A 72089-nucleotide genomic window follows, 5' to 3' on the forward strand; every position below is an offset into this window, starting at 1 on the left:
CTAATAATATAAAATAATAAATAACTTAGGTCTTGTTTGGGAACCAGACCATTTAGTCAAAAAATCAAAAAGTTATTAAAAAAATTAAAAACTCAACCACTCATATCAAAAAGTCAAAAATTTTATTTTCTCTCTACTTTTTATATATCTTTTTATGAAAAATCAAAAAAAACATTCTAAACATATTAAATTTTTTAACTCATAATTTAATTAAATAACTAAAAAATTACTAAATGAAACTGTTGCGACACCGCACCTTAATATTTATGACACCACGCTACGCCCACCTCTATTAATTGCCTCTTCTGCCCCATCTTTTCTGTCACGGTGGCCACCATCTTAATGAGGGCGTCCTCCACGAGGTTATGTGGGACAATCGAAGAAAAATCGTGAGGGACTTTCCATGTGAACCACGTGCTTTTTTTTCTTTTTTTTTTTTTTTTTTTTTTTTTTTTTTTTTTTTTTTGAAGATTTAGTCAAAATTTTCTTATAATAAAATTTTAATATAACATAAATAAATATAAAAAAAATTTGAAAAATTTAATATATATCACTATTATTAAAATATTAAATTTTATGTTCATTATAAAAATTTTTAATTAAAAAAAATTATTATCAATTGAAATTGATGTAAATAATAACATATTATTTTAATTTATAATAATATATTATTCTGACAATATTGTTCAAGAACAAAAATGATATTTTATTCTATTCTTACTTAAATATGCACTTCCTCTTTAGAAAGTTAATGAAAAAAACAAATTGACTTGTTCTTTATCAAATAGTGATTTACTGAAAGAATTTTGATTAAATTTTCTTTATTTTTCAAATAAAGTTGATTTTGATTCCACAATACGATTTAACGCGACAGAATGCCGGCATCTATAGTTTTTTCTATAACGCTCTTCAAAGTCTCACAAGAATTTTAAAAGTCGAGAGTTAAAAAAGTGATCTTTTTCCAATGGTAAAAGTATTTTGAAGGACTCGTCAGTAATTTTCATTTTTTTTTTATACTTTCAAACATAAAAAGTAAAAAGTAAAATACAACAATGTAATTCATGTCAACTTAATTATAAAAGTATTTTAAAATGATCTAAATAAATATATTTTTTAATTTTTATTTTTAAAAAAATATACAAAAAATAAAAAAACAATGTAATCAAAAAAAATTTAAAAAATAATAAATAAATAAAATACACTTTTATAGTGTAAGCCAAACACCTTCTTTTAGCCTTAATTTTAAATTTAATATATATATATATATATATATGGGACATTTATTCATAAATTTTTTTTCACCTAGTACCACTTAATCTAAATTATTTTTTTCGATCATGCTACGTAGCTCGAATGCCGCGGCTCGAAACGCGGCTCGACACCAAAACGACGTCGTTTTGGTGTCGATTTTGTTTTTTGTTTTTTTTTTTTTTTTTCCTGATTTTGCAAAACGAAGAAGTAGAAGAAGAAGAAGACGGGAGAAGAAGAGAAGGGAGGAGGAGGAGGAGGGGGCCATAAAAACCGGTTTGAGGAGGAGGAGAGGCTGGGCTGCGACGGAGGCGGGGCTGCGACGGAGGAGGAAGTAGCAGCGGCGGCCGGAGCTGTGACGACGGCGGGGCGGGGCTGCGACGACGCCGACCTTCTTCCTCTCCCTCTCTTCTCTTTCTCCTCTCCCTCTCTTTCTCTCCCTCTCCCTCTCTTCCTCTCGAGCCTGGTAGCTTCGAACTACCAGGCATTTTCCTATTTTTTTATATTCCAATAAGTCCTATGAGTGACATAATTTCTAAAATACCCTTAATAATAATAAGGTGAAACGCGCATTAACATTCACATTGACAATGTAAATATTTTATGATGTGAACGTATTAAAAAAAATATTTATAAGGATAAAATTATTCATAAAATAAGTTAAATATAAGAATTAAAATTTCGTAAATCAAATGTCCAAATTAATAAAATTTATTAGAATATAAAAATATTTACTTGAAAAAAATATTAATAAATTATATTGTTTTTCTTTGTCAAAACTCCCTCTTTTTTCTCTGGAGCCATTTTTAATTTGTAAAAATTGATTGTCAAATGCCTTTGTTAAAGTAGTTTTGCATTTTGTTTGCATCCTATTTTATTTGTAAATAATAGATTGAATTGATTGTCATAATGTTACTGCAACCTAGTCTTAAAAAAATCACTGAAACAATTTATTTTAGTTTGAAAAATATTAACACAATTAATCATTTAGTAGCTAGAGATTGCCACACACATACACATCAAAAAATAAAAAAGGAAAAATATGTTGTACCAACAAAAGGCCTTCTCTTCAATGTATTCTGTCAACAACCTCAAGAATTCAGAGTACTTGCCTTCCAGTTAAATTTTCCCTTCAATTTATGCGCAATAATTTCATCGCAAAGAATGTATTGGGTATAATGAAAAAACAATAACGATGTGCCGAGAAAAGAGAGATTGTCGCCGGTTGATCAACAAACAACAATTACAAAATGCTACTTTCCCTCAAACCATCTGTGATTCCTTCCTATAGACCAGAACCAGAAGCAGAACTGGAACTGGGAACAATAGCATATCATCAATGAAAACAAACACATCCCCACCATTACAAGGCTTTTTGTCCTAACAAAAGACACTACTGGAGCTCATACAAAACTGAATCTAGATCAATCACTGATCTCCCGGAGACTCTGCTTCTGTGCTGCCCTCATCACCAAGTTTGGTTTCGCTTGCGCTTTCTGCTACTACTTCAGATGGCTCTGTAGATTCGGGCTCTGAGGGCCCTGGACCAGCCGATACCTTCACCATTGATGGGCGCAAAAGTCTCTCACCGAGTTTGAACCCCTTGCGATATTCTTCAATTATGATGTCTTCTTCAAATTCTGTAGATTCCTCGCGCATAATGGCCTCATGCAGCTTTTACAACCAAAAAAATAAAATAATGTATACGTCAAAAGAAATTTTGGAGGAATGGATTAAAAGTCACAACAAAATATTAACTCGGGAGATTCAACATGAATGATGAAACCCCTAGTTAAAGGGTAAGCTTGCAACATATTAACACGATCTGTGCAAACTAAGAAGCACGGACACGGACACAGACACAACCATGGCCATGGTCATGTGAAATGACATGGATATGACACTAACATGCAAACACGGTAATTTTTTTTAAATATAGGACATGACACATGAAGGATATGTGCAAAATATATAATTTTATATAAGTAGTATACGTCATATACAAGGATAAATAATTATTATATGTCATATATGAATATTTAAGTCTAATGTAATAATTTGGGAAAACTACATGCAGGTGGAAGAAGGGAAAAAAATTACCAATACATGGGAGGATGCAAGTGACACTTGCACCCTCACAGCCTTTTATTTGCACTTCACCACAGACACACTTGCACCCCACATGTGTTTATAATTTTTTTCCTTTTCTCTCACCTATGTAGTTCCCCTAATAATTTTAGGTCTAAATGATGAAATAGATGTAAATTTACATTTTTTTTTTATCATTAAATTTTAAGTTATTTTATTCGAACTTGTAATGTGTTTCATATGTATCCAAGTGTTAGGAAGTGCCTGACGCGTGTCATGTCGTGTCGATTTTCTTAGAAGTGTCTGTGCTTTTTAGGATGCAAACAAGGTATTTCCCAACCACTTTCGCTGCCAATGATAAATTACTAATCCACGAAATGAAGAGCAAGTTATTTTTCTAGTTATAGAACTTAGGCTACTACTACAAAATTGCTATTTCACAAATGTATATATTGCTCTAATTAAATGAACTCACCGAGTTGGCTCAAAACAATCAAGACTTGGATTGAATTAAAAGCCTATCCAGGTCTTCATAAAACCTGAACAAGCTTTATAGAGTGTTTGATAAAGTTCATCAAGTTCTCGACTGAATTTCGAGCCAACTCGGGAACGAGCCTGCATTAAGCCAATGATCAAATAGAAGAATCACTATTCCATTTAAGTAAAATGGGTAATGATTTTAGCAAAACCATTTTCACCGGAAGCAAGCATACATCTAATGATTATTCTATTGGAGATCATCCATCTATTTGGTGTTGATCTTACAATGGTGTTGATCTTACAATAGTTTAGGGTGAAATTCACTTTTATCACCTACATTGTAACTATTTTTTTTTTTTTTTTTTTTTTTCTATTTCATCTATTTAATACCTAAAGTTTCTAATTTCAACTAATGTGGTCCAATGGGAGACAGTTTGTCCAAACCAGTATCCCTCACAACCTAATTTGATGGACAAAATGGTCATTTCAAAATTTGAACTTAAATCATACAACCATTCATTCATTTTTTTTATTCATTATTTTGAAATGAATGGTGTACAAGAAGGTGAATGTTATGTTCTAGGGTATAAATTGTCTAATATAGTGTAATAAGAAGGGCATTTATTTGTATGATTTAGGTAATGGGTTGTCCAAATTGTAAAATTATCTTTTTGCCCTTAGGTTAGGTTTCCACCATTACTAATTTGGACTGCCATTCTCCCATTGAACCATATGAACTGAAATCAAAAACTTAAGAGATAAATAGATGAAATTGATAGTTTAGGGATAAATAGAAGAAAAAAAATTATGAGATAAAACTGAAATTAACCTAACAATGTATAGTTAACAGTAGAAAAAATATCAGTTTAATGACATGTGAAAAGTCCTTGGCACACCACACGTAAAATAGGTCAGAAAGGCCAAGGGACTCACCAATGGATCAAAGGGGTTCCCTATTGCCTCCACAGGGACAACACCAAGCGACCCCAGAATCTCCACAAACTGCTTATATATGCTCTGATAGCTGTTGTTGATTTTCTCCTCTCCCTCAGTCTCAATCTTGAGCTGGGCTTTAGCTCTCTCAAAGTTATCTAAAACAGACAACAGATTCTCCACAACTTCCCCTTGTGCATTTGTTACCAGCGAAAGCCGTTCTTTGTCCGTCCTCTTCCTAAAATTGTCAAAGTCTGCGCTAATCCTAAGTATCCGAGCCTTCTCATTTGATAGTTCTTCAGACAAAGTAGCCACTTTTCTTTCAAGATCGATTTTCTCGTCTTCAATGGACTTGAGGAAAGCCTCTATCTCGGCAACTTTGGACTCATCGTTACTTGCTAAAGCTTCTTTATATGAGTTCAGTGAAACAATAATGGCTGAAATGGGTTCCTCGGCATCGCCACTGTCACCCTCACTTCCACCATCTTCCTCATCAACAGCCCCATCTATATTGTCCTGTTCAATAAACCTGTTAGAAAACAAATGAAGAGACTACATCCCATCATCAAGGTTTTGCCGAACTATAGGGTCAATTAGTTTAGAGTCACAAGTCATTGGACAAATATATTGAAAGCATTGTAATAACCTTTGAATAAAAACAGCAATAGTATTAAAAGCATATTAATGTAGACAAACTTGCCCCACATACGTGCATTTACAAGCATTAGTATAATCACACATGCACAAGTAAACACCACACCAAAGAGGAATGCAGAAATTCATTATTTGTATACATGCACTATGAATCTTGATGCTAATTCACTCTACCTCAAATCACAACTAACCACCAAGACATTCAAATTTAGACACGGTACCCATCCCTTCTTTTCCTCGTTAAGGAATTTCACTAATCAAAAGAAACATCTGAAACACGTATTGCATGATAATCCTGGAAATAACAGAAAATGGAAACTTAACAGAGTGCCACAAATAGAAAAAAAAATGTAAGGCCAATTTGGCCTAACAACAGGTAGTGGACACATTACGAACCAGTCAGTTAGTAAATGCATGCTTTCGATCCTAACATGTTACTCATCATCATCCATGGCTAGTGAGATGATGCGAATGAAAAATAAAAATAATAAATAATAATAATAAATTAAATTAAATCTAAAAAGATGAAAAACCTACCAATTCCTCAGGCTATTAGCACCTTCACACATTAAAACTGTGCCAAAAAAAAAAAAAAAAAAAAAAAAAAAAAAACTGAATTTATAAATAATTACTAGAGAATAAAATTTCCAGGTGATTTGAAAACTTAATGGGTATGCCACAAAAATCACATGTCATGTTTAAAATTTTCACTTGGTATGTAGGTTGTTGCTGTTCTTGGTACAAGTAGTCAACAAATTACTTATTGAGCTCTTGTCAGACAATGCTAGATTCTTAAATTCCACTATCAATTTGAAGAACTCACAAGTTGGATTTTAAAGAGTTCAGATTCTTAAATTCCACTATCAATTTTAAGAACTCGCAAGTTGCATTTTAAAGAGTTCTTTCAGTAAAATTATGGCAGACGATTTGGAACCTAATCTATAAAATTTGATAGTCTGATGAACTCCCATTTGACTGCAACTATTTCTCCTAACATCCACAGAAACATGGTGGCAGAACATTTACCACTAATTGTAGAATAATAACCACACAATCGCTTTAGTAATTATAGGCATCTCAATACTAAGGGATATCAGTAAAGTGGGTGTTAGGTACAAGGAAATTAAAACTTGCCATCCCCAACCAATGATGTACATTAAGAGACTAAGACAGTTTGGGCATGTCTCGTATCATTTTTGTTCTGTTCTGAAAAACAGAAACTGATGTGAAAATTTTGTTTGGCATGTTGTTTTTGAAAAAAATCATTTTTTAGAAACACTTTTAAATTATTTTCTGAATTTTCAAAAACAATTTCACATAAAAATAAAAACGATGTGAAAACAATGATCGTTTCTGAACAATAATGAAAATTTTGAAAACGATACCAAACATGGCCTTAATTTTTCAAATTTTTGGGTACATGACTTTCTTGGATTGGGAAAGAGATTTTTGGATTGCAAATAAATTCAGTATTTACATTTTCTTTGTTGATTCTGATTGATTGCCTTTTTTTACAAGTAGTTCAAAAGTGGAATTGGCACAATATCGCGAAGTGGCCACCCTTGCTCAAAATGATACCAAACATGACCTTAATTTTTAAAATTTTTGGGTAACCTCATCTCCTGTACAAGTATAGCCCGATTGTTAGTTTCCCTTTCGAGAAAATTTCCCATTGGTGTAAAAGAAGATCCTGTAATTCTACAAGACCAAAATAGCCCCTACCTCAATACACACACACACAAAAAAAAAAAAAATTAAAATAAATAAAGAACATAATTCTTTTGCAATGTCGTTGCAACTCTAAAAGGGGATCACCTAAACTTTTTTTATGTGTCCATTCATGTATCATATTTGTGTTGATATAGAACCATCGATAAGCTATAGATTTTCTAGCCTATATAGTTGATATAGATCCATTTGGTTTCTTTGATCCTTGCTTGAACCAGAAAGAAAAAGAATTTGTCTGGTTCCTTTAGGGATCCATAAGAATCCACCAATCCTAACTACCAAAAATATAACCTGAATTATCTTGTATTAAGATCAAACTGGCTAAAGCAATAGATTATAACTACTACAAAGAGCAGGCATATATATACATATATATCTAATATCTAGTTTCCTTTGATCTCCGTTTACCGAACCTTGACCCTCCAGAAAAGGTTTAAACTGCAAATTAAGACAAGGCCTGAACCCCTTTTAGTTGAGAACTCCGTCATGATAAATGGAAAAACAAAGTCATAAATATTGTAGAAACAACAGTGAAGAAGACAAACTATTGAGTTCAGAAATGCTCATTCTATCAGAGTAGCCTATGTTCATGAAAAAGTCTCATCAAGGAAGGAATTTCTTGTTATTTTCCCTACAAAATAACATTTACAGTTGACAGTGCCGCTTCTTTAGGGATATAATAAGACAATAGTATTTCTTACCATAATTCCAACCTCTTCCAATTCCAAAAGAATATAAGATAACCAAACCAAACCAAACGAAGCCTTAAGTCCCATCAAATGGGGTCGGCTACATGAATCCTTCTTCTCCACGCGGCCCTATCAAAGGCCATTTCATTAGTCAAATTAAGTAGATTCATATCTCTATTTATAACGCTAGTCAACGTTAATCTAGGCCTACCCCGTCCCCTAACACTTCCATCTACCGTTACAGCATCGCATCTCTTCACTACTGCCTCTGTTGGTCTCCGTTGAATATGACCAAACCATCTCAAACGATTCTCTCTCAACTTATCTTCTATCGGTGCTACTCCTACCCATTCCCGAATACACTCATTCCTAATCCTGTCCTGTCTAGTCTTACCACACATCCACCTTAGCATCCTCATCTCAGCCACACTCATCTTATCTACATGTTGTTTCTTAGTTGCCCAACACTCCGTCCCATACAACATAGCTGGTCTAATAGCCGTTCTATAAAACTTACCTTTTAGTCTAGTGGGTATTCGTTTATCGCACAATACCCCAGACGCACTTCTCCACTTACACCATCCCGCCTTAATCCTATGGGCCACATCTGCATCAATCTCTCCCGCTGTTGTGATAATCGACCCTAAATAACGAAAATGTTCACTCTTAGGCAGTTCTTGGTTCTCAATCTTCACTTCTCCTCTGCTTTCATTGTTACTGTTACTAAATTTACACTCCATGTACTCTATCTTAGTTCTGCTTATTCGAAACCCTTTAGATTCAAGAGCTTTTCTCCAGATCTCCAACTTTGTGTTAACTCCTTCTCTAGTCTCATCCACTAACACAATATCGTCTGCAAAAAGCATACACCATGGCACGTCATCCTGAATATTTATCGTCAACTCGTCCATAACTAAAGCAAAAAGATAAGGACTTAAGGTAGATCCTTGGTGTAACCCTACAGTGATAGGAAATTCATTTGTTTCTCCAGCTGGCGATCTAATAGTGGTCACCACCCCTTCATACATGTCCCTAATCACGTCAATGTAGCCTTTTGTCACCCCTTTCTCCTCTAACGCCCACCATATTATATCTCGGGACACTCTGTCATATGCTTTCTCAAGGTCGATAAACACCATATGAATGTCTCTTTTCTTTTCTTTATACTTTTCTATTACTCTCCTCAAAAGATAGATCGCTTCCATTGTTGACCTACCAGGCATAAACCCAAATTGATTCTCTGACACCTCTGTTATGTCTCGCAATCGATGTTCCATCACCCTCTCCCACACTTTCATTATATGACACATTAGCTTAATTCCTCTATAGTTGTTACAATTCTGGACATCACCTTTATTCTTATAGATTGGTACTAAAATACTCTTCCTCCACTCATCTGGCATGTTCCTAGTCAACAAAATTTTGCTAAACAACCTAGTCAACCAAGCAACTCCCTTTTTACCCAAACACTTCCAAGCTTCAATAGGGATATCATCAGGTCCTAAAGCCTTATTTGATTTCATCTTCTTAAGTGCAATCTCCACTTCAAAATTTCTAATCCTGCGATAGAACCTATAGTCTTGGTTTATCGTATTACTGATTATTTCTTCCCCTATTGTCGTACTTCCATGTTCCTCATTTAACAGTTTCTCAAAATAATTCTTCCATCTTTCCTTAATCTCATCGTCCTTCACCAATACCTTAGAATCCTCACTCTTGATGCACTTTACTTGATTAAAATCTCTTGTTTTCCTCTCCCGTATCTTAGCAAGTTGGTATACCCTCTTCTCTCCCTCCTTACTATCTAGTCTAGTGTATAGGTCATCATAAACTTTCAACTTAATCTCTCTCACTACTTTCTTGACCTCCTTATTAGCCAATCTATAGCTCTTAAGGTTTTCCTCAGTTCTATCCTTCTGCCACTTTTTAAAGCACTCTTTTTTTGCCTTAACTACCGCTTGGACCTCTTCCCTCCACCACCAAGTTTCCCTAGAGCTGGGTCCCGTTCCTTTCGACTCTCCAAGCACTTCCCTTGAGATTCTCCTCATACAATTGGCCATCGAATTCCACATAGTGTTAGCATCACCTTCTAAATCCCAAGTACCTTCCTTATCCATTCGATTCTTAAATATTTCTAGTTTATCCCCTTTTAAGTCCCACCATCTCGTCCTACGACGCCCACCATCCTTCCTAGCTTGGTATTGCCCTCTAAAACATAAATCTAGTATCAAAATCCTATGTTGAGAGACCAGACTCTCTCCAGGAATCACCTTACAATCATTGCATTTTAGGCAGTCTACTTTTCTCACTAAGAAATAATCTATTTGGCTCTTAACTAATCCACTCTTAAAGGTTATCAAATGCTCCTCCCTCTTCTTATACATAGTATTGGCCACCACCAGGTTAGAAGCCAACGCAAAATCTAAGATTCTCTCTCCAGCCTCATTTTTGTCACCAAAACCGTATCCACCATGCACCATTTCATAACCTACTTTATCTATGCCCACATGGCCATTAAAATCTCCACCTATAACCAGGTTCTCTCCTATGGGTATCTCCTGTAAGATCTCATCCATGTGCTCCCAAAAATCCATCTTAGTCTGATCATCTAACCCTACTTGAGGGGCATAAGCGCTAATAATGTTCACTATATTCCCTCCAATAACTAATTTAACTAGCATAATCCTATCTCCTTTCCTAATGACCGCCACCACACTTTCCACAAGACCCTTGGCAATTATGATTCCTACCCCATTCCTGCGTCTATCCTTACCACTATAATAAAGTTTAAAACCAGTATCCTCAATTTCCCTAGCTTTCTCTCCCGTCCACTTAGTTTCTTGTATGCAAGCTATACTAACTCTCCTCCTAATCATAACATCTACCAATTCCATCGTCTTACCAGTTAAGGTTCCTATGTTCCAAGTGGCTATCCTAAACCTATAGTCTTGGACTAGCTTCTTTACCCGCGCTCGTCCAGATAAACGCGGAAACCTTTGCCCATTTTTCACCGCACCCAGGCGTCGATGCGGCGCCCCTTGCTCACTTTTCGAAACACCCGGAGGCAGACGCAACGCGTCACTTGAGGGGAACGACCTAGCATTTAAACGATTCAAAGTAGGATTCATTTTCATAAGGGATCCGAGCGGCTTTTTTTACGTGTTGGCTGTCGGCTACCTAACACACAACCCTCCTCCAAAAGAATATAAGATCTCTTTAATTAATTTAAATGCAGTTAAGTGATAGTTTGTGTTGGCAAGTTCCATAGACAATGTGTTTATAAGGGTGTCTAGGTTGATAGTATAGGTTAGAATGTTCATGTCATGAAGATTGAAGACTTTCAGAGATGATGCACACATGCTCCAATCATTCATCAGGTGTTTGCATTCAGCATGTTGCATTAATATAGACTCTAGAATGTGTTTTTGATGTCACAAATTCACATAATTGACTTACACCAAGTCACGTAGCCTTTTTGGTTTAAGGTTTTCCAAAACAAGGCTTACTAGACAAATCCCTAGAGCGCCGCACGTTTGATGGCTGCTAGAGCAAGTTGCCCTATGCAGGCCTCAGCATAAGTCCAAAGATGTCCGATTAATACCTCGAAGGCCATTTGAGCAGCTGTTGTCAGATTCTGCAGAATGCAAATCCAGTGAGGGCCATTTGAAGCCCTATGGAAGGAAGCTCTAGTGCAACGTCAATTTTTGGAAAACAAGTCAAACTATTTGTCTAAAAACAACAAATAGGGCAGATTATTTCCTAACCAAATGCTTCTCAGACTTGATATCGGAACCCTAGCCTCGTTGGAACTCTTATCCTAATATAAAACCCTACCTCGTAATTAGTGTTCAGAAAATACGCCTAATTTGATCAACATGGCATTGTAAACTACTTAAACAACACAGACACAGCACTTCATTAATTCATTCTTTGTGTATTGGGCATTCTTATGTTGGTCCATTGCAATAGGAACCACACTACAAAGATCTAGACAAGAAAGGTCATCAAGGTCGGAGCCACTTGCGAGTTAAGACTTAATTGGTGAGTTAATGAGACAAGGTTTGGGGTTGTAAGTAACTGATCAAGTCTTCTAAGTAAACTCTTGTTCTAATGGACAATTCTCACTGGCAGGATCGCAAGTGGTTCTTCCCGTGGGGATTGTAGTTCCTAAGGTTTTTCACTTATATAATGTGTTCTGATATATCTTACTCTTATTATTAATTTAATATACATGATATATCTTGTTCTTATTATTAAAATAATATTGTGTGGGCATCATATGATTAATTGAAATAATGGAACTAGCTAATTGATTTGAGTAATTCAATACTGGCTTAATTTTTAAATTGGTGTCTTGACCTATTCAACCCTGTAGGCACAAACATTGTCCATGTATGCTTTTTCACATACTAAGCTAATTTGCTTTCCTTTGTCTTTAAAACACTACGAATCCAATTCTTGGCCATACTATTCTAAGTTTCCCGTGCTGTCCCAAATCATATTAACAGGTGAGCAATATGTTTCCACTAATCATTTTTTGAACTGGTAGATATGTTAGTTACTAGCACTAAGATTGAAATTCCATAAATTAGCATGCAGACCTACAAACAGGTTTGTCTAGTTCATGTTTATGATCTTTTCTGTGTAAGCACCTCCTTTGTAAAAGGGCAATTGTAACAAATGGCTCAGAAACCTCAGCTACCAGAGTCATGAATTGTTATCAGGTGATTAAAAATGTAAATGAAAAACACTAACAACCAATTACTTCAGTAAAACAGGCAATATGTGAAGCATCATAAGATTGGTGTCGATTGTTTAGAACAGACATGGAACCGCCCTTCTGATCATCAATAGAGTGGGGAAAAAAATAGAGTTGTCAATAACTCACTATTTTGTTCTCAACCCAACTGTAGATCACTGGCAACTTTGAATAACTAATGAATGATAAATAGCCCCCAGGTGCAGCCATGTCTACTCCTACGCAGAAAAATCACCAAATCACAATTGATTTCAGTGACATGGGAGGGATGGAAGACTTCCTATGCCTTCACTGCCTTTAAGTTACCAAGGAAAAACACCCCACCATACTAAATCATACTATTCATTTCTGAATATTTTTACGAAACATGTGAAACAAAATCCACTTCTAGATAAATCACACAAAACCTCTAGCAAATTCACTCAACATCTGTATAAGAAGTCTACTTTTGCTCCAATGATGTTTCACAAGCACAAAGGGTTTAACTCCAAGTCAAGTTTAAAGATCATATCTCCTTCCTTGCATTAAAGAATACCTGCATGCCTCAATCACACTACTATGGAACTTTTTCTTTCTTTTTTCACTTTTTCCCCCTATAATACTCCTACAAATAAATGTCAGACCAGAACAAAATCAGAACTGTACTTTTTCATAATAGAATCTAACCACCCTTTATTTGGTATCCTCAATGAGAGCACATGCTGAAGTAACTGAACCCAATAATGAGCTGTGTTATTAGCTCCTCTTCTAAACTTCCCAAAATAACATTATTGGCACACAGCATATTTATATTATAGTTGCACTATGGCATTCTAGCTGGAAATATGTTGTGAAGCAAGATATATAAATGGCTAATGTGCACACATGTAATGGTACACATTATCATAATTTTAGTCTTATTAAGAGCTTTGGTGGACCGTTGGGTCTTTTTAGCACTTCAGAAAAATGGTCACATGACTCACGACAGATCAGGTATATTAGTTCTTTCATTCTTTGAATCCTGCATTCAAGCAGCCTTATGTGCATTCTTAGCACGGATCTGCAAGTACATGTGTAGCTTTAGAGTTCAGACTCAAGAAAGTGCAAAATGCAGTACCATAATACACCTACAACCCAACAACTTTGCTTCTGCATAAGATGCAGTAATGCAGGCAGTTACAAATTTCTAAGGGAATTTCCATTGTACGTTTTTTTACAGAAAAAAATTCCCTTTGTGTCAAACCAAAGGTGTAGATCTAATTGAGTGCTATTATGTGAGAACCACACTTGCCGTAGGGGTCCAGTTCCACATCATGCCTCTTCTTGACATAAATCTACTATTAACAGCATGATACATTGCATTCCAATGATTTGATTCTACTAGATTGTTAAGTTTCACCAGGCACAATTGGATGATTCCCTCTGCCCCAAATTCGCTCAGTCAGATACTGAAATGCATTCAAACCCTATATAACCCATCATAATTTATATGATCGATGGCAAACATCATTGTTCCTCCAAGTCTTTAATATTTTTTCTTCCTGCTTAAAATTTACTACAGACCTCGTCTTCACTATTAACGGTACTCTGTTTTCAAACAACAGTTAACTTTCTTCCTACTCATGTCTTCATGCCTTCAATAAGTGCAAGATGATTTCTTGAAGATTGTGGTCTCTATATGCTTGACACTAATTTGCCTCCCTCTCAAGTTCACCTTTGAGATGATCTTACTCCTAATAATAGTGATGAGTTAGTCATGTCCTTCAATAGGTTTCTCAATTTCATTTTGAGCAGTCTGTTCACGGGGAGACTGGTATCAATAAACAGCATTTTCCATTTTTTCAGCCATTTGTCCTGATCTAGCCTTTGAAAAGTGCATCTCTCTTCTTTCTAAGAGATTAATTGTTGACTAGGTTTGATATCAAAGGTCAACTCAGTATTGAGGCAGTATACTCTAAGAACGCAATCCGATAACATGGAGAAGTAAACAAGAGCATGTAACACAATTCTATTAGCTTCTTAGGTTTATTCTTTGTACATTGTAACATAAATTATTTAAAATATGAAACTAGACAGAATCATGCATCCTAAGATACTCCTTTCCCAAATCTAAGGACTTTGACTCCTAAATTTATTAATCAATTAAAAACACATATATGAATACCAAATAACAACCTCGACCCAAATTGCAACCCATGGACAATCAATACTGTCCATGTCCTAGGGATTGTAAATTTTTGAAGTCTTAAAAAGCTGACCAAAAAGATAATAAACATAAAATACGGTTATACTAAAACATAGAATCACACGCAATGTTCCAAATGGGTTCCAGCTTAAAACAACTACGTTCCAATTTTTACCACTTCCTTTAATATACTTTTCTTAAGCTTTTATAGCTTACATTGCGAGGCCTCTTGTTTCACAAAGTCAACGTCACAATATTCACAAATACTTACCTTTAAATACAATTTCCTTCAGGCCAATTAAAATGAAGAGGAGAGAGAGAGAGAGAGAGGGAGAAGAAGAAGAAGAAGAAGAAGAAGAAGAAGAAGAAGAAGAAGAAGAAGAAAGCAATCTTAAAACTTTCTCGTAGACGACATTAGGACATAGAGCATTAGAAGGCACTCAATCATTTCATTAATGAAAACAAGAAAAATGCTATATCTATCCCCCATGTCTTGGGTAAATTCTTAATCTTCAAGAAAGCACCATTAATCACTCTAGTTTCTTGATAAATAACATGTAATTATTCTCCTCAAAACTGAATACGAAGTATTTGGTCCTATGTTAGTTGGACCTTCCATTTTTGCAATTTGAAAACGGATGTGGGAATGGGATGTGCTTGACACGCCTTTGGTTTAAACACTAGCAAAAACACATGGTTGATGAGGGAAGTAAGCCTATTCCCTAAGCCTCAAGTCACAATTATGGCATTTCACCAAGAATTAACTCAAACTTCTCCTCCGCCAAAAACCTAGCCCATTCTTAAAAACCCTAAAAAAAAATTGTGCTTCTTGGTCCACATTATCCACGAATCCCGTCGATCTATATTGATATTCATTAATAATCTCAGGGGTACCTCCTGTATGTATGAGTTCTAAGTTCTAACCTATCCTCTGAATTCTTCATGACAATCTGTAAAATAACATGTTCACACTATGCAAGTCCGCAAGCATTTCCTCAACTACCACTGCTGCTACTACTCATTAAGTCACTCCAACAACAAATAGCACACCTTACAGAAACAAAGTTCGCATCTCACAAATGCAATACTATTTAAGATGAATTTGTCAATTTGGACTTCATTTTCCAATAGATTACGTTAGGTTTGTCTTAAATCGGCTGGTTAACCTGAGCTTTGGCTGTAAGATTATATTCCCTCCTTCAAATTTGAAAATTGGTCGCAATACAGTTCATTCAAGCCATCAGGAACCCAAGATGGAACCTTTGAGGGGTCTATCTAGCATAAGTCCTAGCGAGATCATTATCAAAGGAGATTCAACAAAAATGATTTGTTTAAAGCTTTTTTCCAAACTATTTCATGTACTTGAGGTCAAGAAACAAAATTTTGAATTGATACTTTAAAGGGTTGTTTGGGGAGTAACTAAAAAAAAAAAAATTTAAAAACTACTACAAAAAGTCAACCTATTCTCTCTACTTTTTTGCACTTATTTTCGAAAAAAAACCAAAAAAAACACTATTTAAAAAAAAAAAAAAAAAAAAAAAAAAAAAAAAAAAACCATTCCCAAACTTCCAGTTAAATTGAATCTGTGGTTAAGAGGATTTTGAGGCTGATTAATTTGCCAAAAGGGAAGCTATAACCCTGCTATCATGCTATGGAATTTTGATTTTCATAGGAAGTCGCCAAGTAGATGACAATCGACGCTTCCTACTATTCAAAAAATGCACCCTCAAACTATATATCCAAATCAGCGAAAGCTCCCTTTTTTAAAATTCTTCAAAAACTCAAAGCCAACGCAGAGTACCAAGAACAGCAATATTCTTCACAGAAGAATGATTCAACCTCTAACCAGTATGAGTCTCTTCCTAATGCTATTTCCATTTATAATGTTATATTTTCCCACCACCTGTTATGTGTAGTTCTTTTCATCATACCTTTTCGTATTTATAATTCATTCATTCATATAATCAATCAATTTATTAATTCTTTTCATCATACCTTCAATTAATTAATTCATTCATTCATTGATCATTATTTATTGGTTTTTCTATGTTACTTTTAATTCTCTGTTTTTCTACTGAAAAAGTCAAAAGTTACTTTTAATTCTCTCTTTTTCTGCTCAAAAAGTCAAAAAGGTGAAAACATTCATTCATATATAAACAAAAACATTAGTAACCCCAGCTAGAATAGGAACCATGACCTAAACCAAAATCAGCAAATGAAAAAGAAATTAAATTTTTTATGATTCAAACTCCACACACACAAATCAAGCAGCTCACTTGGTCACAATTCACAACAATTTAGAACCAAACTAGAGATAACACAATACAACTCACATACATAAAAATATTTGTAACCCATATAAAGAAGTGAATTTTAAAGGGCACCTGAATCTGGGATTCCTGAACCTCTTCCTTTTCATCGGTTTCGGTGGTTTCACCATAGGAAGCAAAAGGAAAGAACTTGAGCCTGCGATGGGACAATTTGGAAGATGAATTTGAAGAATAGTGAATACGACAACGATTTGGGAAAGTGTGTGATTGTCTTAGAGAAGCCCATGTGAGGTGCTTTGGAGATTTGGAGGACTTGGTGGTGTCTAGGCGTGAGGAGAGAGGTGCTTGAAAGGTTGGTGTTTTGAGATAAGCCGTGGCCATTGCAAGAGAAAAGAGAGAGGAGTGAGTAGAAAAAACTAGAAACTATAGAGGGAGAGAAGAAGATAATGAAGAGAGGGAAGGTGTGAGCGTTTCTTGAAGGGATTTGAGGTGTTGTTAGGCAATGATGGTTCCATTTTAAGGGATGTTCTTCCTTGATCTGGACCGTTGGATGGAAATGGATGTGGTATCTCTTATGGGAGAAAAAAAATAAGAGGGCTAGCAGCTGTCAAAAATTTTTGGACCTTCTATTTTATAAATTTTTTTTATTACAATTATACTTTAAAGTAAAATTACATTAAAAGACATTATGAAATGGAATACTCACCTATCAATAATAACTAATATTCTATAATATTGGACACCCATCCACACCTCTACCCCCACCCCCACCCCCACCCCTACCTCCAACTTCAACTCCAACTATACGTATTCCATATTTGTAAACCCTAAACCTATTACTTTTCATAACCAATTAACATAAACCCTAAATCTATTATTTTTCATAATCATCTTAAATTCTGAATGTGTCATCTTCATTACCATCATCAACGCTATTGAACTTGAAAGTTTTGTTTCAAGTATAACGTATACTTCATCAGTTATTTCACTGTGTAGAGTAATGGAGGACAAGGACAACATTCTCGGTCGTTTATCTGTCTTGTATTAACATTCTCGGTCGTTTTCGGTCGTTTTCGGTCGTTCTTGTTTCGTTCGAGCTGTTCGGTACTGGTTTGCTGACTGTTACAATTATGTTCAGTAACACAGTACTGAACATAATCCTTTCGTTCAATACATAAGTTCCGAACATTAATGCAGATAGTCAGTTATGCAATTTTCTTTGTTAAACTAACTTAGAATGGAAAAGAGTGAATTGGAATGGATTTAAGTTATGTATTTTGAATGAATTTAATTCATGTTATTTTAAGTTGTGAATTAGAATGGATTCAAGTTACACAGTGATGAACAAATTTTATTCAGACATACAGTGCTGACAGGATCATTATTGTTCGACAAAACAGTTCTAAACAAAATACATTTTTTCGGCTACACAGTGGTGAACAAATTGGGTGGGTGTGCTTTTCATTGTGAAAATATGGAGATTAGTTTTCTATTCTGAAAATATTATGAAAATATTATGGAGATTAGTTTTCCATATATATACATTGTTTTCTATTCCTACAATTCGCATCAATCTTCACTTTCTCATCTGAATTTCCCAATCAATGGCAAATTCCAAAGAGACCCACGTCGTCAAAATCCTAATCGACGAAGAACACCAACCCCACAAGTAAATGCATTGTGTTTTCAGGAACCACTTTTTAGATGTGGTTAATGTTGGAGAGAGAAGAGAGAGAAAAAACTAGGGTTTTGAAGGGGTTTTGAGAGAGAGAAAAGAGAGAGAAAAATCTTCACTTTCTCATATGAACAAAAGGGGTTTTGAGAGAGTGAGAGAAAAGAGAGAGAAGAGACATCACTGATGAGGAGAGAGAGAGAAGAGAGAGAATTGGAATGGATTCAGGTGGGTGTGCATTTCATTGTGAATATGGATAGATTTGGTAATAAGTGGCATGTCCAAAAAAATATTATTAAAATTTAGGATTTAGAATTTGGGTCCAAAGAAATAGGGGATCCAAAAAATTTTGGTAGGTACTAATAGAGCACTCAAAAATAAACTTAAGGGTAAATTACACTTTATTCCCTGTGGTTTAATGGAAAAACATGAAGCCTTCTATAGTTTTATTTGTAACACTTAAGTGTAATTGCGGGCAGAATTGCTCGTTTAAACAGAGAATGCGTTGCATGACCATAAAGATTGCGTGTAGCAATTTTTTTGCTAAAAAATACATGACACATAACCAAAACACCCTTTATTACTATATATATACAGAAGAAGACCAAAATGAACCTTAAACCAAATTTGCCCAAAAACTCTGTTTCCTACCTAAATTTCCCAGATTTTTTGAAAATTCAAGATTTTCCAAATTTGTTAAATGACTTCTTTATTTTCTTTTGAAAGTTGAGAGAAAATTTCATTTTTATCTCTATACTTTACCTCGATTTTCAATTACAACCCCACTCTTTGAATAATTTCAATTTTACCCTCAAACTTTTTGAAATCGTATCAATTTTACCCCTACCGTCAAATTTGAAATGGAAAAAGTTAAAAAAATTATATTTTAGCCTTAAATTTCAAAAGAAAGATGCAAAAACGCATCCTCTCTTACCCAAACTCAGCCTCTCTTACTTTTCTCCAATTCTTCTCTCTTTCATCCACCCTTACAAGTACTACTACTACCACCGCAATCACTCAATTCTCCAACCCAACTTCTCTTAAACCCAAATTCACATACTCCAAAATTTTTACTTTTTCTTGCTGCAACAGAGGGGCTGAAGTAAGAAGAGTAAGAAACACAACTTAGTTTCAATATCACAAAACTCCTCTCAATATCTCAATTTGATTTTACATAGATTCTTTGGTAAACCAATGATGATTTACAAAATAAAAAATTCAGAGTTGTATACTATTCATCACCTTTCACCAAGAACCCTTGACTATTGGATTCATCAATTCGTTGCTATGACTTTCTACTTTCTTTTGGAGAGAAATTGAAGGCAAACGCTCAATCACTTCAACGCCAAACAAGAAGATGAGAGCTTTTCTATCTATTCCTAAGCCAACCCCCTGTGCTTTAAAGTAGAACAGTTAGTTCTCTTCTACATCACTAATTGCAGAAAGTGTCCATGGGAAGTGTCCTTTAATCTCTTCCTCAATTGGGTTTTATAGAGAGAGAAAGTGGGTTCTCAAGTATCCTTTAATCTCTTTCCCAACTGGGTTTTATATAGAGAGAAACTAGATTATCAACATGAGTGCTCCATTAAAAGTTGCGTTTGTGAAAGAAGATGAGATTAAATTTGACCAAGGCATGCCACAGCCATTCAAATTGGCTGAAATTTGATCCACCATTCGTGGAGTTTGTCGACATATTGAGAATGGGTAATAATTAATTTGGATTTGGAAGCATTGAATTGCTTGAAAACTTTAGCCAAATTATAGAATAGGTTGGCGGTGGTAGTCACTATGTCGATCATTGAAGCATTCATGAATATAAAGATGAATTCAGCACGGTTTTGAAGGAGAAACATAATGACATCGCCTTTTTTGATGTCGAGGAGTGATAATCCGACAGTGACTTTCTGGAAAACAAAGTGGGTTTCGAAGAAATAGTAGGATTTACTGGTAGAACCAATGATAAGACAGGGTCTATTTAGGAATTAAGAGAGGTTTTGGAAGCAGTAAGTGTAGAGAGGTAGGTGGTTGGAGATGGGTATGTCGGGCAGCTTTGATCAGTAAACATGGATTTCGAAATATGAAGACGATGGGTTCTGCAACGGAAGAGGATGAGGAGAGAACTTTGGTTTTTGGGTTTCAGCAGAAGCCACAAACAACATTATTGCACTGTTTCTGTAGTAACCCTCACTTTATCCTAGTCATACTTACGTACATTTTTGCATGATCCTTGTATTGATTAAGCTTGCATCTTTGCAAATTTTGATTAGTTTCGTTTAAGTGTTGCTTGCATGTTTTGTTTTTTGCTTGGTGTGAGTTTAGCCTAGGTCATCTTAAGCCTAGGTTACACCTTTGAACTTCTTACACCTAGGACCATCTTGGAACCACCTTGGTTGACCTCCACCTTCACCCTGACATGTTGGCCGAGATGTGTATTATCTAGGCCGAGATGTTATACCAAAGTGATCTTGTCCCTGGACTGGTACGACCTAGGCCGAGGTGTGGCACAGCTAGGCCAAGTGTTGTCCTTCCTAGCCGAGATCATTGAGACCCTACTTACCGAAGCTTTGTCCTAGCCGAGATCATCACCCGCCGAAGTGCCGTTGTCACCTTACTTGTTGCTTACACTTTGTCATGCTCTTGTCTTATCAATCTATCACCTTTTTGAGGAGATCCAACCAGTCGTTGCCACGTATCCCAATAGAGAGTTTAGTCAACCGGCAGAGTTAGAAACGTATCATTTTTGTGTCATATCTCTTGCATGGTAGAGAGAGAAGCTCTAGGAAGAGGAGAGGAAGTTAGAGTGAGAGAGTTAGATTCCAAGCTTGATCTTTAGAGTTTGAGCCGTTTAATCCATGTTTTAAGGTTAGAATCTTGATTTACTCTTGTTATTTTTTATGTTGATCCGATTGCATTGCATGATCCAGCATGATTCATGAGCCATACATTGATTTAAAGTTTGTTTTAGAAAGAGAAAGTGATGTTCATGTGTTCTTGAAGAAAAACCATGTTTTGATCCGAAAGTTTGTATCAAGATCCATGTTTTTGTGTTTGTTTTCATAAGATCTTCAAGTATGGGTACCTAGGTCCATGTTTTCAAACTCATCTCATGAAAACTCAGATTTCGAATGAAGAAGTTATGATTTTAGCATTTCATGTTCTTGTTCTTTATGTTCTTCAAGAGGGAAACCCAGATTTTTCCAGACTTCATTTCCTTGAATGTGGTCGTCGGGAACACACCTCGGCCAAGGGATGTGAGACCTCAGCCTAGACTTGGTTAGTACTCAGCATGTTTTTCCGAGATGAAAAGGCAGTGTTGTAACTCCCAGCCTATTTTGCTTTGTTTTGACTTGATTTTGAAAGAAATGCCGAGATCATTTCCTGTCATGTAAAGCTTGTTTTAAGGATGCATTTCATATCCATCTTTGAGTATCTCACCTTGTCGTGTTGAAACGCATTCAATGGGATTTATTATATACTTGTAGGCCTTGGATCCTTGCTTGTAACTCCCCCACCCGAAGAGCTAGGTGAGTAGTATTTTTAATAAAGTTATGTTATAAAGTTTTGATAAAGCTTTGCTTTGCTTTGTTTTGGAAAAAGTATTTGTTAAGCATGAATGAATACCCCTACTTTGTGTATCAAGTATTAGCCTTGTTTTGGATGACGTTCTTGACAAGTCCGTACGTGCTAAGGGACTCTAAACCTTTGTAGCACAAGTCCGTACGTGCTAAGAGACTCTAAACCTTTATAGCACAAGTCCGTACGTGCTAGGGGACTCTAAACCTTTGTAGCACAAGTCCGTACATGCTAGGGGACTCTAAACCTTTGTAGCACAAGTCCGTGCGTGCTAGGGGACTTTAAACCTTTGTAGCACAAGTCCTTACGTGCTAGAGGACTCTAAGCTTTTGTAGCACCTCTGTTTAATGCCATCCCTTGTATTATACTGATGCTAGTAAGCACCCCTTGAAGATTTGAAATACTTGATAGATGGACTTGGTTCATCCCTTGATTTTGTATAAGTTATGCTATGTATTGTTTAGAAAAGAGATCTTGAATATCATTCATGCAAAACCTTTATTACTGGTATCATTCACTGAGTATCCAAGCTCACCCTCTCTATATATATGTAGGTGACGAGCAGGAAGGCGGTGATGCCTAGATGATTGTTGCAAGATGCTTTTGGATTCATGTTTTGTAGCATCTTGAAGATTATGCTTCTTGGCTTGTAGTTATCCCTTTTGTATATGACGGCTTGAGAAGCCTTTTGATTAAGATGTATTTTGTACTTTATTTTATTGTATCCAAGTTGTAAGCTATATTAAGACGTATGTCATTTCATTTGATCTATGCACAGCTCTTGTGGACTATTTAGTTTTAAATTTATTGCTTCCACACATATAAGCCCCATATGTATACTCTGATTGTGTGTGAATCTTTGCAAGTTGGCCTTTGATAATCTCGGATTGCTGGCCATCACGGCACTATTCTACTAGTGGCGGGATGGGGTTGTGAAAGTTTCTTTCAAGCTCTTCTTGTCAATATATATATATATATATATATCATTTTTAGCTATATGGATCAATAGAGAAAAGAGAGAGAGTGAGAGAGAGAGAGAGAGATGAGAGGAAAAGAAATTGGTTAAGAGAATGTGAGTTTGTATCTTTCTTTTGAAATTTAGGGCTAAAATGTTTTTTTTTTTTTTTGACTTTTTCTGTTTCAGATTTGACGACAGGGGAAAAATTGATATGATATCAAAAAGTTTGGGAGTAAAATTAAAATTATTCAAAGTCTGGGAGTGTAATTGAAAATCGAGGTAAAGCATAGGGGTGAAAATAAAATTTTCTCGAAAGTGGACCCTCAAGGACCAATGCTCTAAGACTATGTTGTTGTAGAAAGAGATCTCTTGTGAAGACTTCAATGACATCTGGAAATATGGATAGAAGGTTTTATGGTTGTGCAAGATATAAGGTAAGCTAAAATTAAATTTTATTTTTTTAGAAATAAAGATTGAATTTTGTTTGAAAAGGAATTTGTGAGTTCATATTTTTGTTATAGGTTAATACCCACCTATGTGCTAATGTGGGAAGGAGGTATTGCCAAAGATGGTTGCAAAGATAAACTGGTTAGAGAATAAACTAGCAAGAAATTGTAAAAGAGAGAAAATATATTGCAAAGCTCTACTTGGGACATGGGTTTTTTCTTTATCATAGTAATCTTGTTTCCTGAAGTTGATTGGAGGCAAGAAAAATGGTTTGTTGTTGGGCCATGAAGTTTGAGAGAAGAAAAATACAGTATGACAGTAAAAAAAGGTTTCTTGGTACTGTTTTGAACAATGAATAAGGTGTAAAATGCTCTTTAAAGCAATTATTATAATGAAAGAATGTTTTGGGAATGAAATGCGTTTTATGTAATTTTCCTATGTGCTTTATGCATATTTTGGCTCACAATTGTTTAAGCACACAATACAGAACCATTAAAGCACGTAAACAATTTCAGCTCATTTCTCCAAGCACATAAACAATGTCACCAAATCATTCAAGCACACAATAAAAAACCCAAATAAACTTGTGGACAAGAAACAAGATAAACAATTGTATAAATCAACTCATAATTGTATAATTGAACTCACAATTGTTTAATACAAGGCATAATTTAACATAGACATTTTTTTGGGGGTGAATAAACATAAATCTAATTTAATACAAATCACAATTATTCAATACAAACCATAAAGCAAACATGGTGCTTCTTGCCAAATAATAAGTAAATATGAAAATCCTAAGTGATTCGTGATTAGATCAAGATTTAATTCCTCCAATTCCCAATTATTCAAAACACACAATCTAAATTATCAAGCAATTACGAAAGTGGTTTAGATGGTTGTTTTCGAAAAATAATAAATCGACACAAACGATTTTTACGTGAAAAAATCACAATTGAAGCACCTTCAATTGTGATAAAAAAAACCACAGGCGAAACGCCACTAATGAAGAAAGACAGATTACAAAGATAACAAACAAATTATCATACGCATCAAATTTGTCTTCAAACCTTCTGTAAATCTTTTACCACAGCCTTCGTCTCGGAATTGATTAGTATGAAGTTGAATCCACAACTTCTATTGTCGAATCAACGACCACCCACAGTATCAAACTCCTTTGATGCTCCACGCTTGAATCTCCGGATTCCACCGAAGAAGAGCACTCTTGAATATGAAGAAACAAACTCCTTGATGTGTGTATCTCAGATCATAGGTTTAAAACTCACTCAAATATATCAAGGAAAACTAGCAAACAATCCCAAAACAAAACCCTAAAGCTTCCAAAAACAGATCTAGGAAAACTTAACCCTAAAATAAGACTTAAACAAATATTTATAGAAAACAGGGGCCGCGAACTCCGCTCGAGCGCAGGATAGTCCGCTCGAGCGGATCCACTAAAACACGCGTGTGAATAAACAAGTTTCCGCTCGAGCGCTTTAACCCACACTCGAGCGCGAAATCATATTTCTCAGTATTTTTGCAAACATGCCCAACTACTAAGATAGTACACATTCCACTCGAGCGCCAATGGTCCCGCTCAAGCGGGAAATCCAAAAAACAAGAAAAAATTACAACTCTATAAAACAGAGTTTGTTCATGGATTTGGCAATAATGGGACCTAACAATCTCCCCATTTGTCAATTCCCGGACAAAACTCTTTTGAACAATTTTCCTGAAAACACACGCACTAGACAATCTTACCAACACAACCTATTGGACATAAGCAAACAAATCTGAAGCTGTACAAAAGGTTGAGTTAACAATAATTTAGAACAATCCAACAATCATCCACCTGTAAATCAGCAAGCAACACACTAAAAAACAAAAACAGTGGAACTTCATAAGAAAATAACAAATGTCTATGAAATAAAGTAAAGCCCACAAAAATGAAAAAAATATATAATGTGAGCAAGCTGAGTAGACGTCTGAATGGCGGACTGCTCCAACTGTCCAAGTCGGCCATCGAAGGCATCAAAACAAGCATCTAGAAGATCCAACCGCTGTGTCACAGTCTCCTCAAAATGACGAAGCTAGCCATGAAAAGTCCGGAGTGGAATATCAGCCTCCTCTACACCAGCTGTCGCATCATCAATTTCTGCCTCCTCGGCGAGACCATCTATTGTACCTGTAGAAGGACCAACCCTAGTAGACTCCCCTTTGACATGTGCATGTGTAATAACCTCGATCTCTGATTAATGCTAAACCATGATTAATTATGCCTAACAGTAATTTAGAAGGAATCTGGAATTAAATTGCATATGTATTGCATTATCTTAGTGTTTTTATCTGTTTGCCATAAAATGATCTGTTCTTGTTTTATATTTTAAACTGCAAATTGAAGGCCTTATCGGCGGCCGAATCCGAAACCGATTAGTGTTTTGTGTTAATTAGAATTAATGTGATTTTGTGGTAAATTTAGTTAAAATTTGATTTGGTATGATTAAATTGGATTAAATAAGCTAAATTACATTAGTTGGACTTATCTACCATTATGCCACTTAGTGGCTTGATTTGAGACCAACCTTATTACACTTAGAAACATATCTCCTCAGCCATTTTCTTAGCTAAAAACCGACTAGAGAGAGAGGGAGAGGTAGGAGATTGATTTCATCTAGAGATTTTGCTTGGAATTGAAAGAATTGAAGAGTAGTTGCATATTTGAGCTTCTAGGCTTGGAATTCAAGACTTAAGGTAGGCGTTTTCCCTTTCAATTGTGAATTTAAGATTAATTCTTGCATGGTTCATGGAATGTTAGAGTTTAAAGTCTAGAATTGGTTTTAAGAGTTGGATTTGAGAGTGAATTCATGCATGCATGCACATATTCTTGGATTTTGGAGTTGTTCTTCATGAATTTCCACATGCATGTCTGCATTTTTGTTATAGCCCATGAATTCATCATTTTCTTGAGCTTAATCTTGTTTTGGATCATGTTTTGGAGCATTATAAGTCATGAGAATTCATGCATGTTACATTTAAGTTATGTTCTTGACATTTTATTTGAAATTGTGTTTAATTGACTCTCTTTTGGGCTTTGATTTTACAAATTGATCTTTGCAACATCTTATACTATGAGTTTACAAGTGTTTTCTAGAAAATGGGCCCAAGAGGTCGAGTTTGGAGGTGTTGAATGCTTAGTTTGAGCTTGGGAGGCAAATCTGGAAATTCTAGAATTTGGCTTCCTCGCTCGAGCGAAGGATTCCACACTCGAGCGACCATCGTTTGTTCAGAGCTCCGCTCGAGCAAAGGAATGGTGGCTCGAGCGTAAATTGCAAGCTCTCAGGTTTTTGGTGCATGCAGACACACGCTCGAACGACGAGACCTACGCTCGAGCGAAGGGCTGTGTCTCACGCTCGAGATGAGCATCGAGCGGGTATCGAGCGTAAAATTTCAACAACCAGTACTTTTTCATTTTTACAGACAACTCGAGCAAAGGAGTCTACGCTCGAGCGACCCCTCTATTTTGACAAGCTCGCTCGAGTGAGACCCCTGTTTTCAGCAAGTTTTGAAAAATATTTTCCAAGGCATCTTTGCATTCTCATTCTATCCTAGGCATTCCTAGGCCATATTTAAGACTCTTTAGTGAGGATTTAAGGTTAGAAACACACTAAGAACCAACGAAATAAGTTTTGTGCAATTAGAATGTGTGTTTCAAGTGTGTGTCCGTTATGCATTATGTAGGTCACGTGCCGCGTGTTGTGTGATCAATCTGCTCAGTCTGTCTGTTTCAAGGCCAACTGTGAGTAATAATTTAGTAAAGTTATGTTCAAACTGTATCTACTTTCTATGTGATAAAACAAGATCTGTTTTCCAAAATGATATGTTCTATACAATGAATGATTGTTCAATTTCTTATATGTATTCGTGACATCCTTAGTATCATGTGATATCTGTTAGCTGTTACCCGGTATCGGAGGTTCCTTTACAGAACTTATTTCTGTCTACACTCTGTTACCCGTACCAGAGGCCCTGTCACGAGGGCTCAGCTTCTGTTCTGTTATGTTACCCGGATCTAGAGGTTCTTTTATGGAACTGGTTATTTGTAACCTCACGTGTATACATTCTATTCTGTTCTGTTCTGTTAATGCTAATGGATGTATCACGTAAACTTAATCATGACCTATGATTTCTGTCTGTATATGATCTGAATAAACTATGATTTTGATATGAAACTGAATTACGATTTCTGAATCTGTACGAACTCATTCATTGAAACCCTTTACTCTATTATTATTCACTGGGCTTTCACTCACAGTTTATATTATGTATGTAGGTGAGCCGGCACATGACCAGGGCCAGAGTTGACAGCCTTCTGTCTGTTTTGTCAACCAACTATAGCGCCTCCTCCCTAGGAAGTTTCGGTCGAAGTCTAATGCTATGGTTATTTTTGTATTCATGCTAGTCTCTGTATGGGTTTTGTAAAGACATGTCTTGGGATGTAATACTTTGTAAATATTGTGTACCTGGACTGGCATGTTTATATATATAAATATGTTTTGAAATGTTCTGTCCCATGTACGTTATCACAGCTCATTGGACCTTGTCTATTTTGTATTGTTGCTTCTGCAGCCCCTTATTATTTGCTATTCTGTTCAGAGGCCTTTGGTAATCCACGGATTACTGGCCGATTACGGTGCTAAACCCATAGGGGCAGGTTTGGGTCGTGACAGAGTGGTATCAAAGCACGTGTTCTACCGCACACACAGGTCCGTATGAGCTTAGGATGTCCTAGTAAGAGTTAGGGGCATTCCATCTGCATGTGTGAGTGTGTGGTAATGCAACTGAATATGAAAACTGAATGTACATGTGAATCAAATGAATTGAAGGAAACAAATAAGATTATGCCTGTGTTTATTATCATTCGATGTCTGTATAGTAAGATGGAGAATGCAAGGGGAAGCGGTGAAAGTGAATCTTCAGAGGCTCGCATGGGCCGAATGGAACAGATGTTAGCAGCGTTGACTGAAGCCTGGACACAACAACAGAGACAACAACCTTTGCCCCCTCCGCCTCCACCAGCATAAGCCGAGGTAGATAATACTGACATCATCAATCTGACATAGAAATTTATGAAAATGAAACCGCCAACGTTCTATGGTGGAATTGATCCTTTGAAAGCTGAGACGTGGTTGCTTGAGATGGAAAAGTTGTATGAAGTATTTCCTTGTTCTGAAACTCAGAAAGTCCTCCTAGCCACCTACACTCTGAAAGATGAAGCCCGCAGGTGGTGGTTACCGATTCGAAGTGGCAATGGGAATATGACATGGGCACAATTCAATGCAATCTTTTATGATAAATATTTTTCCCAATGCTTTAGGGATCGGAAGGTGTTCGAGTTTCAGGAACTCAAACAGGAAAGAATGTCTGTAGCAGAGTATGAAGCTAAATTCACCGAACTGGCATGGTTCGCTCCACACATGGTGGATACTGATTACAAAAAAGCACGAAAATTTGAAGGTGGATGGGATTTGGAGGTGTTCAATCGGGTGAGCGTGTTGAAATTGGCTACTTATGTGGAAGTCTTGGACAGATCCTTAATGGCGGAAGCTACCATAGCTGCCATGAAACAAGGTAAAGCCCTAGCAAATACAATAACTGAGTGGAGAGGAAAAAGATCCGGGTTTGGTTTTAAAAAGAGCCGGTCCTTTGTTAGTAAGAAGCAAAACACAAGGACTTCGAACAGTTAGACTCAGAGTAGTGGGTTTATTCCGGTTGGTTCTGATTGTGGTAAAAGGCACAGGGGTGTGTGCTACTGAGCGTCCGGTGCTTGTTTCTGGTGTGGCCAGCCAGGTCATGTAGTGAAAGATTGCCCGCTCAGGTCTGAGACTACTAGCCGTCCTGCAGCAAGTTCGGCGGGATCCGCTTCTGTGGCTAAAACCAATGCCAAAGCCAATACTGGGAAAGAACCTCTAAGACAAGGCTGAGTGTTTGCCTTAGTGCCCGGTGACGTACCGAACACCTATACTGTGGTGTCAGGTACACTCTCTATATGTTCTCAAAATGCATGTGTACTGATAGATTCTGGTTCTACACATTCCTTTGTATCGCATGCTTTTTCTCGAAAATTGACTAGACCCTTAGAACTTATGACCTATGTATTATCTGTGTCTACGCCGTCTGGGGATTCTATGATGTGTGCTCATATTTATCCATCATGTGATATTATGATTGGTGATATGATGTTGTATGTGGACTTATTACCCTTGGACATTAATCATTTTGATTATATTTTGGGGATGGACTGGTTGACTAAATACTGTGCTACCATTGACTGTGCAAATAAAAATGTTGTGTTTAGACCGCCGGATATGCCTGAATTTACTTTCATTGGAAATGGGGTAGTTCCTCTCCCATATTTGATTTCGGCTGTGAAAGCTATAAAACTCCTTAGGTAGGGATGTAGGGGTTATCTGTGTTGTATATTGACTGCACCATCTGACAGTACTACTGTAGAAACAATCCCTGTTGCTTGCGAATTTCCCGATGTGTTCCCAACTGACTTACTTGCAGACTTAGTTGATAGAGAAATTGAATTCACTGTTGAGGTGTTTCCGGGGACACAACCTATTTCCAAGACTCCCTGTAGAATGTCTACCTCTGAATTGAAAGAATTGAAAACCCAACTTCAGGAACTATTAGATAAGAAATTTATCCGTCCGAGTACTTCACCTTGGGGTGCTCCAGTTTTGTTTGTCAAAAAGAATGATGGACCTTTGAGAATGTGTATAGACTACCGAGAACTGAACAAAGTGACTATAAAGAATAAATACCCTCTGCCCCGAATAGATGACTTGTTTGATTAACTTCAGGGTGCCCAAGTGTTTTTCAAAATTGACCTCAGGTCCGGATATCATCAATTAAAGGTTAGAGTTGAAGACATAGAGAAAACTGCATTCTGAACTAGATATGAACATTATGAATTTTTAGTAATGCCATTTGGGATGACCAATGCACCTGCAGCTTTCATGGATCTTATGAATAGAGTGTTTAAATCATATCTGGATAACTTCATTGTTGTATTTATTAATGACATTTTGATTTATTCTAAAGACAGGGAAGAACATGAGAACCATCTGAGAACCACCTTGCATATTTTGAGAGAAAAGAAATTGTATGCTAAATTATCCAAGTGTGAATTCTGGCTTGACAGTGTGGCATTTTTGGGACATGTAATCAACAAGGATGGAGTTTCTGTTGACCCTTAGAAAATTGAAGCTATTGTGGATTGGCCTAAACCGACAAATGTGACAGAAGTCCGAAGCTTTCTGGGACTTGCAGGTTACTACTGGAGGTTTGTTTTCCAAGCTTGTCATGCCATTGACTCAGTTAGCTTAGAAAAATGTGTCATTTGACTGGAATGAACAAAGAGAGGCAGCTTTCCAAGAGTTGTTAGTGACTGCACCAATCTTAACCTTGCCTAATGGTACTGATGGGTTTCAAGTGTACAGTGATACTTCCTATAAAGGCTTGGGGTGTGTACTAATGCAAAACGAAAGGGTGATTACCTATGTTTCTAGACAACTTCGGCCCCATGAAAAAAATTACCCAACACATGATCTTGAATTAGCGGCTGTGGTATTTGCTTTGAAAATATGGCGTCACTATTTGTATGGGGTAACTTGTGAGGTGCATACCGATCATAAAAGCCTGAAATATTTCTTCACCCAAAAGGAATTGAATATGAGGCAGAGGCGATGGTTAGAGTTAATTAAGGATTTTGATTTGCAGATCTTGTATCATCCAGGAAAGGCTAATACCGTAGCAGATGCCTTGAGCCGAAAATCCAGTGCGAATTTGTCATGTTTGTTATCTAACCAAAAAGAATTGTTGACTGACCTAGAATAAGTTGGGCTATTAACTGCTACTGCCGCTTAATCTACAATTCTTGACGAGATCAAACAGAACCAGTGCGAGGATGAATACTTGAAAAAGATCACGGAGGAATTCGATTCAAAGCCGTGGCCAGGATTTGTGTTTGAGAATGATGTGCTGAAATTTCATAACCGTCTTTGTGTGCCCGATTGTTATGATTTGAGGAAACGTGTTATGACCGAAGCTCACAGTAGTAAATTTGCTATACATCCGGGGAACACGAAGATGTATCATAATTTGAAACAGAATTTTTGGTGGCTTGGAATGAAAAAGAGTATTGCCGATTTCATGGCTAGATGTCTACAGTGCCAACAGGTTAAAGCTGAACACTAACGACCCGCTGGTTTGTTACAACCACTCCCAATACCGGAATGGAAATAGGAGCACATTACCATGGACTTTATTGTGGGATTGCCTCGTTCTTCTCGAGGTATGGACTCTATCTGGGTTATAGTTGACCGTTTAACTAAGTCTGCTCATTTCCTGCCTATCAAAACTATTTATAACGCTGATAAATTGGCCAATATCTATATGACTGAAATTGTGAGATTGCATGGAGTGCCAATATCTATTGTGTCTGACAAGGACTCAAAGTTTGTATCAAGATTTTGGCAGAGTTTGCAATAGGCTTTGGAGACTGAATTGAGACTGAGTAGTGCATATCACCCACAGACAGATGGCCAAACTTAATGAACGAACCAAACTCTGGAGGATATGCTCAGAATGTGTGTGTTAGACTTCCAAGGGAATTGGGACACCTACTTGCCATTAGCTGAATTTATGTATAACAACAGTTACCATTCAAGCATTGGAATGGCTCCTTACGAAGCTTTGTATGGAAGAAAATGTCGTTCTCCGATATGTTGGGCTGAATTAGGTGATAGACTTTTGTTGGGACCGGAACTTGTGTAAGAAACAACCGAGAAAGTGAAACTGATACAGCAGCGCCTGAAAACTGCACAGAGTCGGCAGAAAAGCTATGCTGATGTCCGAAGAAGAGATAGAGAATCTGAAGTTGGGGACCATGTGTTCATAAAGGTGACCCCGATGAAGGGTCAAACTCAGTTTGGTGTTAAGGGCAAATTGGCGCCAAGGTTTGTTGGACCTTATGAGGTCCTTGAAAAGATCAATCCAGTGTCGTATCGGGTAGCCTTGCCTCCGATAATGGAACATATGCACAACGTCTTTCATGTATCGATGCTTCGGGAATATTTGAGAGATCCACTCCACGCCATTGAACCAACATATGTGCTTTTGAAAGATGACTACACCTATGAGGAAAGACCTATCTAGATTGTGAATCGCCGGATCAAAAAGTTGAGAAATAAAGAAATACCGTTGGTAAAAGTTGATTAGAAAAACCACGGAGGAACCTATGCAACCTGGGAAACCGAGGAAGACATGATGAAGAGATATCCGGATTTGTTCCCATTTGACCCAATGTTGATTTCGAATGAAGGTAATTCGAGTTTGGAGGACCAAACTCTTTTAAGGGGGGAATATTGTAGTAACCCCGACCTCCGATTAATGCTAAACCATGATTAATTATGCCTAACAGTAATTTAGAAGGAATCCAGAATTAAATTGCATATGTATTGCATTATCTTAGTGTTTTTATCTGTTTGCCATAAAATGATCTGTTCTTGTTTTATGTTTTAAACTGCAAATTGAAGGCCTTATCGGTGGCCGAATCCGAAATTGATTAGTGTTTTGTGTTAATTAGAATTAATGTGATTTTATAGTAAATTTAGTTGAAATTTGATTTGGTATGATTAAATTGGATTAAATAAGCTAAATTACATTAGTTGGACTTATCTACCATTATGCCACTTAGTGGCTTGATTTGAGACCAACCTTATTACACTTAGAAACATATCTCCTCAGCCATTTTCTTAGCTAAAAACCGACTAGAGAGAGAGGGAGAGGTAGGGGATTGATTTCATCTAGAGATTTTGCTTGGAATTGGGAGAATTGAAGAGTAGTTGCATATTTGAGCTTCTAGGCCTGGAATTCAAGACTTAAGGTAGGCGTTTTCCCTTTCAATTGTGAATTTAAGATTAATTCTTGCATGGTTCATGGAAGGTTAGAGTTTAAAGTCTAGAATTGGTTTTAAGAGTTGGATTTGAGAGTGAATTCATGCATGCATGCACATATTCTTGGATTTTGGAGTTGTTCTTCATGAATTTCCACATGCATGTTCACATTTTTGTTATAGCCCATGAATTCATCCTTTTCTTGAGCTTAATCTTGTTTTGGATCATATTTTGGAGCATTAGAAGTCATGAGAATTCATGCATGTTACATTTAAGTTATGTTCTTGACATTTTATTTGAAATTGTGTTTAATTGACTCACCTTTGGGCTTTGATTTTACAAATTGATCTTTGCAACATCTTATACTATGAGTTTACAAGTGTTTTCTAGAAAATGGGCCCAAGAGGTCGAGTTTGAAGGTGTTGAATGCTTGGTTTGAGCTTGGGAGGCAAATCTGGAAATTCTAGAATTTGGCTTCCTCGCTCGAGCGAAGGATTCCACACTCAAGCGACCATCGTTTGTTTAGAGCTCCGCTCAAGCGAAGGAATGGTGGCTCGAGTGTAAATTGCAAGCTATCAGGTTTTTGGTGCACGTAGACGCACGCTCGAGCGACGAGACCTACGCTCGAGCGAAGGGCTTTGTCTCACGCTTGAGCGAGCATCGAGCGGGTATCGAGCGTAAAATTTCAACAACCAATGCTTTTGCATTTTTACAGACCGCTCAAGCAAAGGAGTCTACGCTCGAGCGACCCCTCTGTTTTGACAAGCTCGCTCGAGCGAAGAAAGCCTCGCTCGAGCGAAGAAAGCCACGCTCGAGCGAGACCCCTGTTTTCAGCAAGTTTTGAAAAATATTTTCCAAGGCATCTTTGCATCCTCATTCCATCTTAGGCAATCCTAGGCCATGTTTAAGACTCTTTAGTGAGAATTTAAGGTTACAAACACACTAAGAACCAACGACGTAAGTTTTGTGCAATTAGAATGTGTGTTTCAAGTGTGTGTCTGTTATGTGTTATGTAGGTCACGTGCCGCGTGTCGTGTGATCAATCTGCTCTGTCTGTCTGTTTCAAGGCCAACTGTGAGTAATAATTTAGTAAAGTTATGTTCAAACTGTATCTACTTTCTGTGTGATAAAACAAGATCTGTTTTCCGAAATGATATGTTCTGTACAATGAATGATTGCTCAATTTCTTATATGTATTCGTGACATCCTTAGCATCATGTGATATCTGTTAGCTGTTACCTAGTATCGGAGGTTCCTTTACGGAACTTATTTCTGTCTGCACTCTGTTACCCATACCGGAGGCCCTGTCACGGGGGCTCAGCTTCTGTTCTGTTCTGTTACTCGGATCCGGAGGTTCCTTTATGGAACTGGTTATTCGTAACCTCACCTGTATACGTTCTGTTCTATTCTGTTCTGTTAATGCTAATGGATGTATCACGTAAACTTAATCATGACCTATGATTTTTGTCTGTATATGATCTGAATGAACTATGATTTTGATATGAAACTGAATTACGATTTCTGAATCTGTACGAACTCATTCATTGAAACCCTTTACTCTATTATTATTCACTAGGCTTTCGCTCACAGTTTATATTATGTATGTAGGTGAGCCGGCACATGACCAGGGCCTGGGTTGACGGCCTTCTGTCTGTTTTGTCAACCAACTATTGCGCCTCCCGAGGAGGTTCCGGTCGAAGTCTAATGCTATGGCTATTTTTGTATTCATGCTAGTCTTTGTATGTGTTTTGTAAAGACAGGTCTTGGGATGTAATACTTTGTAAATATTGTGTACTTGAACTGGCATGTTTATATATATAACTAAGTTTTGAAATGTTCTGTCCCATGTACGTTATCACAGCTCATTGGACCTTGTCTATTTTATATTGTTGCTTCCGCAGCCTCTTATTATTTGCTATTCTGTTTAGAGGCCTTTGGTAATCCACGGATTACTGGCCGATTACGGTGCTAAACCCATAGGGGCGGGTTTGGGTCATGACAGCATGACTCTGTGAAACGTTTTTCTTAGTGAAGGGTTTAATAGGAGAGGCATACTCGTTGTCCTCTAATACAAAAACTTCAAGCCAGGACAAGAGACGATTGATTAAACAACCATAAGGTAGGCCTAATTGCTTGTTGCCAACACCAGCAATCATCTTACGAAGAATGAGAGGGGGGCTAGATTGATGGACATATGACGAGCAATACAGAAAAGAACGAACCCTTGTTCTTGATTAATTTCAGAAGAGTGAGTGGTGACAATGATATTAGCACAAACAATAAGATTAAGCAGTCGAAACTCAAGAAAGAGTTCAAACTGTTTAATCAAAGCTCCCTTGATCCAGTTACGAGGAGCACCACACAAGATTTCATCCATGACATTAAAATCACAAGTAGGACAAACTGGAAAAGGATAATGCTCCGGAAACACACGGTTAATATCAAAGAGCTCTCTAATAAGCTCGAGGGAAACAGTTATGGACTTAAAACGGACCCAAGTTGTAAAGGAAGGACCAATACCATCTGTATTCTCAATATTGCAGTAAAACTCACGGACCCAGCCTAGGTTTTGGTGTCTGGAGAAGGACAAAACCAAGTCTCCGCCTAATGGATCGAAAAAAGAATGGATGGGAATAGACTCGAATGTATTTGGTTAGACATGACGTTCAAGATGAACAGTCCTAGACGCGAAGGACTCTCTGAAGAAATCTATTAGGGTTATACGAAGAACGAGACAAAATAGACTTGCGACGTTTGGGACCAGACATGATGAGTCCAAACACAACTAAAGCCCAAACAATACAACCCCAAAACCCAAAGCAACAGAGCACAGTAAAACATTAATAATCCAACAGTGTTAGAAAAATATCAAAATCACAGAACCATAGCTTAATATAAATGACAGGTAGAACAGTGCTAGGTTCAAATCCAACAGATGCAAATGTAGGACAATCAACATCAGTACATACCACTGTGACCACATGAATTAGCATATAGCACACAGTACAGTATAAAGAAAATAAAGCACTAATTTTTACCCTGTCTCTAAAAACCTAGCAAAAATGTACCAAAACTCATCAAACCAACATGCAATTGAGAGATAAGAGATCAAAATAAAGGAAATAAAGCCAACAACTTAGAACCCTAGAAGCATCGACACAGCAGAGCAGACAACACAAAAAACTCAGTAAATCAAAGAGGCACTCAAGACAACAACCAAATTGTGCAATGAAATAGGAAAGAAAAACAAGCAAAAATCAACCCAAAAACAACCTCTATAAGAGCTGAAATGAAGAACACAACACAGAGAGAGAAGAGAAAAGACTTACCAAGATTGAATCGGGGCTGAAGAACGAGGGAGAATGTCAAAATCACAGCCCAATGAGGTTGCCAGCCAAGCCCTAAGGGAGAGAGAATGAAATTTGGGGGGGAAATGAATTGAATAGGCGAGGGAGGGAGTATTTAAACCAAACCAGTCCGTTCGAGCGTAAAAGGACGCTCGAGTGGGAGCCAAAGTACGCGTGGATATGCTCGAGCTCGAAAAAGGACGCTCGAGCGCTAAAAGCACCCTCACAGAACTGCAAAACCCTGCACTAAATGCTGAAAGACAGAAATTCACGCTCGAGCGTGATATATTCCGTTTGAGCAGGGACAAAACACAATTAAGCTCCAAATTATTATTTATTTTTTTTTAAATTAAAATAAAAACAAAAACACCTCAATCAGAGAAGGGTGAACTGTAAAACAAAAGAGAGCAGAATTAGAAGCCTGTAATACTGGGATGAAATGATTCACACACCATGAAGCCTGAAAACTTGTTTATTTAAAACCTTATGAACCACAAAATCATGAGCAAGTAGATAATATTCAATCAATGATCATAAGCAACATGAGAATTCATAACTCAAAAACAAACATGAGAGCTCACATATATAATGTGTGTGTGTGATCCTTGAGAGGCCACAGAGCTAGAGTTAATCCTCGTAGCGATCGGATGGCTGGACCTCGGCAAGAGTAACTAAATATCATAGAGAAAAGTCAAACCACTAGGAATCACAGGGTATTTGTTGAGTAAACACGGAGGCTCCTCCTCAATCAATGAGTCTTTTTTTTATATTATTATTTTTTTCCAACTTTTCTTTCTTGTGGGCACTCACTAGTGGCATGCACGCTCAAGAGTATAGAGACCAAACCAGAGAAGAATGGAATAAAAAAGAGATGGCTTGGTTAGTGCCTCTGAGTTAGCATTTTCCTAATGCCTGGACTTCAATGAACTGAGAGAGAAACCGTAGAAGTGAAAAATGATGGTAGATGGTTAAGAGACTCAACATCACCCATGATATACTAGTATAGGTCAAATCCTCTGAAAAAGTACAAGAAACACTGTTAGTGGTCCATAGAGAACTTTGATCACTTGTGCGAAAACCCCTGCAACAGTTTATCTCAAGGATGTGTACAGAATGAGATCATGAAGTCAATGAGCACGGGCATTCAGAATGAGCTATGAACAAAGAAGAATGAGATCTTGTAAGTAGTATGATCAGTGTTCATATACATTTAGATGCAAAGATGACAGGAATCAATGACAATGAGATTATAACACCCAAGAATATATAAAAACAATCACTCACTCCCCTCAAGAAACAGGTAACACCCTAGTGACTGAGCACAACACCCAAGGTCTTTGTAAGGAACTCAAATCGAAGAAGATCAAGGGGTTTTGTAAAAATATCAACTTTTTGATGCTCAGTGGGTACATGTTTAAGAACAGCAATGCTTTCTTCCACTAACTCTCGAATAAAATGATGACGAATGTCAATGTGTTTGGTGCGAGAGTGTTGGACATGATTTTTTCAAATGTTTATGGCACTTGTGTTATCACAAAAAAGAGTGAGAGTGTTCTGATCTATCCCATAATCATGAAGCATTTGCTTCATCCACAACATTTGTGCACAACAACTCCCTGCAGCAATGTACTCAGCCTCAGCAGTCGAAAGGGAGATGGCATTTTGCTTTTTGCTATGCTAGGAAACCAAATTATTCCCAAGGTAAAAACATCCCCTAGATGTACTCTTCCTATCATCAGCACCCTGCCCAGTCGACATCAGAAAAACCAGTAATTTCAGCTGTAATATCAGTAGAAAACAAAACCCCATACCCTAATGTTCCATTAACATATTTAATGATACGTTTGACCACAAGAAGATGAAACTCTTTAGGACTAGCTTGGTAACGGGCACAAACACCTACACTGAAAGCAATATCAGGACGACTGGCTGTGAGGTAAAAAAGACTCGCTATCATACTCCTATAAAGGGTAGGATCAACATCAACACTAGAGGAATCTTTGGAAATGTGAAGACTGGTGCATATGGGAGTGCGTGCATGTTTGGCAGACTCAAGACCAAACTTTGACACAAGATTTTTGGCATACTTAGTCTAAGAAACAAACATACCCGAAGGAGACTGTTTAATTTGAAGACCCAAGAAATAAGACAACTCTCACATCATACTCACCTCAAACTCATGTGTCATGCAATCTGAAAAATATTTCACAAGATGATCAACAGTGGATCCAAACACAATATCATCAACATAAATTTGAGCAACAAGAATATGAGACTTAGTACGTTTCACAAATAAAGTCTTATCCACACTACCCCTTTGAAAGTCATTATCAAGAAGAAAGGTAGTGAGTCTATCATACCAAGCCCAAGGGGCTTGTTTCAACCCATACAAAGCCTTGTCTAACTTGTAGACATGGTTTGGACATTTAGGGTCCTCAAACCCTTTTGGTTGCTCAACATAAGCCTTTTCTTTCAAGTACCCATTCAGAAAGGCACTTTTCACATCCATTTGAAACAATTTGAAACCAAGAAAACAAGCAACACCAAGTAAAATATGAATAGATTCGAGACGTGCAACTGGGGCAAACGTCTCATCATAGTCAACACCCTCTACTTGTGTGTAGCCTTGAGCAACCAACCTGGCTTTATTTCTAACCACAGTACTATTCTTATCAGATTTATTTTTTGAAGATCCACTTGGTACCTATCACATTCATGTCTCTAGGTCTGGAAACTAGAGTCCAAACATTGTTACGTTCAAATTGACTTAATTCTTCATGCATAGCATTGACCCAACTATCATTTAGTAAGGCCTCTTTAATATTCTTAGGTTCAATTAATGAAACATAACACATATGAGATACCTCATCCCGAATTTTTCTTCCGGTTTTCATGCGATCTGATACACTTCCAATCACCTGTTGGGCTGGATGATTCAATTTCACCCTTGCTAATGGTTTGAACTCAGGACTTGTGGTGACAGAAGCATCTGAAGTGGTGTCTTTCTGTGAACTCTTTGGACTCTGACTTACCTGAGAAGATGGTGTTGTCTCAATTTCTTGTGCTTGGACCACAGTTTCTCTTTGACTCTGTGGTTCACTATCCAAGATTGGAGACTCACCATTCTCATCCTCATTTGTAGCTGGAGTAGGGGAACCTGTGTCATCTATAACCACATTGATTGATTCCATTAAAGAAGAAGTTCGCATGTTATAGACTCGAAAAACCCTACTAGTGGTTGAATACCCTAGAAAAATACCCTCATCACTTCGGGAGTCAAATTTGTGGAAAGGCTCTCTATCTTTGAAAATGTAACACTTACTCCCAAAAGTTTTGAAGTATTTTACATTAGGTTTCAATCCCTTCCACAATTTATATGAAGTTTGTAAAGTGTCGGGCCTTAAATATACGCGATTTATGACATAAACAGCAGTATTTAGGGCTTTAGCCCAAAACTTTGAAGGAAGTTTCTTACTAAGGAGCATGACCCCAGCCATCTCTTGAACAACCCTGTTCTTCCTCTCAACCACTCCATTTTGTTGTGGAGTAATAGGTGTAGAAAATTCATGCTTGATTCCATGCATATCACAAAAATCCGAAAACGAACTGTTTTCAAACTCACGACCATGATCAGTTCGGATTCTTATGATACGCCCAATGGAAACACCCTATTCATTTTAGATTTTAAGGACTAAGGCCTGGAAAGCATTAAATGTATAAGATTTTTCCCTTAAAAAATTTACCCACGAAAATTGAGTAAAATCATCAACAGTTAAAAAAATGTATCTTTTACTTCCAATGCTTTCAATGCGAGTGGGTCCCATAAGATCCATATGAACCAATTCAAGAGGACGTTTGGTTGTAAAGCTGTTCGCCTTTTTATGAGGGGCACGGGTTTGCTTCCCGAGTTGACATGGTCCATACACATGATTCAGATTCTTACCCAGTTTAGATAATCCTCTCACAAGCTCCTTGTTGGCTATCTTAGTTAGGTCTTTGAAATTCATGTGACCTAATCTTTGATGCCACAAATCAATGTTACATATGATGGCTGAGTGGCAAGTGAGATCATTAGTTGTGACAATCCCATAGCAGTTATCAGATGTGCGAACCCCATGCAAGACAGCATTTCCCTTTTTATCCAATTTATTTTTTGAAAACAATACTTCATGGTGGGAATCACACATTTGACTAATGCTCAAAAGATTTGCTTTAAGACCATCAACAAGTAAAGCATTTTCAAGCTTGGGAAGACCAGCAACACTTATAGAGCCCTTACCAATGACTCTAGAAGTGCCACCATCTCCAAAAGTAACAATTCCACCTTCATATTTTTCAAGAGAGGTGAAGTAGGATTTGTCACCTGATATGTGACAAGAGCACCCACTATCAAGATACCACATGTGTGAGTCACATGCTTTTAGAGCAGTGTAAACAACTTGGTCTTAACAAAATCAGGTCTGGCGGTCTTGGTAAATGTCTTGGTGTTGTGAACACCCTCATGAATCTTGGTATTCCGCCTAGACATGTAAAGTTGTCTCCTAACCCAAAATGTATTCGAATTTCTACTCTTTTGAGACACTTTACCAAACAATTCAAAGCAATAAGAACGAATGTGGCCATACCTACCACAATGATGACAAATAAAAACAGGTTTTACCTCCATTTTGTTGATCTTACCCCCGTTAAGTAGATGAAGAGAGGAATCACCCTGGTGTACCTTCAGCTTTCCCTTTGCTTGAGTCTTCAGGTCATGTGATGTAAAGGCCTGTTCGTTGTGAGCTGTCGCACCTAGCCTAGCCCACTTTTGTCACAACCCATTTGTTGAGACCCGAGGATGTCTTCTAATGATTTGGAACCTTTGTTCCACATAACAATTGTGGCTCTAGCAATTCGGAGTTCTTCATCTTTATGACAAACCATCTCTTCCAATGTAGCTTGTGACATCTCAAGGCTTTCAAGCTTCTCTTTCTATGTGGAATACACTTTCAAGAGTTCATTCCTTTCAATTTCACAAGATAAAAGTTTCCCACATATGTCTTGCCTGTCACTAGAGATCTTGATGACATTCTGCTTTGCTATTACAAGTTCTCCTTTTAGCTTGACATTCTCGCTTTCACATGCTTTGAGCTTGAGAGTGAGTTTGTCATTGATCTTGGACAAATTCAGAGATTCATCATAAAGCTTTTCGTAAGCTTGTTGTAGATCATCACCATTAATCTCATCATTGTCTTCTGATGTTTCATCATCTTCTTTTTGCTCCTCATTCTCCTTGGCCTCATCCAGTCAAGCAACTAAGGCAGGAAAGGTGATTGATGGTGATGAAGATGAATCTCCTCTTTCATGGTATTGGCTCAGAATGTCCCACGCATCTTTAGCCTTTGTGCAGTGAGCAACCCGTTGCTGTTCTTCATCATAAATTGCTCTACGAATAGTAATCAGAACTCTCTGATTGCTCGGATTGTCAGCACTTTCAACATCCTCTTCAATAGCTTGCCAGCCTTCTGGGTCAAAAACTCTTAAAAATGCCCTTATTCTGATCTTCCAATACAAGTAATTACTCCCATCAAAGGTGGGAGCATGATGCAGATTCTGACCACGAGCAAATTCCACTGGCTTCGGAAGAGGTTGTGTGAAAGTGGACCAAAATGCCATGAAAGCACTATCTCCGTCTTCACCAGATTTAGTTTCTTCGGATTCCTACTCCGACCCGCTTTCATCATCCCAAGTCACTGTGTAGACTTTCTTCTGATTCTTTTTCGAAGGACATTCAAGGGCAATATGTCCAGATCCTTGACATTCATAACACTTGACCCCTTGCCCGTTTACAATCTTCTTTTCAGTTTTTGGAGCAAGTTTTGGTGGAAAAGTTTTGGGTTTATCATTATTCTTGTCTTTTAAAATAGGGTCTCTGAAATTAGGTTTCTTTTTCTTTAAATTTTTTTTGAACTGTTTAGTAAACATAGCCATCATCTCAGACTCTAAGTCAAACTCAGTCTTAGAAGTTTTTACAGTCTCGTGAGCACTAGTGAAAGCCACACTATCTTTTTTGTTTTTTCTTAGAAATCTGGTGGGCTTCATAAGTCTGCAAGTTTCCAACCAACTGATCAAGCTTGAGGGTATCAACATTCTGAGCCTCCTCAATGGCTGTCATTTTTTATTGGAACCTCTCGGTTAATGACCTCAAAATTTTTCCAACAACTTTAGCTTCAGGGATTTTTTCACTAAGTGTGAAACAGGAATTCATGATGTCACTAAGTTTAGCATAGGAATCATCAAACATCTCATCATCATGCATAAAAAGGGTTTCAAAGGCAGATGTGAGACGTTGAACAGAAGTAGTACCTTCGTAAATTATTTCAAGAATGTCCCAAGCCTCTTTTGCTACCTCATATGTGCAGATACGACGAAACTCTTCAGGTGTGACGGAGCAAAAAAAGGAATTGAGAGCCTTACTGTTCCAACTCGAGTTTTGATAATCTGTTGTGTCCCATTTATCAAGGGGTTTGGGAATATCAATACCATCAATGGTGACAATAGGTTCACTCCACCCATAGATCACGCAGTACCAAACTTTCTCATCGATAGATTTTAAAAACGCTCTCATACGAGCTTTCCAATAACAATAGTTTGTACCATCAAGTAATGGAGGTCTATGGGTCGAGTTACCTTCACGAATTGAATCCATATCACCAATCACACAAAATCACACTCCTATAGTTTTGATAAAAACAAAGAGTGACGCGCTCTGATACCATTTGAAAATCCTAAGTGATTTGTGATTAGATCAAGATTTAATTCCTCCAATTCCCAATTATTCAAAACACACAATCTAAATCGTCAAGTACTTACGAAAGTGGTTTAGATTGTTATTTTCAAAAAACAATAAATCGACACAAATGATTTTTACGTGGAAAAATCACAATTGAAGCACATTCAATTGTGATAAAAAAATCACGGGCGAAGTGCCACTAATCAATCCACTACTAAAGAAAGACAGATTACAAAGATAACAAACAAATTACCAAACGTATCCAATTTGTCTTCAAACCTTTTTGTAAATCTTTCACCGCAGCCTTCGTCTCGGAATTGATTAGTATGAAGTTGAATCCACAACTTCTATTGTCGAATCAACGACCACACACAGTATTAAACTCCTTTGATGCACCATGCTTAAATCTCTAGATTCCACCGAAGAAGAACACTCTTGAATATGAAGAAACAAACTCCTTGATGTGTGTATATCAGATCATAGGTTTGAAACTCACTCAAATATATCAAGGAAAACTAGCAAACAATCCCCAAAACAAAACCCTAAAGCTTCCAAAACAGATCTAGAAAAACTTAACCCTAAAATAAGACTTAAACAGATATATATATATAGAAAATAGGGGCCATGCACTCCGCTCGAGCGCTAGATAGTCCGCTCGAGCGGATCCACTAAAACACGCGTGTGAATAAACAAGTTTCCGCTCGAGCTCTTTAACCTATGCTCGAGCGCGAAATCACACTTCTCAGTATTTTTGCAAACATGCCCAATTACTGAGATAGTACACATTCCGCTCGAGCGCCAATGGTCCCGCTTGAGTGGGAAATCCAAAAAAAAAGGAAAAATTACAACTCTATAAAATAGAGTTTGTTTGTGGATTTGGCAATAAAGGGACCTAACAAAATAACCTGAGAAGTACCTTAGGATGCATGACACATGAGTTTGGATCCACTGCTGATCATCTTGTGAAATATTTTAGATTGAGCGAATTAGCGGATCGACAGATAGATACGAATCGGTTTAGCGGTTTAAAATTTTATAAATTTTGAACATAATTCAACTTGTGCATTTCCTCAAAAAAAAAATAAAAATAAAATTTATTAGAGTGAATGACTTAAAAAAGTATGCATGCCTCATCCAAAGAAAGAAAGTTTGAAATTTTAGAATATTACAATCACTGCATGTCCCATCTACATGTTACGATCACAACATGTTTTCTCCACATAAAGTATTACAATACGTGGTTCTTAAAATATAAAAACAATTCAAACCACTAAAACTATGAATAGAGCAATAGTAGAGATTGTATGCATTTGTATTGTTACATCTATATCTATTTTTGAAAACAAAAACCAATCAACATATATCATCTTTTTTATTTATTATTTTTAGAGTTAGATTTAAAAACCAAAAAATATAGATAAATAATACATTTATTTTTTTCGATTCAAAAAATAGATTCAAGTTGAAAACTCTTTTTCAACAGAATATTTAAACACTTTTTCAATTGAAAACACAAACAGAATATCTAAACAAATTGAAAATACAAAATCTTACAAATTACTAGGGGTGCTCGTGGTTTGGCGGTTTAGTTGCGGCCGAATGAACCTCAAATTCGCTATCCGTCCAAAACTATGCGGATTGAAAAAAATCAATCCTCAACTTTCTGCTCATCATCACGCATCCATCTAAAATGTGGCGGATCGGTTCGGTTCGGCCAGTTTGGACGGATATATCCATTACTCACCCCTAACTATAGACATCTATTTTCAACTCCCTCAACATAGTATTTATCTCAAAAAAAGATAGCCTGTCAAGATCAACATCGTAAATATATTCCAGTTTCCTTTGTTTATAAGCAATATCATGGGGCTTACTGAAGTACCCACTATAGTTGATCTCAAAAATCATTTTTTTTTTATCTCACTGCACAAAACAACAAAAGTGAACAATACATTACAAAAATTAAAGTCATTAGGACCGCATTACAAAAATCAAAGCCATTGGGACCACAACAAAATATTAATTGTTTATAAAGCTATACCCCGCCTTAACTAAAATTTTCAAAAATTTAACTAATAAAGGCATGTCATGCATAAAATATTACAAAATCTCTAAACTTCACCAAACACAAACAGAAGACATGAATAAAAATATCCAAAATCAATATCATGAAAATAGTATGCAGTTTCATTAAAAGCTCTATACCCCACTCAACTTTAACCAAAGTCCAAAAAAAATAAAGTCATAAAAGGCATGCCATTTGTAAAAAAATTACCAAATCTCTAAACTCAAGTATACACAAACAAATATATGTTTAAAAAATATCCAAAGTTAACATCATGGAAAAATTACCATAAGCCCATTATTTATGACGTTTTATACCACAACACACCCTACTCTAACTAAAATCCTCAAAAAAATAAAGCAATACAGGCATACTATGCATAAAAAATTACAAATTTTGTAAACTGAAGTAAACACAAATAAAGATATGAATAAAAATTATCCAAAATCAACATCTAACACAGTTCTAATGATCGAAATAAATTAAGGTGAACAAAACATAACTAAATTAGCAATGGCATTCGCAATACGATGGATCGATAATGAAAACCTAGTTCAATTGCATCAACCATGGTGAGAGAAAAGATAGAGATATAAAAACTGTATTAGTAAAATAAACGACTTGGGGAGTAAAATATCTAGGGACATTTTTGACTTTTTATTACTTTTGTTACGTCCGTCCAAAATTACACTCTAATATAAAGTACAGAGAGTTTAAATATCACAAATGAAATTACAGAGAGGCTCTGTGTTTTTTCGTCAAACCATAGGGGGTTAAAGTGCAATTTACCCTAAGATTAAATTAATCAAAATCTTTTAAAATATATTTTAGGATAAATTACAAATACACCCCTTGATGTTTACTTAAACTACAAATTACCTTATGTGTGTGAAAAATTACAAATATCAATTTTTTTATTTAACAGAATTAATTGAAAAAATGACTAGCGAGCTACGATATCCATAGCAAGATGATATGCCGACCTTACCGTAAATACACCTACCCTGATTGGTAAAGTGCCAAACCAACATATCATTAACTTGACTAGGACAAAAGGGAATAGCTAAAATAGTCTCAGCATCAATCGGAGCTAACCAACTATGAATTTGAGTAGTATTCTAGGCTAAAACGGTCCCCGTGAAAAAGATCACTTACCTTCATTATAGGATTAATGGAAGGGGGAGGGACTATTAATTTGAATGAGTGCAACGAGTCCAATCAATTTCGATTTATTTATTTTTTGGAATCTATTTAATAATCTTCTTGGCAAATTTGCGAGTTCGAGTATTGATTGGAGTTAGATTGGTATGAATTCCCACATAATTTAATTGTATTGTTATTATTATAATAATTAGGGTGTCCTGAATCATTCTATTTAAATTGGTGAAAACAAATTATATTACTTTTCAATTTCAACCTTGTAAGGCCTACTTGGCAGTTTTTTTTTTAGTTTTAATATAACTCCCCAAAATAATAATCATAACCCACATCATAATATCTCGTAGAATTTATTAATAACATCATATTTAATATTTCTATTTATACTCCTTGTTCATACAGAAGATGACATATACATGTATACATTCATAAATCTTAAATCTTGAATCTATAGCATATGACACATATGAGTGAATTGAAATAAAAAGTTACACAGATAAGTTAATACCCTAATGCCTACATCTTTCCAAGACAATACTTGGATACAACAAAAGCGAGTTCAATTCATTACAGTTAAAGCCCAAGGCTTGTACAAAATAATTATAACAAGAAACAAAAATGAGCCTTCAACTCTTTGGTGGAGACATATTGTCAAGACCCAAACCCGTCCCTATAGGTTCAGCATCATGACCGGCCAATAATCATAGATTACTTACGGCCTCCATACAAAAAAATCTCTTAATATAAAGTACGGGCTTAGCGGAAGCTTAAAATGACATAGAAATTATCCATTGAGCTATGCGTATATGTAGAGAATTAGTATACTAAGCAAAGTTTGTTCCAAAAGTACATCCATCGTAGTCATACAAAAATTCATGTCTTACAAAATACAACCCCATTTATATAAAAAAAATGCAAAATCACTGAAACACACAAAAAGGGGGTTCGACTAGCATAGCTCCAACTGAGCCTGGTTACTTCACTTGGAAGCTCCACAAAAGGCTGACTTTGGTAGACTCGAGGCTTTTCTAACCCTATTGCTCGACTTGCCCACCTACACACACACACACACACACACACACACACACACACATATATATATATATATATATATAAATAAATAGTGACCTAGAGCCCAATGAGTAATAACAGAATAAAGAGGTTATATGAATGAAGCTCAATAATATTGTCAAATCAAATTTCATTTCATCAACAAGATCTTTCAATATCGCTTTATGTGGTACATCCATTAAGTGATAACATTCTAGTAATAACAGACCATATGTCAATCAACCCAAAAGCCATGGCATTATCTCCTCCAGGCAAGGGCCTAGCCATGGTATTGTCACTCCCAGGCAAGGGCCTACATTCGATGGATGCCACAAAACCATTTCAAAATAGAACTTCATTCATTATAAGAAAATAACGTTTTCAATAGGCCATGCTATCAATTATCAAATTATTTCAATAATTTATTCAATCAATCACAAATTCATTTCGATAGCAATAACTTTTTCGAAAGTAAGATAATTTGGACATATCTTTATAAAATTATTACTCACAGAGGTTTGTGTTGTCACTAAGCCTCGAACGTCCACCTAAACAAAACACATAACAAAGCACAATTGAAATTCCATTTCAATTTAATTCAATTCTCTTTATGTGTTTCTAACTCATTCTATGATTATATGAGTCCAAATGGTGCCTAAGAATACTTGGAGTGACATGAGGATGCAAAAATGCACTAAAAAGAGTTGGTAAAATTTTGCTGAAAATAGGGTCTCCGCTTGAGCGTAACTTCCTTCGCTCGAGTAGGGTTTCAAAAACAAAGGTGGTCGCTCGAGCGCAACTTCTGACGCTTGAGCAGTCTGCAAACTTGGCAAAAGTACTTGTTGCATGAAATTCCCACTCAACGATCGCTCGAGCAGAAGACTGAGTAAAAAGGGTCCTCGCTCGAGCGCCACTTTGGTCGCTTGAGTGGACTGTAAAATTTTGCAAAACTTCTGGGAGCCCGATATTCACGCTCGAGCGTAGCTTTCCTCGCTTTTGAGCTTCAAATTCAAAGCCTCAAAACTTGTGTTTTTAGTACAAAAACTTGGAAAATCATTATATAACATGAAAATACTTCCAATTTGAAACCATTTGTTCAGAATCATGCTTCAATTGTCCAAGTTCAAGCTTAAATTTTCAAGTTGAAACCATGCAGGTTATGGATTGAGCCTCTTTCATGTTAAAACACCACTAAGTGATATGAAATGCTTGAATTCATGGATGATCTTCAAGTTCATGCCTCCTAAGCTTCATGCATGTATGAATTTCAAGAAATCTTAGCTCAAAAATGAAAGATTAAGCATGCATGTGCATAATTCAACTCAAATTCATCATATCCATGGTAATTCAACTCAAATTCATCATATCCATGGTAATTCATGCTCAATCTACTCAAATTGAAACAAATGATCCCCTAACTCCATGAACTTAGTTTCTATATGACTTGATTCCAAGAATTTGGCTTGAGTTTCATACCTAATGTGTGAATTCAAGTGTTGGACTAGCTCAATTCACCAAAACTCTAGCAATTCACTTCAATCTCTTCTTTCTCTCTCTAAATGTTGAACTCTCCTCCCTTCTCTCTCAATTCTCAGCCAAGTGTGTGTATATGTGAGCTCTTAAGCTTATTTAGAGCTATTTATATGGTGTGATTAAGTTAGCCTAATCACATATGATTAAGGTTAGCTAGTTAGCTTAATTCTAGTTAATTCAATCAGTTTATTCTAATTATTTTGATCCAAATCAATTTTCAATTAAAGTTACCATAAAATTCTAAATATTCTAATCAGCCTATTGGACTAGTCAATTTCAGTTTCTGAAGCTATCCAAGCTCTCAATTTTTGTCTCCAAGTTGTCAATTTAAACAGATATTTCATATAATAACATATAGCTACAAAATTAAGCATGTAGTCACATAACTAAGCACACAATCATGCAATTAAACTTATTAGAATAATATAATATAATAGTCCGGAGATCGGGGTTGTCACACATATCATCAACACTTGAAAATTGTTTTCCACATAGGGTGAGCTAAAGCCCAGCAGAGATACTTTAACACAATGTATGGAATTTAGCAAAGTTATAAGGTGAATACACATGCATGTCATTTGTCAAACATTATACTTTTCCATCTCAAAACAATGCAATGCCTTTATCAATACATTTTAATTCATGAAAATACATTTTTACATCAGAAAATAAGGCAGTGGATACAAAACACTAGGAACCTCTAGGTAAGTGTCTGCCAGTAGGCTATACAAGCATTACCAATGTCATTTTATTGGTATTAATCGGAAGGATCAGCACTTAACCGCACGGGCTCATGTACTTTTACTAAGGACACACAAGTAAACAATATAAATCACAACCACACTCCCTAATCAGATTCACCAAGGTATACACTCATTTTTCTCAAAAATAATACATTTTCAATGTTTGAGTATGAAGCAATGCTCGATGCAAGATGTATGAAAAATTAGTTTCAATTTAACTTATTTCTCATGCAATTTCTACAACAATCAAAACTATCCTCCACCGATAGCCCAAAATAGATATTTCTAATCAATAGATAAATTGTCCAACAATAGATAAAATCTCAACATTTTCAAAATAGGAGTGATAATAAATATCTAACTCCACTGTTATATTAACCGATACTGTGACTACCCTAATCTGTAATTAACTGTTAATCCATAATTAATAATGATGATCAAGTGAATAAATGAAATCATGCGTTAATTGTGTGATTTGTGTATTATTTGCATTTCTAACTGTTGATTGCAAGAATATGTGTTTGTAATTCTATTTCGATATGAAAATTGAAGGCCTTATCGAGATCCGAACACAAAATTGACTAGGTGTAGACATCCCATTTTGACCGCCCTTAAAGACTTAGGCACTTTGTTCCGAGTACTCGATAATGAAACGTTACACTGAGCAATCGTTCGAATCTTCAACAAGAGGAATTCGCTTTTGAGCTTCAAAAGCCCTTCAAGCCTAAACCATACACCCTTTTTTGATCAAAACCACTTTTTCATTTAGACTGACCACCCAACAATTGCAGGCCAACAGATGGCCAGTAGGCCATATTTTACAGCAGCCAGCTGTCCTCATGCCCATGCTTTGCACCAACTATCCCTATACAGCTATTTCCGACATGAGAAGGTGAAATTCTATAAATAGAAGGCCTGCCCTCAGGTTTTGGGGTTGAAAAATTCATTCAAGAGCTTAGTGAAATCCAAGATATCTTCTCTACCCTCTCAATTATAGATACAAGATAGATACACCTTTGGAGCTTAAACTTGAGGCTTCCTACTGAGATTTTGAGCTTACTTTCAAAGACTTGAGAGTGCTTTGAATCAAGTTTGCTTAACCAAGAGCTTCCTCTCTTCAAGAAGTATAAGTTTTGGCCCTCTTTTCCTTTGTTTATACTAGTCTTTTCCATTCTTTTTTTACTCTGTTTATATACTGTTTTGGGCTATTTTCAAAGGCTAAAAATATATGATTTAAAGTTCCAAAGGTGGAGGGGCTAGCTAACTTTCTTTGGCTTGCTTACTAGGCTTGTTTTTTCCCATTTTTGTTCAAGTTTTCTACCTTTTTTAAAATAATTTTCAGCACTGCTTTGTACCATTTAGGAGCTAGTTTAAGTGTTTATTTAATTTATGCTTTGAATATTATCCTTGTGTTGTTGTAAGTCCTCATGTATTGGTGTATAGGCCATAGCTTTCCATCCATTTGAGTTGTTAGCCTTTTCTTTCATTTTTATGACTTTCATATGCATATTCACACCATTGTAATCATCCTTCTATCTCTGCAACCTCCCTCTATTTTTTGTTTCTTTTGATTAAAGAGTTGAATCAAACAAAAGATTACCGCTCAGGACATAAGAAAGAGACCCTTCATACTAAATGGTTTAATCTCTTCGGAGGTTCATTACCAGGGCATTACATCTCTCTTATGCTAAACGTGATCTCTTATTTGATACTTCTCTTTATTGTCGGTGTATTACTTCTAAGGGACTAACTTTCTAGTTAGACCCTTGGAAATCACAAAGAAAAGTGCCATTATAGCTTATTATCAAGTTTGGATTTAGAGTTATTATTGCTTATTTTGGGTTTGACTAGTCGTTATCACTCTTTTCGAGTTTGACTAGCCATTATCGCTCATTTTGGGTTTGACTCCGAATTCATTATCGCTTGTAAATAAGTTTGATTCTTCATTTGTAATTTCTCTCATAGAAAAGGGCTTGAAAAGCTTATTTCTAGGGTTAAGTCGTGTTTGCTATTCTTTATTGCTTTGGATTTAGTGGATGTAATCATCACATTTGGACAAAATTGAAAAAAAGATAAGAAATGGAAAGGTAATGTAAAATAGCTAATAAAAAGAGGTAAAAAATGTAATAAAATTGGGTTAGGTTCAATCGGACGTTATATTGAACCTATTGCGTCTTGAATCATTGCATACTTTTTAATGATATTTAATGGTTCATGAAGCAATGTCTACCCCTTCCCTTAAGGTAACTCCATGATAAGGATGAGGTATTGTCTATCTTTTGTTTAATTTATTGAGCTCTTATTCTATCGTTTCTAAGATCATCACGCAACAAATTTGCGACAATTAATGAGTTGGGAAACGAATCTACTCCTCCCTTGATCATCTTCATGATAGGGAAGGGCAGAGAGGATAAACATCTCCTGGAAACACTCTATTTCAGCTCCGTTGCAGTAGGTTATTCTCTAGAAGTAGTGGCCAGCCGGCCATCATTCTGTACGGCCGACCACTTTTCAAGGCTAGTTGGCCACCTATTTTGTATAGGCAGTGGCATTTTTACAGCAAAACAGAGCAAAATCTGAGGCCAAAACAGAATAATTTTCTAACTGCAAACAGAGTAGATTCTAGCAGTAAACAAAGAGGTTTCCAGGAGGATGTTTCGGTTGTACGCATGTGACTTATCGCCTCCCGTTCAAGTCTACAAAATTAGCTCTTTAATATTAGTATGTTGTAATTAATTAGTTGCTTTGCTTCTATTCAGACTCGTAATAATTAATTAGTTTAGTTAATTCGTTTGAGTTTGTAATAATTAGTTTAATTAGGACATTCATTTAGACCCTCTTGTATGGGTGGCAAACTTGTAATATTTGTATGTCTTCTAACCCCCATTATTTCTCCTTTTTACTTGCTTATCGTGGTAGCATCATATTTTTCGTTTCATATCATTTCCATGCTTAATATCCATTCTTTGCATGCATTGGGTTCAGTTCATCATTCTATCATTGTTATTTGCTACTTACTTGAATACGTGCGTTGCCACATGCTTTGAGTTGATCCATATAACACGTTAAATAAACCGAATCTAGTAGTCGCATTTTGTATGTCTTGCATTAGTCACTTGCATATTAGAGCATGTATTTTTCTAATTATTTTCTTCTCTTTGGTTTGCTTTGGTTAAGTACTAGGTGAGCATTTTTTGTTTTAAAATATTGCATGTGTGACTGTTGCTAGGTCAAACATACTACCATGAGGCTACGTGCTTATTTGAAATACCTTTTTAAATGCCTGTGGATGAAGGCCATTTCGCTTAAGTTGGGATGATTTTGATTAATGTACATATAAGCTTGCTTTTTTAAGTAGCACATATTCAAAACTTTTTTTCAAATAAACATGAAATCAAAGCAGCCCAATATGGGTGACGTAGTCTATACTTGAGTGCCTCACATAGTAAGGTAGCATAATAACAAGAACATGTGCATATACTGTCCATAAAAATTACATCATGATTAGTAGAGACCGATCTTTGATCGGGTGAGTGGGGTGCTCAATTCATGACCTTCCCCTTTCATACTTAAGTTCCCGAGCCAAGACACTTTGGTTATGACGGACAAGTGGCCTTTGGCACGAGTCACAGGTTTCCTGAAATTTTCAAAATATTTAGGTGGCAACTCTGAAATCTAGCAATGCAGTCCATTTTTGGCATTTTTTATTGTAAATAGATTTTCCAAAGATTTGTTGAATTTGGACTCTCATTTGTGTTTTTCTATTTTACATTGCACTTGTGAAACTAGATTTAGAACCATAGGAGTCTGAACTGTAAGGCTATCGTATCCGAGGAGACTAAACCCCTCCGAGGAGCACGAGAAACCATCTACACTAGGTTCATGTGTTAGTTAGGATTTTTAGGATTTTATGACAACTTCAATTGAAATTTGATTCAGAATCAAATAATTAGAATAAATAACATAGAGTTAATGACAATTAATGAGTCTAAGCTTAATGAGCCTATATAAGGCTAATATGCCTTCTAGAATACACTATACACTTCATTCTTATCTCTTTAAGCTCAAGAAAAACGTAGGAGATTGAGAGATAGTGTGAGAGAGTTGAATTTAAGAGAAAAATGAGGAACTACTAGAGAAGTGAAGAAAATTTGAGAAGACATTCAAGGAATTGTTAGAATTCAAGAAATTGTGGACTTTAGGTAAGAATTTAATTCACACTTTGTGTGCTTAAGCTAACTCACATGAGAATTCAAGAGAATGTAAGAATTAAATGCTTGATTTGAGCTAAGAAAGTGGAATTAGAGAGCAAATCATACATGCATGCATATTTCATGGCATTTTGGGGTTGTTTTCCAACAAATTCTCATATGCATGTAATAATCCTAACTTTGTTTTGAGAATTCATCATATATCATGCCATTTTATTTCAATTGTACAAGTTTTGAAAGCAAAGATTTCAAGTTCATGCTTGCATGTGTATTAGATATATAGTTTCAACTTGATTATGAAGATTTGGTGTGCTTTTAAGCTTTGATTTTGTGAATTGAACTTCATTTCATGTTTTTCTACAAGTTTCCAAGTGCTTTCTAAAGTTTTGGCCCAAAAGAATAAGTTTTGATGTGTTAAACTTATGTTTTGAACTTGAAGATAAAATTTGGAAATTTCAGACTTCGCAGGTTTCGTTCGACCAGTGAACTCTTCACTCAAGCGTACTTTGCAAGCTCTCAGAAGTTTTGTAGACAGTGTAGTTGGCTCGAGCGAACTCACCTTTGTTAGGCTCATGGCTCGAGCGACCTAAAAGTTTGCTCGAGCCTAAAATAAGAGCTCTTAGAAGTTTTGCAAATCAAGGAGTCTGCTCGAGTGACCAAAGCATCGCTCGAGCAAACTGCTCTGTTTCTGAAATTTTGCAAAGTGTCTTCAAAGAGCATGATTGCATCCTAGGCATTTTTAAGCCATGGTAATAAGGAAATGAATTAGAAACACACTAAGAAAGAAAAATGTAATAAGTTAAGATGTTACAGAGAATGTGTTTCAATGTGTATCCGTCATGTGTTTGTGTACGTCGAGTATTCGTTTAATCTGTTTCTGGAGCTATCTATGAGTAACAACTCTATAAAGCTATGTTTGACTATAAGTATTTTCTTACTGATATGATATGATCTGTTTTCTAAAATGCCATGTTGTGAATCATAAATGAATGTCCAATTTTCTGAAATGTATTTGTGGCATCCTTAACATCATGTGAATCTGTCATGTGTTATCTATTACCTGGTACCAAGGTTTCAAGTGGGTTCCATTCATGGAACTAATTATGCATAATCAACTATCTACTCTGCACGTGGGTCTTAATGACCATCTCAAGTGAATATGGGTCTTTATGGCCAACTACTCTGTATGTGGGTCTTTATGACCAATCTGATCTGTTAGCTATTGGATGTACCACGTATAATTATTTACAAATCTGAATATGTATAAGAATCTATTTTTTATCTGAATTCTGAGTTCTGAATCTGTACAGACATCATTCATCAAAATCTTTACTCTGTTGTTATTCACTAAGCTCTAGCTCATTATTTATATTATGTATGTAAGTGATCAGGCGCGTGACCAAGCTCGAGACTTCGAGTCAAGACTTGTTCTATCATGCTAACTATCATGCCTCACATAGAGGTTCCTGAAAGTCTTTTGTGGATGAGTTCAATAATCAATGTGTTGTGAACAAGTTTTAAGGTCTTATTTTCTTTCGTTTAGTTTGTATATAGGGCTAAGTCCCTTTTTGTCGCATATAAGTCTGCACAGCTCTATGAACATTGTGTTTCTAATATTTGCTTCTGTTAGCCCTTAATTTAGCTAATCTGGCTCAGAAGCCTTTGGTAATCTTAGAATTATTGGCCGGTTACGATGTAAACTTATAGAGGCGGGTTTGGGTCATGACAGATACCCTTTTCCATATCCTTTCAAGACCCAACATCCTTCATTTTCCTTTCATAAAACAAATATCAATAATTTTCAAACAAAATTTCCTTTATTTCCAAAATTACATTTAAAGAAAGATCCTCTCATATTTCAATACAACCCATCAACATACATACTTCCATAGCCTTCTCAAGCATTTATTTGAAAAACCACTCTTTTACATTTCAAAATCAAACCCTAGATTAACCCAAAATCCCCAAATTATTAAATCCTTTCAAAGAGCAAATAACTAAGCTAAGAATCATACAAGATATTGAAGAAATCCCCACCTTAAGAGCAGAAGAGGAAGAGAGCAAAGGTGAAACTTTTACGAAGTCGAAAATGAGATCCTCTCCAATTAGAACGAAGCTTTCGACAAGCTCTATCTTTTTCTCCAAAGGACTAGGGTGGAGAAATCAATGGATAATGGAGTATTTGGACTTTAAGGCAAGAACTAGAGGGAGAAAGTAAAGAAATTAGGGTTTGGAATGTTTTAGAGAGAGAGAGAGGAATTGAAAAAGTGATAAAATTTTCCTTTTTCCTTAACTGATATACGCGCAGACCATTCGAACGACCAAAACACCACTCGAGCGTCAGAGGCAATAAGTTACACTGCTCAAGCGACTCAAACACCGCTCGAGCATACAATGACCTCTTCCCAAGTTTTGTAGACTGAAGAAGACCACTTGAGTGCAAGAAAAACCACTTGAGCAAACAATACCCTACTCCTAGAAGTTTTGGAGACCTGCAAAATATTGGGAGATCTCAAAGACCGCTCAAGTGAAGAAGAAAAATGTACATAACAACTTTTTTTGAAAAAAACTAACTCCCAACCTATTTTAAACATGACCAACAACACAACTCGACCACAGACGAGACGACAGGGGATATAAACAACAATTATAGTACTGAATCTCGGATCTAAGAGTATTAAATGGGTTGGGTCTAAACTGGAACTATTATATTTAATTATTCTTGGGTTTTGAGTGTTAAAGTTGTATATAAATTTAATTTTTGGGTCTTATCTGATTAGTCCATGTTTAATTACTTTGGCTCATATTTAATTACGTTGGTGGTGGGGACCATTTTGAGTCCATTTGAAGTTAATTCATACTCTAGTCTCACTTGGTGAATTAATTTAGATTATTAAATTTCATTCTTTTGGACCTAATTAATTGAATCACGGCTCATTTGTAACCATCTATTATTGTTGTTTTTATTATTATTTATTTTATAATCTTGAGAGAGTTACAAATATTGTGATGTGTACCACCAAACGAAATATATTTTGTAATGAGGAAACAAATATATGATTTTATAATTTTTACTACAAAAATCTTATAATTTAGCAATTCTAATTGATATATATATATATATATATAGATATTTGGGGAAAAAAATTATGAGAGGCAGCAACATGGAGACGCCTCCTCATTTCTTTTCCTTGATTTCCACTTTTCTCCATTCTTCATTTCTCTCTCTTTTACTCTCTCTCTAAACACCACTACAAACCCTCTCATTTTTCTCTTGATCCAGTAAGATTTATTGAGTTTTTTTACTATAGTTCTTAAGGTCAAATTGAAGAATACTTTAAGGGTTTCGTTTTGTGCGGTGTACGGGAAAGAAATAAGCCTTCTTGTATAATCCTGTTGATCAAGTCTGCGCTCTTCTGTACGTTGTTGCTTTATCACCTGAAAACACAAACGTGAGCTAGCTGGCGGGTGTGTGCCGGAAACCTCTCCGATGCCTAAGTCAGTAAACTTGACAAATAGACAAAAGCTCTGTGTATTTAGAAAATAAAGTTGTGTGTTGTCCTTCAAAGGTGATGTTTGTGAGATTTTAAAGGTTTCGTGTGGCACAATCCTAGTAGGACTTTTACTTCTCCATGCAGAGTCCTCCTAGGATTCATACTCCTGAAAGATAATGCTTATCCTTCTACACCCCCCTCACTACTTAAACCAAGTGAGATGGTTTTATCATGGCCGAACTGCAATATGACCGAAGTAAATATGACTACGCATAGCCGCAAAATAAGCCGAACTAGCTCTTCCTTTTACTGCTCTTACATCGGCTTCTCCTGCACAACCCATGGCGTGGTTTAGGCCGAACTAACATGTCATGACCTGTGTAACTCCAAGACCGGTCTAATTCCAATGTATAGTCAGACCGACGTAACTTCGATCTTCTACCAGACCGGACTAGCTTCACGGCCTTAGGACCGGACTAACTTCAAAATATCCGTACGACCGGAGTACCTTACATGGCCATTTCACTCGGCCCTTTGTACTACGGCTCATAACGGCCCATTACCTAGCTCGGCCCAATTTTCACATAAATTACCCTCTCATGCGGTGAAGATCATTTTTCGACATAGTTAATTTTGAGACTTTTCTTTCGTTTCCTCTTCTAGAACTTAAGGTAGGGATTTTCTAAATATTGTGTATGTGTTTTAACTTTATTATGTGTTATTTTGATAGTGTAACACTTGAAGAGATTAGAGTTTTTATTTAATGCATAAAAAGGGGGAGTTCTCAAAATTTTTGAAAAGTTTTCTATTAGTTGAGTGTGGTTATAGTGTGACTCATAGATTTTGAGGAAGGTATCTTTAAAATGAGAAATCCTAAAATTTTGATGAAATTCTAGAAATTTGAAATGTTGAAATTGAGATTTAATGGTTAAATTCATAAGAAATTACAAGTGTTGAAACATGTGTTTTATAAACAATGTGAATTTGGAAGTGTATGTTCAAAATGATGAGATTGATGAAAATGTTGGTATTAAGAACATTGGAAATTATTAGGATCTTTCAAGTATTGTTTAAATTGAGAATATTAGACCCCCGAGAAATGATGAGAATTATTTACCATGTTGATGTTGTTGGGAATTGTTGATTATACTCTTATTATATATTGTCTCTTGGAATTTAATTTTGAATAGAGATAATTGTTTTTGACAACCGAGGGTTTTGTTGATTGTTATAGAACTTGCATGCGAATTAAGTAAATTGAAATATTTACAAATTCATACATAACATTGATCATCGCATAGCCTCATGATTTAATTCTAGCATTGGAATTGAGAAATTGGCTTTCAAAGTTAATCCATTAGAAATATTTGAAATATGTTGAGTTATGCTGTAAATACTTAGTGAAATCCAGTAGAGGGTGTAGTTTGAGAAGTAAGTTGGCCTGAGTATCCATGGTGAAAGACCGAAACACACATAGGTTAGGTTACTACGTTCCTTCCGGTTAGCAGCCAATAAAGTAGGTTTGGTAGTGCCTTGAGGGGGCCTACTTGCAGACACCTTACCTGGGAATTTTCAATTTTGTATTTACCACCCCTTGTTTTATCAAAGGATTATTGAATTGGTTATTTTTTGAACAAGTGCATGGCATGAGAGTTTCAAAATGAGAGAAACTATGATTTTTGACATTGGCATCTCATGTGCATTGCACCTCATGATATTGTTAAACTGCATACACTTTATTTAGGTTATCTCTGCTGGGTTTTATACTCGTCCCTTAGTGATAACCATTTTTGAGGTGATTATGATGTGTCTTAGCTGAAGTGAAGGCATGGAGGATCTTTTGGAGCGCAAGGCTCGGTTGTTCATTTGTTTTGTTTTACAAGTCAAGGGCTATCTATTTATGGGTTTGAAAACCATTTTGTTATAACTGGGCAAAGCTTTGAAACTTGTAGCCATTAAGACATTAATTTGTATAATTGTTTTAACTTATTACTACCACATGCTATAGATTCATATCTTAGGGATGATAAAAAATTATCAATACATGTAGTCACTCTTTTGTTAAATATCACGTTGAATATTATTAAGGGAAAGATAGGGATTTAGTACGAATATTGAATATTGAAATGTTTATAATACTCAATGTTCCTGTATGTTAATAATTGTAAGTAATGGGTTTGGCCACATATATGAGTTAATCCTAATATTTTGGGAGCGTTACAATGAGTGAGGCTGGGGTATCCATTTTATCTGAAACAATCATAATGGTAGCACCATTACCCACCATCTATCGAATACCTGCCTCCATCAACAACTGAGTGCTAACTATATTATGCCAAGTAAATGAGGGGTTGATTCCCGTTAATGCTTGGAGAAGAGGTCACGGTGCAAAAAATACTAAACTTTGAGAATTCTTGCCACTTACGAGGCTAGATTCTTAAGGATCCTCCAGCATTGTTTAGCAAGCATCGCTTTGTTGAAAGCCATAAGACATCGAAAACTCATGCCACCATTCAACTTCGACATACATAATAAATCCCATTATGATATAATCATATAATTAATACTTGCACAAAGACCATTGAGAGTCCCTTAATTCTCATTTATATTTTTTCATACCAATATTTATTTGGGTGTTATTTGGAAGGAGTCAGCTCACATCATTAATTTTGTAACTTTTTGTAATTGTAGGTTTCTCTTGTCAAATTGGGTTGTCCACCAGTTAAGCACATCCATCGAGAAGGGAATAAATGCGTCGATCTACTGACGAATAAATCAAATCATGCTATTGATGGAATGCACATTTTGCACAACTGCCCCGTTTATGTAGCTAATCAATTGTACGATGACTCTAGAGAAATGAAATATCCTCCGTTCTATAGTGAGAAAACTCTTAATATTTATATATCTTCGCTTTACCAAAGAAAAAAAAAAAGAGACAGATATAAATATTTAATAACTTAGGTGGAGAATTGTAGCCATAGAATTTGAGGACTTGAAATTTGAAAATTGATTTTAGCCTCTCTTTCTTTCCCTGTGTCAAAATGTACTCATATTTAGTTTTAACTTGTAAATGAATGTGTTGTTTATGATCCTCTCTATTCTAATCATATAATAGATAGTTTATTATACTTTCTACTCTTAAATTATCACTAAATTGCTTATTTAGTTCCTATATTTGATTGAGTCTATTTAGTCCTTAAAGTATATAAATTAAAATCTATTTAATCCTTAAACTATTGATTGAATCTATTAAGTCCCTAAAATATTTAATTCAAATCTATTTAGTCCCTGAAAGGATTACAAAAATAAAATATAAGTCTATAAATTTATAAATAGTAAAAGACCCTATCAAGTTAAGATTTTATTTTAGAAAAATCTTAAATTTCTATTTTATCTTTAAAAAGTATTTTTTTTCGGTGTGTATTTAAATTAGTATCAAAGTCTGTTTCTCAGTCTTGGGAATAAAATTATATGAGTATTAAACATACTGAACAAATAGAACTAGATAATTTGAATAATAACATTTCGCTATGAATTATAATAGAATATGTACGGGAAAGAAATACACCTTCTCGTATAATCCTGTTGACTAAGCCCACGCTCTTCCGTACGACGTCGCTTTATCACCTGAAAACACAAACGTGAGCTAGCCGGCGGGTGTGTGCCGGAAACCTCTCCGATGCCTAAGTCAGTAAACTTGACAAATAGACAAAGCTCTGTGTATTCAAAAAGCAAAGTTGTGTGTTACCTCCTCCAAGGTGATGTTTGTGAGCTTTTTATAAGTTTCGTGTGGCACAATCCTAGTAGGACTCATACTCCTCCATGCAGAGTCCTCCTGGGATTCATACTCCTGAAAGATAATGTTTATCTTTCAACACCCCCCCACTGCTTAAACCAAGTGGGATGGTTTTCACTATGGCCGAACTACGTCATGACCGAAATAAAACTGGCTATGCTGAGCCACAGAGTAGGCCGAACTATCCTTAGTTCGGTTTTCTCATTCCACTCCTTATCTCGGTTCTCTCCTGTTCTACCATGGAGTGTTTAGACCGAACTACCGAGTAGCAAGGTTTTGACCGTTCTAACCATACTACGTCGCGACCGGACTAACTCTGAGACCGGCCTAACTCCAAGTTGCCTCCAGACCGGAGTAACTTTACATCATCTTGGACCGAAGTAACTTTATCTCTTGGGCCGGAGCAACTTTATCTCTTTTGGGCCGGAGTAACTTTACGGCCTTTTTACCCAGTCCTTTGTTGGGCCACAAAGTCCATCTCACAACTCAGCCCAATTTTCACCAAAAATTACCCTCTCAATTGCCCCTTAATTCCATCTGCACAGCATGATTTGGGATTACCAGTCTATCAACCGAGCTGAAGTTTTTAAACCTTTCCAACCGAGCTAAAACCCTTTAGCCTCTCCAGCCGAGCTAAAAACTCTTAAGCCTTCGAACCGAGCTACTTTCACTCCAGGCTCTGTTGGTCCGGTCAAAACGTCTCTTCAATCACAGCGTCTGTAACGCTTCCCTTTCCAATGACACGTGGCGGGCTCTGATAGGCTAGGGGCAGCTGTCACGCCGCCCTTGTACTACGAGATTTTTTAACAGTCCCGCCCTTTTTGCCTTTCGTCCTTTACACAAAACAACCCTTTTCATTTTTGAATCACTTACTCTACTATTCTTCGTCTCCTCTCTCTGTGCCTCTGCTTCTTCAACTATCAAGCTCGTGCTCTTCATTGCTGTGGCTGTTCCATCTTCAGTTCCCTCCTCTTCAATCTGGTAAGTAAATCCATTTTCTTCCTCTGTTTTACTTTCGTATCTTGCTTTCATTGTAGTTTGTTTTTGAAAAACATATTTTGCTTTGCCTTGTACTTTTCTGGAAAAACTTAACCATAGAACACTTGAATATATGCAATATCCTGTAGAAAACTAGCTTTCGATCAAGAATCTTGTCCCAACCGAACTAGGAGTCTGTTTGTGCTATACATGCAGATCAATTCAAACAATAGCCGAACTAGGACTAGTAAAAATAACAAAAGTTTCAACAAATCACCAACTCCTGATTCACTTTAGCCGAGATAAGATCACCCAACGAAGTTTAGACTAGGAACTTCGATCTTCAACCGAGCTAAGCCTTTGGGGCTAAGTCAGCTTTCTTTGTTTCTGAACCAAAACTCAGAAAGCTGCCCCTAGAGGCTCAACCGAAGTAACAAAACTCATAGTTTAACCGAATTAGGCCTTCGGGGCTAAGCCAGTTTTCTTAGTTTTTTAGACCGAACTCAGAAAGCTGTCCCCAGACGATGAATCGGTCTAATAAGCAACCTGCTCAAACTGAGCTACCAAACCTTTTGATGAACCGAGGTAGAACCAGTTCACAAGGCCGAAGTAGGGCTCTTGTACCTTGCTTTTAATTTGTAGCACGGTCCAATGATCTGTGCTTAACCCCTTTGTTTTTTACTTTGCAGACTTAGGTTGCCCAGGCACTTCTTCGTGCGCTCAACCGTGCTACTGAGCACAATTTTTGCACCGATATAACTTATCCATAAATTATACAACAAATGGGTAAGTATAGGTATTTGGTAGAGACCCCTAGTGGCATGGCCGAATTCCGAAGGGATTATGGCATTCCAGACGATGTACACCTTACCCTAGCCAAGCAGGATATCATACCATGGGGCGAAGTAGGCTTTGTACCTTTTACCCTGCTTTCAATAATAGAGACCGGACTAAGGTTCCCAGTCCAGCCTTTAATTTGTGAGTTTCTTAGGCAAACCAGACTATGCCCAACCCAGCTATCCACCAATACATACCGGATAATAATGGGTATAGCTGAACTAAACCGCCAAGCAGGCCTGAACCTCGGCCTAGCCGAAATCTTCCACCAGTACTCCATAGGTTCCAAAGACGATGGCTGGGTTTATTACCTTAGGATACGCCGCCGTAGAGAAAAGATAATAAAAGATACGCCGGATAAGGATGTAAATGATGATGACTTTTTCTAGGTATCGGGCAATTTTGAAGATCAACAAGCCCAAATCCCAGGCCGAATTATAAACTGGAAAAAAGGAGAACCTGGTATAGTTACTTCGGTTTTATGCATGTTTTTCTTTTACTTTGGTTTCAGATGTCATAACCGATCTAACAGTTGTATCCTTTTTGCAGACTCAGCTCATCTTGCTTCCCTGTATAGTTACCCAAATCTGAACACACTCCGAGCCGCATTACGTTTTAAAGAAAGGAGTTGGGCTAAGCTTTTAAACTTTGAGCCGACCTACAGATATAGCGGTCGCCGAAAAGCCAGAGTGACCGATTTTCTTCTTGAAGACGCACCAGAACCGGACCCAACCTTGCCCGAAATAAGACTTGTCCCACTAACCGCTGAAGAAGATATGGCAAAGAAAAGCAGAGTCAGGGCCCTTCTGACCGAAACAACCAGGGCCGAAGTACCACCATCAATCTAAACGCAGCCTGCCGTTGTGGCCCTCCCTTCTCAACAGCCTTCTTCATCTCGCCCCTCTAAACGCACCCGATCTACATCGACCGAACAGCAACTTGTCGATGAGGTCGAATCCATCCCTTGAAGTCCTCAACCTACCCTTCAACCGGAGCAAACTGACCGAGCAGAATCTTCCAAATGGGCTCCGAAGCTAACCTTCAACGACCGAGATATCCAAGATTCTGATTCGGTTGTTGCTGACAAAGATCATCAATTGGCCTTCAACCTGGCCAAGAGTGTGTGCCTCCCCAAAGATATAGAGCACCACCAAAAACAATTAAACACCGAATTGAAGTTCATCCGGTCTTCATCGAAGTCCATGATTTTGGTAAGTAGCTCTGTCCGTTTTTCTGTCTAATTTTTCCAACTTTTACTTCGGCTCAAGGGAAGTCTTCGTTTTGTCAGGCCTTACAGAAAAACAACATTACTTACAAGAACGTCCTAGAGCTTAGAAAAACAACAAGGCAAGCAGTGGCGGAAGCCGAAGCGAAGGTGGCCGAGCTAGAAGAAGCCAGAAAGCAAATGGCCGAGCTACAAGCTGAGAACGGCCGACTTGCCGAACTGGTTAGTTCGGCCGAAGCAGAGAAGCAGAAAGCCGCCATCGCTATGAAAGACAAGTATCTGCGTGAGTTGGTGAAGCCTGAAAAGAGAAAAGATACCGAAATAACTCAACTGAAAAAGAGCGCAAAGGGAGTCGAAAAGCAGGGCTACAAGAAGGCAGAGGATGCTTATGTCAAGCAGTGCGATGTTGCCAAGGAGCTGTTCTTCAAGTGCGGCTGGAGGGCAGCTATTGAGAAGCTCGGTCACAATCCACAGACCGAGATTTTCAACCCTCTAGCCTACTTCATACCGAGCTCCCTTGTGGAGTATGCTAATGCCTTGCAACAGCAGTTTCTAGAAGACTCAGATTCTGACGACGACTCTGCTTCTGAGGATACGCCGGTTGTTAGTGCAGACCCGTCAGTTCGGTTGGAGCCCATGGTGGAAGACCTGACTATTGAACTACCAGGTGAAACCGTGGTTCCAACCGAAACCACTGTTACAACCGAGAGCGAGCTTCCTCCTGAAACCGGTCTTCGTTCTGATGTTGATGCAGCTTTTGATGCCGAAATCGATGATCTTTTCTCTTGATTTTGTACTTTTTCTCCTTTTTTTTTGGTTGCTTTTTTTGTCTTTGTAACCGGTCTATGCCCCTCTGTAATGGCTTTTCAATGAATGAAAATTTTGCTTGAACTCTTATTCTGGTTTTGATTCGTATGCTTGCACTTGTAATGTCTTCTATTACTCTAACTGCTATTTCGGTTTTAGCTGGTTAAACTATGCTTACCAGCCAACCACTCCTTAGCCGACATATTTACTTCGGCTGAGGAGTACACAAAATTTGTTTAATCCAGCCAACCACTCTTCAGCCATACCTTTACTTCGGCCGAAGAGTACAAAGAGTTGGTTTACTCCAGCCAACCACTCTTCAGCCATATCCTTACTTCGGCTGAATAGCAACAAGAGTTGGTTTATTCCAGCCAACCATTCTTCAGTTATACCCTTACTTCGGCTGATGAGTACAAGAGTTGGTTTATTCCAGCCAACCACTCTTCAGACATACCCTTACTTCAGCTGAAGAGTACAAAGAGTTGGTTTATTCCAGCCAACCACTCTCAGACATACCCTTACTTCGACTGAAGAGTACAAAGAGTTGGTTTATTCCTGCCAACCACTCTTCAGCCATACCCTTACTTCGGCGGAAGAGCAACAAGAGTTGGTTTATTCCAGCCAACCACTCTTCAGCCATACCCTTACTTCGGCTGAAGAGCAACAAGAGTTGGTTTATTCCAGCCAACCTCTAAGTTAGTTTTTCCAGCCAACTTAGAATAATGTTTGGTTATTCCGACCAAACGTCCTGCAGCCTAGATCCTTATCCTGGGCTTAGGAAGGGTGTTGGTTTATTCCAGCCAACCTCTAAGTTAGTTTTTCCTGCTAACTTAGAATAATGTTTGCAATGTACCTAAACTTCACTAAAGCTAACTTTTACAGAGAACAACTTATGTTGAAGAGAATTGTTTTTTTTATTGAGAAAAGAAAAAATTACATATGTTTGAAAGAGAAAAGCTAAAAGTAAAATAACTTGAGGTTGGCCGTGTTCCATGGCCTAAGGATTGTTTTGCCGTCCTTGTCTTCTAGGTGGTATGCCCCTTTGCCTGCTAACCCAACCACCTTGTAAGGACCTTCCCAGTTTGGCCCTAACTTGCTATCTCCTAGGATCAAGGTGTTTTCCATCACTTTGCGTAGTACCCAATCGCCGATCTTGAATTGTCTTGGATGCACTGTCTTGTTATATTTCCTAATTAATTCTCGTTGGTATGAGGCAATGTGAACCAGTGCTCTTTCTCTTCTTTCTTCTGTAAGGTCGAGTTCCAATGCTATAGCTTCTCCATTCAAGTTTGGATCAAAATTCTCGCTTCGAATTGTGGGGAGGCCAACTTCCAGTGGGATTACTGCTTCCATTCCGTAGGCTAAGGAGAATGGTGTTTCTCCTGTTGATCGCCGAGGTGTGGTGCGGTAAGCCTATAAAACATGAGGAAGTTCATCCGCCCACTTGCCTTTTGCCTTCTCTAGCCTTTTCTTTAGTCCATCCAAGATGACTTTATTTGATGCTTCTGCTTGCCCATTTGCTTGAGGATATGCCGATGTAGAATTGTAGAACTCTATCTTGTACTCTTCACAAAAGCTTCTGAAGATTCTGCCGTCGAACTGAGTACCATTGTCTGAGATTAGGGCTTTTGGTATGCCAAACCAAGTGATGATATTCTGCCAAACGAACTTCTTCACATCTTTTTCTTTGATTGATGCCAATGCTTCTGCTTCCACCCATTTTGTGAAGTAGTCTGTTGCTGCGAGAAAGAACTTCCTGTTGCCGGGTGCTGTTGGAAGTGGTCCTACTATGTCCAAGCCCCACATTGCGAAAGGCCATGTGCTAGTCAATGGTAGGAGTTCTCTTGCTGGTTGATGTATTTGGTGCGCGAATTTTTGGCATTTCTCACACTTCTTCACATATTTCTCTGAGTCTGCCTGCATATATGGCCACCAATATCCTTGCGAAATGGCTCTGTAAGCTAGCGATCTTCCCCCTTGATGGCTTCCGCACACCCCTTCGTGTATTTCGAACAAGAATGCTTCCACTTTGCTGGGATCAACGCACTTTAGGTAAGGTCCTGAGAATGACTTCTTGTATAATGCCAAAGATGGAGATAGCCAAAATCGTTGCGACTTCGCTCTTATTCTGTTGGCTTCTTTTTTCTCTTCTGGTAGGATGCCGTCTTTTAGGAACAGGATGATGGGATCCCTCCAAGAGGGGCCTAATTCTGCGCAACATACCTCTTCTGCTTCGGGGTCTTCTATGCTTGGTCTTGGTAAGTAGTCGATGAGCAATGGATGAGGGATGGATGCATCTGCCATTGAGGCAAAGCCTGCTAGTTCGTCTGCTCTGCTGTTTTTCTCCCTGCCAATTTGTTCTATTCTTACTACATCAAACTTTTTGATCTCTGTTCTGACCAATTCTTGGTACTTGGCCATCCTATCATCCTTTGCTTCATAGTCGCCAGAAATTTGGTTTACCACCAGCAGAGAGTCGCTGTATACCATTAGTTCGGTGGCCTTCATGTAGTATGCTGATTTGAGTCCTGCAAGAAGCACTTCATACTCCGCTTCATTGTTGGATGCTGGGAAGCCAAGGTTGATTGCTTGCTCTATAACCAGGGCGTCTGGAGAGATGAGGAGTATGCCAAGTCCTGCACCATGCCGGTTGGATGCTCCATCCACAAAGAGCTTCCACATCTCTCCAACGAATAACTTCCAGCAAGTGGAAGGGTCAGATGATGTCGTGGGGTCAAGAGTGGTGTTTTCTTCGATGTCCATGCTTGCTGTCTGCCCCTCGCCATCTGATTGGACTGTTGGTGAGTCTTGGTTTGCTCGGTTTGCTTCTTCCTTGCTGTCTTTAGTCTGGTCTGTCTTGGAGTCTGACTGAGTGCTTTCTGCTAGGGGTTGCGCTATTCCGGCGTCAACTTCCATCCCTAGTTCGGTTGTGTCAGTTAGGTCGACTGGGCAGATATGATGACTTCCAGGAGTAAATTCTGCGACGAAGTCTGCCAAGGATTGGGCTTTTACTGCGGTTCTGGGTTGGAACTTGATGTCGAATTGTCCCAACTCTACTGCCCACTTCAAGATTCGCCCAGAAAAGTTCGCCCTCTCAAACAAAGCTTTTAGTGGAAAAGCTGTGAGGACAACTATGGTGTGGGCATGAAAGTAATGTGCCAATTTCCTTAAGGCCATCATTAAGGCTAATGCTAGTTTTTCCAGTGGCAAATACCTTGTTTCGGCTTCCAGCAATGTTTTGCTGACATAATAGATGGGCAGGTGTTGGATTCCTTCTGAACGAACCAACACTGCGCTAACTGCGTGCTGAGAGACTGCCAGGTACAAGAAGAGTTCTTCACCAGGTGCTGAGGTGACAAGTAGTGGTGGGGAAGACATATATTCCTTTAAGCTTTCCAGAGCTTGGTCGCATTCTTCATTCCACTCAAACTTGGCCTTTAGAGCTTGAAAGAATGGTCGTAGTCTGTCTGACGATCTGCTTATGAACCGATTGAGCGCAGCCGCCATGCCGGTGAGATGCTGCACTTCTTTGACTGAGTTTGGTCTCTCCAACTCCTGGATTGCTTTGATCTGGGAAGGGTCTGCTTCTATGCCTCGGTTGGTCACAAGGAAGCCCAAGAATTTGCCAGATCCTACTCCGAATGCGCACTTGGATGCATTGAGGCATAACTTGTGCTTCTTCAAGACTTCAAACATCTCTCCTAAGTCCTTGAGATGGTCATTCTCATCCTTGCTTTTCACCACCATGTCGTCGATGTAAGCCTCCATTGTTCTGCCTAACAATGGTTCAAACATCTTGGTGACCATCCGTTGGAATGCCGCCCCTGCGTTCTTCAGGCCAAAGGGCATGACCTTGTAGCAGTATAGTCCTCTTGGTGTTGTAAAGGATGTGACCTCCTGGTCTGGTTCATGCATGGCGATTTGGTGGTAGCCTCTGTATGCATCCAGGAAGCTAAGTCGATTGTGCTCCGCCGTTAGGTCTACCAGTTGATCTATCCTTGGTAGAGGAAAGCTATCTTTTGGACACGCCTTGTTGATTGTTTTGTAGTCGACGCAGACACGCCATTTACCATTCTTCTTTGGCACTACGACTGTGTTGGAGATCCATCTTGGGTAGTGCACTTCTCTAATTACTCCTGCCTCCAGCAGGTTACCTACTTCTTCTGCCACTATTTCGGCATGGTGAAGTGCCGATCTGCGAGTGTGCTGAATGACTAGTCTGGCTGATGGGTGGACATTGAGTTGGTGACAGATGAAGTTTGGATCAATGCCTGGCATGTCGTAGGGTGTCCAGGTGAACACTTCGATGTTAGAGGTTAAGAATTCCAAGACCTCTAACCTCTCCGTGCTGGACAACGATGAACCGAGCAAAAAGAACTTATCCGGGTTCTTTTCATCTATTTTTACCTCTACCAAGTCCTCCACTGCTTTCTGATCCGCCGCTTTGCCGACATCTGCGAATAGCTCATTACTTTCTGGTTCTTCCACCGAATGAACGTATCCTTTGGCTGCGCGGCTGCCATTCACCGTGGCGAAGCATTGTTTTGACATGATCTGATCTCCATAGACTTCTTCAATTATACCGGTGTCGTTGGGGAACCGCATTACTTGGTGGTAGGGTGACGCCACCGATCGCATGGCATGCAGCCATGTTCTGCCCAGGATGATGTTGTAAGTGGAGGGTACCTTCAATACCCAGAACTCCACTTGTTTTGTCACGCTTCCTGCTCTGACTGGAAGAATTATCTTGCCGACGGGCCATTCTGGCATGGAGTTGAATCCAATCAGGGGAGATACGGCAGGCGCCAAGTCTTTGTCTTGCAGCTTCAGTTGTTTAAATGTTTCATAGTACATGATTTCACATGAACTACCCTGGTCAATCAGAATCCGCTTGATGTCAAAATCCTTGACTCGGAGAGTGACGACTAGGGCATCATTGTGAGGGCAGTATATTCGATCTAAGTCTTTGTCTGAAAAGGACATGACGTTTGTTGCCTCTGTCTTCCCCTTCTTAATGGCAGGTTGGGCACTTTGTACTTCTCTAAAGTGCTCAGCCTTTTTGATCGATCCCTTGAGCTCGCATACACGCTCAGGTTCAAAGACTCCATGTATTACATTGATAATGCCTTGTGGTGGGGCATCGATCGGCATTCCATTGGGGTTATTATGATCCTGGGGGGCTGGCTGTGTCCCTCCTTCAATGTATTTGTCCAAGTGACCTGCTGCTACTAACTCTTCCAAGTGCTGTCTCAACGGCGTGTAATTCTCAGTTCGGTGCCCCTTTTCTTTGTGGAAGGTGCACCGTGATCTGTCGTCGTAGTCTTTATGAGCTTCTCCTAGCTTGGCTGGCCACTTGACGAAAGGCTCATCTCTTATTTCGCTCAAAATCCGATATATCGATTTTTTGAACACCGTTGTTATGGCAGTGCGGATTCTCAACCATCTTTTGTCTAGGTCTTCTCCGTTATCTCGTCTGCCACGTCTGTTTCTGTTCTGCCGATCTACTGCATTGACCTTTGCTGAGGTTTTCTTTTCTGGTACTGCGGTCGCACTAGATTTTGCTTTGGCACGTGCGCCATCCTCTTCTACCCTGATGTGCTGATGCACTCTTTCCATCAGGGCTTCCATGGTGAGTGGTGGTGTCATGGTGATCGAGTCCCTTAGTCTGTTCCCAACTGGAAGGCCTCTTTTATACTATGCAATGGCAAGATTGGTGGGGCAGTCCCCAATCTGATTGAATGTCTCCCAGTAGCGACTGTTGTAGGATCTAAGGGTCTCTTTATCCCCCATGTCGATGGAGAGTAACTGGTCGATCTCCACCGGTGTTTTAGTGTTTGTTCGGAACCTTGTTACGAACGCTTCTGCCAATTGAGCCCAGGAGGCTATGCTGCCCTCTGGAAGTTTCTCGAACCAAGTCAAGCCTAGGTCGCCAAGGCTTGATGGGAAGAGTATGCACATCAAGGCATCGTTTCGCCTGTATACGGCCATGACTTGGCGAAAGTGGCTCAAGTGCGAATACGGGTCCGTTTTCCCTTCATATGTAGTGAATTTGGGCTGAAGGAAGCCTGTTGGTAGGGGCACGTTTTCGATCGCCGGAACAAACGGTGAAGTCTGTAGTCTTGCTAAGGCTTTGACCGTTGGTTCGTAGGCAGGGCGCGGTATTGGCATTACAACCTCGACGCTTCCATGCGTCCGAGGAGCCAACCGCTGTAAGGCAGAAACTCTGTGTGGATCCCTCGCCCTGGCATCCTCCTTGCATCGTGCTTTTTCTTCGAGCACGGTTCGTAAGTCGGATGACCTGGGTAACTCCGTCTGTCTAGATCTGGTTTGGTGCGAATGTGAGGGCCAATATGTGCTTCCTTCAGTGTATGATCTCTCAGATCTCGTCCTCTCAGACCTGGAGTGACGAGTTCTGAAAGACCAGGATTGAGTGTCGCCTGTCCTG

The 72089-nt window shown here is 37.6% G+C and overlaps 1 protein-coding gene across 1 annotated transcript; it reads right to left on the bottom strand.

Moving 5' to 3' along the window:
* Positions 1-2361: 2361 nt before the first annotated feature.
* Positions 2362-17499, bottom strand: LOC114276247 (uncharacterized). Its single transcript, XM_028218032.2, has 3 exons — positions 17128-17499; positions 4750-5265; positions 2362-2922 (listed from the first exon to the last, which is right to left on the bottom strand). The coding sequence occupies exons 1-3, from the start codon at positions 17392-17394 to the stop codon at positions 2677-2679; spliced, it is 1029 nt and encodes a 342-aa protein (XP_028073833.2). The 5' UTR covers positions 17395-17499; the 3' UTR covers positions 2362-2676.
* Positions 17500-72089: the final 54590 nt, after the last annotated feature.

The sequence above is a fragment of the Camellia sinensis genome, chromosome 12 (assembly GCF_055761805.1).
Source record: "Camellia sinensis isolate YWXY chromosome 12, ASM5576180v1, whole genome shotgun sequence".
NCBI lineage: Eukaryota > Viridiplantae > Streptophyta > Magnoliopsida > Ericales > Theaceae > Camellia > Camellia sinensis.

Coding starts and splice junctions, on each gene's coding strand:
- LOC114276247 (XM_028218032.2), bottom strand. CDS start 17,394: ATGGCCACGGCTTATCTCAAAACACCAACCTTTCAAGCACCTCTCTCC. Junction 5,266..17,127: donor TTCAGGAATCCCAGATTCAG/GTGCCCTTTAAA, acceptor TTTATTGAACAG/GACAATATAGATGGGGCTGT. Junction 2,923..4,749: donor GGAACCCCTTTGATCCATTG/GTGAGTCCCTTG, acceptor TGGTTGTAAAAG/CTGCATGAGGCCATTATGCG.